Below are 66,693 nucleotides of genomic sequence, written 5' to 3'. Positions count from 1 at the left end.
CTATGAGTTGGAACCAACTCTACAGCACACAACCACTAGTACCTCCACATCTAACCTTGAAGAAACTATCAGTACTGGTTAATCAAACCACAAGTTCTTTGGGCTTCTGGTTTTCAAAGTATGACAAACATGCGAAACTTACCAGCTTTTCCTTGGAATCCCTATACAGGGTCGCCATGAGTTGGAACCAACTCGAAGGCACTTTACAACTGGTAGCAGACATTGAAGTCATCAAAGAGTGAACATTTGTATAGTTACAACCAAGTACACCACTTACATATAACACAGCCTGGTATGACTCCCGTTGGAAGAGGGTCTCTTAATTTCTGTGGTTACATACCAAAGTACCATACAGTGACTTAAAACAACACAAATCTATTATCTCACAGTTTCTAACATATTTTATCTGGGCCCTCTGCTCAGAATCTCATAAAGCTGAAATCAAGCTACTGACCAGCTGCATCTTCATTTAGGGAAAAACACCTACCTCTTCTGAGCTCCTGTGGGTTGTTGGGAGAATTCAGTTCCTTGTGGTTGAATGACTTGGAACTCTAAGTTAACTAGTGGCCGCTCTGAAGTTCTTGCTACGTTGCTCCGTCTCAATGATGAGGACGTCCTTACAGATCTCTCTGCTTTCCTTTTCTGCAACTAGCCAGAGAAAATGCTTTCATTTTAAAGGCCTCATTACATTAGATCAGGATCACCTGGACAATCACCACGTTTTAAAGTCAGCTGATTTGGGATTTTATCAACATCAGCAAAATTCCTTCAGAGTAGCTCGCTCACAGAATAGTTTCACTGAATCACCAGAGTTTGGGGACCCTTTTAGAATTCCATAAGGTACAAGAGCCTTTAGCTCTTCCCTGACCTGGGCTCATTTTTAATGGTGAAAACAGACTGCTCCTTTAGGTAGATGTGATAAGCACTAGACTGCGAACCACAAAGTCAGCAGTTCAAACCCACCAGCTAGCTGCTCATTAGAAACTCTATACAATGTTGCTGTGAGTCGAAACCAATTCAATGGGACTTATAACAACAAACTAACCACAAGGTCTGCTGTTCAAAGACACCCACTGCTTCTTGGAAACTCTATACAGGGTCACTAAGGGTAGAAACCGACTCAACACTGTATCACGGAGGCCATGATGGTTATGGAATGGCAGCATTCTTGCCTGCTGCTTGGGAGACCTGGGTTCAATTTCTGGCCAGTGCAACTCAAGTAGAGCCATCACCCATCTGTCCGTGGACGATTGTGTGTTGCTCAGATGTTGAACAGGTTTCAGTAGACCTTGTTGTTAAAGTGCCGTGGATATGGTTCCAACCCATCCCGGCCCTGTATAGGGTTTCCAAGGAGCCACTGGTAAGCTTGAACCACCAACTTGGTGATTCAAACCAATTTTGCAGTCCAGCGTATTAACCCACAGCACCAGCCCAGGACGCCACTGTATAAGTTGTTATGTGCTGTGGAGTCAATTCCCACTCATAGCGACCCTGTACAGAGTTTCCGAGGCTGTAAATCTTTACAGGAGCAGAAAGCCTCATCTTTCTCCCTCGGAACAGCTGGTAGTTTCGAACTGCTGATCCTGAGGTTAGCCACCAACTCAGCCAATGAAAACGAGGATTTGGGACTGCTTCAGGGGCAGCCATACTGTCCTATCACAAGATGCTTAGAGAAGTCCTGCGCGCAGCATTTTTACCTTGTCCTGCAGCCTTTTTTTTCCTGACTATGAATATTTACATATAGTTATGATCACTATTTGACAGATGAGGAAATTGAGACATAAAGAGTCCCAAGTTGTGTGGCAGAATCCTGGTCTGTCAAGCTCAAAGCCCAGAAATGCTGCTGTCAGGCTGCACTTGCGTGAGCCTCATGCTACAGAGAAAGAAAACTTGGTGCCAGGAATCTGGAAGGAAGAGACACGATTGGAATCAAGGAAGTCTGGCTCCACAGTGCAGGCCTTTAGACACTCTGCGAATGGCCTCACTCCACACACTGAGAAACCTAGTGACCAGGGAGGCTGCGTGGAAACAGAACATTCTGGAGGAAATGTCCAGGACCTACTATTAAAGTTGGAATGCAAACATACAAATCCATTGCCATCAACTCAGAGCAGTTCTGTGTAGGTTTTGAGGCTGTAAATATAGGAGCAGAAAGGCTCATTTCTCTTCTGAAGAGCAGCTGTAGGTTTGAACTGCCAACCTTGTGGTTAGCGTACAGTGCCACAAGGTCTCCTGAGAACAGGAAGCCAAGAAATAACGGGGCCAGAGGCGCAGTTCACTCACATATTAAAAATCAGGGTCCTTTCCGCTGTCCCTTGGTCATTCATAACTGTACCAGGCTGAACTGGTTCAGAGCTCTAAGAGAAAGCTAGAGGCTGTGGTGATGAGGCCTCTGCCCTCCTCCCCTCCCTCGTCCCTTCTCTCACCCTTTTCCTTCACCTCAGAGGCACTTTATCCATCCTGGTGTGGAGCTGTGTGGTGAGCACTGAAATGCTAACCTAAAGGTCAGTGGTTCAGATCCACCAGCCGCTCCTTGGAAACCCTGTACTAGATGGCTTTGAGTCGGAACCGACTCGATGACCCTTAACATATGCTGTTTAACATTTGTACCACTCCATTCTGGCTTGTGTGGCGCTGGGGGTTAATGTGCCAGACTGCAAAGCTGTTTGAACTGCAAGGTCGGTGGTTCAGGCTCACCAGCTGTTCCTTGGAAACCCTATACAGGGTCGCTATGGGTCGGAACCGACTCGATGGCACTTAACAACATTTTGTCTTGTGCCTTGAATTCTTTCAAAACTACTTCCAAAAAAAAACCTCACTGCAAAGCCAAAGAGCCCCTGAGGGTCTCTGTTAATGCCCTAAACTCACAGGCTTTACATTTCTGTGTCTAGGGAAACCCCATAGTAATTCTGTGTAGGTGTCTCAGCCCATAGGAAACTTTTGCATAATATTTCCTTCTGGCTTACCCCGACATGATAAACAGGTTAAAGATGACTTGTGGGGTGTTTCTAATCCATCACTACCGGGTGGGGAGAGTCTGGGGGAGTTGCCCTTTTGGGTTGTTGGGTGGAGGTAGCCAAGTGGCCACAGGCAGTTGTAGGAGCTCCCAGACATGCCTATGCTGACCCAGCTACACACACTGGAAGTGGTGAGCTTCATCACATTTAAGCAATTTAGAGTGTAGATTTATCAGGGATAACCTGGAAGTAACTTGCCAAGGAAAGTAGGAGTGGCTAGGAAATGTGGGATGAGGCCTAATTGTAATTGCTGTCCCCTCAAGACTGGCCAGGAACATAACTGTGTCTGTCATGAAAAGCGACATTAACAACCTGAGCATGCTTCGAAAGTGTGTGTGCGTGCGCATGTGTGTGTATGTGTGTGTGCGCGCGCAGGGCAGAGTGGGATGTAGTGGGCCTGCCAATTTCCTTTCTGAAACTCTTTTCATTCAATTCATCTTATAATTCTATGAAGCCATAAAAAGAAAATTGTAAACCACCAAGAACTAAGTCCTAACCCACAAAGACTTAAGTCTACCTTTGGTTTGGAAAATACCTATTACTCCTGGGTTTAGAAAAATGTCACCTTCTAGGCAAAACCTGAAACAAGCAAAGCTCACATCAGCAAGCCCATCCTTGTACTTTGCTTTGCATGGACCCTGTGGTCCATGAGTCTTTGGTGTCTCCTTTGTGTTTAGTGCTGATAATACTTTCTCAGTGCTTCCACCTTTGAAAACCACTCCAAGCCCAGGATCCCAGGCATAACCATAGCAAATTCCCAGAGGAGGGAGAAAACACACTGCAGCCCAGGAAACAAAAGTCACAAGGTCTGGTCCTGACTGCTACTATCAGTACCTCTCTAGGCCTCCGTTTCCCTTCCTAGGAAAGGAATAGGGGTTGAACCCTTTGAACTGCAAGGTCCCCAATTTATCATCCCACAGACTAAGATGAAGGCTTTTCAACTGTGCATTTTTCAGCAACGATAAAGCAGCTTTTCACTCAGGTGTACAACAGAGAGGGGACCACACGGTTTGGTCGCCTGAGTAGTCATTATAAAGCCAGCTGCAAATTTATGTTTTCCTCAGGGATCGAAGAAGAGCCCCCGGTCCTGGCAGGAAGGTATCTCTTTCAAACAAAACTGGTACTTTCATGTTGCTGGCATCTGCGTTTGCTCTCTGGGTAATTCAACACTTGGGTACCCTGGTGTAGATATTTACAGGAGGGCCAGTGGGCAGGTCTCTGTTCAAGGTTCTTATTGGATTTAAAAGCCTTGACTCTCCAAGTTAATTTTCCCAACTTGTATATCACAGGTTAATACTGGACTCATGGATAATGATACATAATTTGAGACTTGTAAAAGCTGCCATGGACATGAAAGAAACACACTCTAAGCCAGGAAGGTTGTGCCAGCATGCAAGAGCAAGTAAGTAACAGGTATAATGTAGACTGTCCAATGCCAGGGAGCCACGCCCCTTTGACACGATTTCAGAGCACAGTGCAGGTGTTCTGAGCCCTCAGCTGCCAGGCAATGGGACTGTCGCCAACCAACACCACCACCACTTGCTCTTCCATTTATTTGAAAAGCCAGTGGAAGTCAACTGTCCACAAAGGGAAATTTATTATTTTTAATGGACCAAGAAATCGTGCCTGGATATGAAGTGACGCAATACAACTACCCTAATGTTTCTAAACTCTACTTCTGAGGCCAGATTGGTGAAGAATTGCCTCAGGGCACCCTTCTCCCTCAGATCACCGGGCTGTTTGTTGGCATTGTTGGACGCTGACATAGCCTGAGTTGGGATGTTTAGCTGCTTGTGGGGTGGAAAAAAAAAAAATGTTAAGAAAAATAATTGTTGTTTTTGCAAACTATATTTAAAAACAGAACCTCAGGAAGCAGATTTCTGTTCCAATTCTTGGATGAATCAGAGCTTACAAAGAAAGTATAAATACACATTAGCATTAGCAGGAGGAGGCTTCCCACAACCCATTTGCTTGTGTGTCTTCCCAAACCAGGAACCTCTGAACTCGTTTCTCATTCCCAGTAGACAGAAGAAAAAGACCCACAGTTGAGACAAACGATGGAGCCCTGCTCAACCAACATTTCAAACCCCTACGTACAGACAGGCCGATAGGACTTTTTTTTTAAAGACACTGGTTTTCAACTGCACACTTACCCACTTTTGGATAGACAGCTGTTTTAAGAAGGGGAGAAACCAAATCTTGAGTTGTTTGCTAAGAAAAATTACTAAATTAGTTAATTTGACTCATCTGACCCCTTGGATCAGCTAATAAATAAGAAGCATTTAGACCACAACTTGCTCACAGGACACTGTAATTATTTTATTTAAAAATGATGTCAGGTGGCAATTGAGCAACAAACCGGCTTCCAGGCTATTTAATTCAGCTTAATAAGGAGGGAAAACATTGTAATTAATGAAGAGCTTACCCTTTGGAACTTTAGTAGAGCTGTTCTCAAATTGTACTGTACACAGGCAGGGAGGTGGAGGGGGCACTTGTTTAAATGCAGCTTCCCAGGCCCAAACCTGGCAACTCTGTTCGAGTTGAGTTGGGCCAAGGAGTCTGCATGTAAGAAAAACTCACACTCTGATCACCACCCAGTCTCAGCTGCCATTTCCTCCACCTTGGACCCACCTGACTTTAAGTCAAGTCTAATTTGACATTACACAAGTCTAGAATCTTCAGACAGATTAGAATCTCACCATCAATTACCCATTTTAAGACAGCCAGCTTCTAATCAATCCTTTCTTCAAGTTTCATAGTATATTCTAATGCGAGAGCTCTATCAGCAGCCAGGTTTCTGGTCTCAAAGTTCTGTATTGTCTGGGACCCCACCTTAAAGCAAGCACAGAACTTTCATGGGGAATAGTGAAGGCACCAAGTCCTGTTTTTACCTCCTTATCCAGGATAACAAGGTCTCCACCAGCTGCTTCATGCTCTGGAGAAAAGGCGGAAACCACCGCTTGTAGTTAATGTCCTGGCTCCAGGCCGGACCTAGAGGAGCCTGATCTGTACACCTCCACGACCATGAATGTCCCGACAGAAGGCTTCCTAAGTCAACATTGGAAAATCTCACCATCACATGCCCCCTGGACTAAAGATTTGCAGAGGTTCAATAAACAAACTGTTTTTTTTTTTTTGGGGGGGGGCGGGGTTGGCATAAAAGCATTTGGCAGCTACTCAATTCTGGGGTCCTGTACTATCCAAGTTTACAGACCACTGGAGCAAGGTTTTGCTTCAGGATGGTATTTGAATTCCATACTGCTACTCCAGACTGTCTCCTGACTGGTTGGGTCTGTCCCAGTAGGACCCATCTCCCTCTGACCCCACCTTGCAGAAACCAGCTGGCTACCTGCAGAGATTAGTGACAGAAAGTATTGCTACATCAGGGCAAGGAGATGCCATGAGAACCCACAAGCCCAAGTCCATTGTTGGCCACTCTCAAGTCTTTCACTAACTCTGGGTCCCTTGCTGGCCTGGGCTCATGCCCAAAAAGCTAGATATTCAAAGTCTGCCATCCTTTCGTAAAAGTCCACCATCCTTTCGTAAAAAAGCCTATCAGAGAACACAATTTCTAGCCCGACAGAAAAAGAGAAAACGGTTTTCCAAGAACAAAAGAAGACATTCCGGTCAGCTTTTTCCTCCAATCCGTTTGTTGATGGAGCCTTTACTCTGAAAGCCAGAGGTGGGTGGACAGACCTGGATGGGGAACAGGCCACAGTAGGTAGAGCACTGAATGACTGCGGGTGACTCCACTGCAGCTTCTGGAAGCCATCCAGACAACTGTCACCACAGCTAAGCCCTCACTGCAGCTCGGCCAGAAGTGGGGGCTGGGTCTACTTTGGCCAGTGCTCCACTCTGGAACCTCACAGAATGTCAAACACCCAAGCATCCTGGACTGCCATGTGGGACCTTCTGAACACTCCAGTCCCTCTCAGCTTGCTAACTATCTGTAACACCTCCTGTAAAGCCAAGACAAGAGACAGCCAGCCCTGGGGGCTTCAAAAGCCAAGAGAGTGTAGCCTGTAAGGCCTACAGTACGTTAATATTAATCTAAGTGGCGGGGGCCAAAACACATTAAATTTTCTCTTCCTCCCTCAACTCCAATTCCCAACGATTTCCAACCCTTTTAGTGTGGTGGGCATTTCCCATGAGTGCTCACAAACAATTCACCTCCATGCTACAAACCATTAATCCAGTGCGTGTTTATTCAAGCTGTATTCACACTTGCTGTTGAATAACCCCTTTTTAAGTGTGACAGAAGAGCCAAACAAGGGAAGCAAGGCCCCCTGGGATCAGTCTCTCTTCACTCCAGCCCCAGAGCTTCTGAGAACTTCAGATGAATTTTGTGGTTTAAAAGGCTTTCAATGATTCCTCAGTCTCCTGTCAAGCACTCGCCTATCAGACCTTCATTATCAGAATAAAACCCAGTGGGGTGGCAAAGGCACAAGGCAAAACCAAGTACAACTATTACTGAAGCTCAGAGGAGTCCACACTGGTCCATGTTTTCATACAAAAAATTTAATAAATATTACTTTTCAAAATTTATTGCCAGGAACAACACATCAAAGATGCATTTTTATGTTCATTTAACACTAATAGGACAATACAAAGTATCTTCACGGTCTCAACGGTGAACCAAAGAGATTACTCTGTTTTATAAGCCTTTTTGATCTTCCACATCATAACAGCACTGTGATTTCCTCACTTAAGGCGGGCAGTGTAATCTATGGCAAATCTAAACAGTGATCTTACTGGACATTTTATGGTTCAAGTATTCAACTAGCTTATTAGAATACCCCCTAAATGCAGTAGGTAACAACAAATAAATCAAATCTACAAGTGGTTCAGTATTACATATGAATGGTGAAAAGCAATCAGAATTTACAAAATAAGATTGGTGTGCTTCTGTCACACAATGAATTTGATATTTTTAATGATATTCAACCACTCACATTTTAGCTATGTTAAGTCGTAGTTCAACTTTATCCCTTACACACTGCTCTGCAGCAGATCACCTGCCTGTCTCTTTTCAAGTCTAAAGCAGAAAACAACAAAACCGAAAACAATCTGTTCTACACTAATTCGCAAACTGCCTCAGTCAGTCCTTAAAACGTGTTTTAAAGTGATACTTATAGAAGGTGTCTTAAACAGCTGACGTCGTACAAAAAAAAAAAGAAAATCCATCAGTATTCAGGCACGGAAGCCCATCCTATCGTTTTAAAATAAACTATTTCCAAACACCTTAATTTTGGCTTATAGGCAACATGTATTAAGAAAATAAGTTCAAAAAAAAAAAAAAAAAGCCATAAGCTTACAATGCTATCAAAAACCTTCAAGTCTACACATACACATAAATAAAAAGGAATGATGTCTTAAGGCTCTTGATTATTAAGTTAATAAATCAAATATACACAGTGATTAATAAAAAACAGAATTATTTACATAACTATACAAAAAAAATTCTACTTTTGACACATTTTTCCTCTTTTAAATTCTTCATTTTACCAGCAACTGCTGACATCAAAGTCCCCCCACCCCCACCAAAAAAAAAAAAAAATACAATAAAAAAAATAAATAATAAACTCATTTGTGATAGTTGCTGTGGTTCTGAGCTGCAAGGCACTTTCAAATACAGAACTACTTGTACGTCATCATAAAACCAATATACAAAAACAACTCAAGAGTCAATAAATATAAATAAAAACTACTCTCCTAAGACTGCATCGCCATCGGGACATCTGGCAGAAGTGGAAGCTCAAGGACCTAGGGTGAGACAGTCTCCTGGCGGCCTGGCCCCCGGCGTGGTGGCTGCAGAGAACCCATGCGAGGGCACCTTTGACTGCTTTTGCATAGATGTGAAATGCAGCACCGCTTGGGTTTCCAGCTGACCACAGACACTACCCTTGCCAGTGTAAGCCAGCTTGTCAGAACTTAAATTAACACAAGGGATTCTAAGTCCGGAACAGCCTTAGACTCAAACATGAGACGACAGTTTAAAGAACTACAAGCCCCGAGTGCCTTTGAAACACTACCTAAGGGTGGCGTCGGCAAGGCGGCAGCACCCGCTTTCTGCTATACGATGTACTCCATCCGGTTCAAGCTTTGGGCACTTTCCAGGTCTCTGTTGTCCTGTTTGTTTGTCCAGTTTGGGTGCTTTGTCGGCGTGCCGTTGGGGGGCTTCTCCTCTCTGTCTACCAGGGTGTACGCCGGCTGCTTGGCAAACCGGGCTTTCTGCTGATGTTTATCCATGTCGTCCTCCTCAACTTCGGAGTTATGTGTCCTTATTTTGGACATCTTGGAGTTTTTGTTTTCGTAATCCTTGATGGGCACAGTGTTGGCTCCGTGCTTCTCAATGGGGTTCTTGATCTGGTTCAGCTGCTCCCGCACGTTGTTGGTGGTGTTGTCCTCAGAGGCTGAGTGAGTGTGGCTGCTTGGCTTCCTTCGCTTCCGCACGCACCAGTAGAAGGCCGTCACCAAGCAACAGACCCAAGCCACAGTTAAGACAGAGCTCAGCAAGGGAACCAGGAAATCTGTAAGGCAGGCACGAAACCAATTAACTCGCCAAAGGGAAAATAAAATCATCACAGGAACAAACAAATACCACCAATGGTGTATCTGTCCTTAGTCCCTAAAAAGGGGCGCCATGGGGACAAGTCCCTTTTCACAACCACATGTTGTCAATTCACAGCTTGATCAGCAGTGGCTGGGATCGGGCCCTTGACTCTCTAGTCCCCAGAGAGGCTGAGTAGAGCAGCGGATCCTACAGGCTCTGACTCCATATGGGGAGACAGGGTCTGGGTAAGACAAAGGGAGTCTGGCTACTCAGTCTAGGATCAGATTTTCAGAATTATCAGGAATCTGATGTAAGTGGCCCCTGGTTACATGCCCAATTTCTCACCTCCTCACTAGAAAGATGCAAACTAGTCAGAAGGGGAGTGTGAGGGTCTAGGGAAAATCAGTGGCCCCCAGTGCTCAAGCGGAGCTGGTCCCCCCAACACCAAATAACTAAGTCAGTCCAAGGTAGAGTGACACACTGCCCTACAGTTTTAAGATGGACTGAGAAGCAATGCACTTGCTGCAGGGCAGCCTGCTTCCAAGACAACAAAACTTACCAGAGGAAAAAATTGGTAAGGTTGTCCCTGTCCCCAATTCACCATATCCTCGAGGTTAAACTGGGGATTTTAGTTTTGTCACCAGTTAAGTGAAGGAGTTGCTGCCAAGTTAAGTCCCTGCCTGATGTTCTTCTCCATCAGTGCGATACAATCTGTTTGCGTCACCACTGAAAGGGACCCCTCCTCGCTCCAGCACCTACCTGTTTTGTTCTTCATAGGACGTCTCTGCACTCTGACTTCTGCAACGGCTGCAATCAGCGAGCTGTTTCCATCCCGCTTACTAACCAGATCTATTATTTTGTCTGTGATTTCCTTGATAGGGTTTCCATCATCCCGTATGTCCTCAGCAGACTAGACAAAGGAGAGTGGTTAAGCTTGAGGGTCAGCAGATACTCAACAATTCCTTCATTCAAAATCCTCAACAGTAAACCAACCAAACCCACTGCCACTGAGTCTATTCTGACTGCTCATGACCCTAGAGGATGGAGTAGATCTTCCATGAGTTTAAGGATAGCAGCAGACAGCCTCATTTTCCCAGAGAATGCTGACTTTGTGGCTAACAGCCCAATATTTAACCCACGGCACCACCAGAGCTTCTGTCCTTGACAATATGTGGACAGAAACCTCTTTTCTGATATATTTGGTCAGCCTTGACTGGCTAAGTTATACATCAGGTGAACGGTTCTTATACTTACAATGGCCACGTGGATTTCATTGTTGGCTAATGGGGAAGGCTCACAAGCTATGTAGATTGAATATTCGGCAGAAACATTCTTCAAAATATTCAAATTCCTCAATTCACTGCAAATGTGTTCCGTGGTAAGGCCCTAAAACAAATTTCAAAAGTCCCCACACATGTAAGACATTAGAAGGAACACAAACAAACCCACCCAAATCAGTCTTTTCTTTGAAGTTAAGCAAATTCAAGCTCTGCTTGCATAGATGCCTGGAATTGAAGCTAAGGCAAACTAGATCCTAGCTTGTGATATTCCTGCTTCAAAACACAGACGTCCACTATTCCACACACTAGGCAAGAAGCTGTTCCATACCGGTGACATCATCTCTTTGTTAAAGGTGAAGGTGATGTTGGCACAGTTGTCCTGGTAGTAGGAGTCTGAGGTGCATTTAGTCTTCACCGGCTGGAGGCTGGAAGATCGGCACTCCCCTACGCCAGTGCAGGGGCGCACGAAACACTGATCATCCAGGATAGGGGTGCAGCTCTGGCCACTGGGGCACTCGCTGTGTCCTTTGTGTAGCAGGCATGGCCGAGGACCACACCAGACCTGTGGAGAGACAGACAGGAGCCAGAGGTTTAGGGAAAGCCCCACCAGTGTTTCTCAACACCGGGAGCTGGGGTCGCCCTCACGCCTCACCTTGGAGCAGGCGATCCTTCCATTCAGGCACTGGCAGGTGTTACAGTCATCGTCCCATTTGGCCCCATCTGGTATCATGCTCCCCATGGTGACGCAAGGTCTCCCTGAAACTTCAAGGCAGAGATTGGTGAATTCAAGGATTCTCTTTTCTGCAGACTCAAGAGCTCCTCTCAGCTTTTCACTCCCTCCCTGTGCCCTATGCCAACGTAGTTCCTTCCACAGTGGGCAGTATACTCCCCTCCCCTGGTGACTCTGTGTTTCACCAGATAACTCGCTTTGGTCACGGCAATGTTAGCAGTCTTCCAGTGAGCGTTCAGTTGGACCTGACCTCTCCTGCACACTTTCCATTTGCCATGAAAAGAACACATCCCAGAGAGAGCTGCCAGCCCAAGGAAGAGGTGTAGGCAGCACACAGAACAAGCCTAACCCCAACCCAAAGGACAAGCACTCTGAAATGAACAGCTGACATTGAGTCATTCTGACTCACGGTGACCCCACATATATGTGTCAGAGTAGAACTGCACTCCACAGGGTTTTAAATGGCTGATGGTTCAGGAGTAGATCCCTAGGTCTTTCGTCTAAGTCATGTCTGGGTAGACTTGGACCTCCAACGTTTTGGTTAGAAGCCAAGTGCATCACCCGCCTGCACCATGCATGGACTCCATAATCACTTTACCCATCCAATAGAAATCACTGTTTGTTATAAGCCACTGAGTTTGGGGATGGTTTGTTACAAAGTATTACAACAATGCCATTATCAATCACCTGTCTTATGAGACTCTCTCATCTCCTTCCTGCCCACCGCCCCCAAGTTCCCTAATGCCCACACTGAACTGATCCCTCTCTGAGCCCAGCACCCACTTGTGAACAGTCCCAACACAACCACAATGTCCATTCACCCTAGATGGCACCTGGCAGCTGGGCCCTGGCCACATACCTTCCTGGCACTTGGCACCGCTGTGCCCCGGAGGACAAACACATCGGTATCCATTGATCTCATCCACGCAGGTAGCCCCAAAGGCACATGGAGAAGACTGGCATTCATTGATGTCTAGGAGAAATGAAGTTCAAGTTTAGGTTCCAATGAGAGGAGCATTGTGTGTGTGTACTTAAGTTTTCATTAGTGACATATAGAGGTAAAAACAAGTATACACGCACACAGGTCCATGAATGTTGAGCTGTGTAAACAGCACCCATCTAAAGAGATTACCAAGCCCTCTCAAGCCTCCCTCATCATGCCCACTTCACTCACTGCCTCCCCACCATGATCACTAATAGAGGCAGCAACTTTTTTTTTTTCTCTGACAGTATAATTGAGAACCAAAGATGGCAACTATTTTTCTGTAAAGGGGCAGGTGTTAAGTATCTTGGGTTTGCGGGCTGGGGATGGAAGGTGGTGGGATCAGTCACAACTTCTGTTGTCTTAGTTTGAAAGCAGCCACACACGATGTGAATGAACTAGCTAGTGTGGCTGTGTTCTAATAAAACTTTATTTGCAAAAACTGTCATTGTGCCGACTTTGGCCCCAGGCTGTATTTGCCAATGCCCAGATTCACAAACATGAATCGGATACAACTCATCCCCATCTAATGCTCAAGTCTAATAAATTACAGACTCTGAGGACTTCAGACATCAATACAAGTCCACACAATTTGGAAGCAAAAACGAAAAACAGTAATATAAGGGGACTTAAAAAAAAAAAAAGTTAATGGAAAAATTCCAGTATCCTTTAATTCAATTTTTCACAAGCTTTTGAAACCTCCTTAAGAACAACTATTCTACTACTTTTTGTAAAATAAAATAAAATAAAGCCACACAAAAGCAGAGGGAAATGCTTGAGATAAAGAATAAACTCTTAACTTTGAAAACCTGTATTGTTCCCCTTGCCCCGCTTTCTGTTTTATTCATTTTTCCAGGACAAGATAAAATTTGTTTCAGTCCAGCCTTACAAACTACAGCCTGGCTCCATCCATGAAAGTTAGCTATGTTCCATAGCAGTGTACCTGTGACAAATGCCTGCTTGCCCATGATTTCCTGTTAGTCATGAAGAAAAGCATCTACTCCCCACTTGGGGGCTCAGCATGGCTGGATCATCAGTTCTGTGGCTTACACTCTACCTACAAGGCCTGGGAGGGTCGTACCACCCAGGGAACCACCAGCATGTACCTGGGAGGAGGCTTGCAGAGGGGTTATCTTAATCCCAGCTGGAGGCAGGAGCTTAGCTGCTCTCTCAGCACTACTTAAGAGGGAATTTTGGCCTTAATTGCCTTGAAAGATGAAAGAAGTCTCAAGCTGAAGGGTGGAGTTGGGGACTAAAACCATGGGGAAACCCAGAGGGCCCCTTCCTTACTTATTCTGCAGTCAGGCCCAGCAAAGCCCGGTGCACATTCACACCGGTACCAGTTGTCTCCATCCACACATGTCCCGCTGTTGTAACTACAAGGAAACGAAAAGCTGCTGTCAGTTACCAACATCCCAGTCCCCAGTTCTAGCTGCCACTCATCTCACAGGTGTCCACTCAGCGGTGGCCCTCACCCTGGCCTTTCAAACTACGAATTCCTTCGTCCCACCCCAGAGGATCTTCATTTCATCCATCTGGGTTGCAGCCTCAAGTGACTCCAGTGTGCTCCTGCACAGGTTGCAAGTCATTGCTCTAAATGAAGATACCACCTGGCTAATTAAAGTGTGGCCACGGCCCACAGGATCGGCAACACCTGGGAGCTTATTAGAACTTCAGGGTCTCAGGAAGCCCTGCCCAAAGCTAGAGTCAGAACCTACATTCTACACATACTCCCTGGAGGTTCACATGCATGTTAACCTGACAAGTACTGGTTTAAACAGTTGGCATTGCTTACCAGGGATGAGGACTGCAGTCATTGGTATCTGCAAAGAAAAAAAATTTTCAGTGAGGCCTTCTTTCAACAGGACAAAGATCTTAAACCTCAGCCGCCCACTGACACCGAGTCAAAGTCAGGCTCGGGGACCCTATGGGATTGAGCAGACCTGCTCCTTAGGGTTTCTGAGACGGCTCCATCTTTCTTGTGCAGAGTGGCTGGTGGGTTTGAACTGCCAATCTTGCAGTTAGCAGACTAATACCTAGCCCACAGTGCTACCAGGGTTCCTTTAAAGGGGCCTGAGTCCTAGTAAAACATCACCGATTTCTGTAGCACTCAAATGAGAAAGTCGCCCGTTAGCACCAGGGAGAGCCTCAGAACAGTCCAATTAATTGGAACCAGACTTGCCCCTACACTTTGTCTCCCTGGCCGTGGGACCCATGAGTACAGGAAGAGGACATGGTGGGGAGGAGTGTGAGAATGGCAGCAGACAGGCTAGGCTGCTGGTTCGGAACCATCTGGGAACTGACACTCCATCTGTCTCCACTTAGCCCTATGCCTTTCTCAGGCCCAGGTCACGGCTGCAGCCCATCAACTCATTAGAGTAGACCCAGGTGATGCAGAGGCAGACATCAGATAGCTCTGTTTCTGGTCTCAATTCTGAGTCCCTGAGGGGGTCAGCAGCCCTGGCACAGCTAAGGGGGCAGACACTCACTCTGAGTGCAGACGGGCCCTTCCCAGCCTTCTTTGCAGACACACGTGAAGGACTCTCCGTTGACCACACAGGTGCCCCCATTATGGCAGGGGTTGGGCAGGCAGCTACTATTTCGCGCTGCAAGACAAAAGCAGACAGCACCACCTTCTGTGAGGATCCAGGCAGTTCAGAGAGGCAAGAACCAGACCCAGGAAAAGGATCTTAGGCTCCAGGAGCCGGGGATAAACATATTCAGTGGCCAAGCCCGTTGTGCATCCCACGTGGAGCAGGAGAGTTACCTATATTACAGGTGGTGCCTTCCCAGCCTCCAGGACACATGCACTTAAAGGCATCCCCTTCATCATAGCAGGTGCCACCATTGTTGCAGGTGGCCTCATCACACTGGCTGTCACCTGCAGGGGAAGGTCTTAGTGTGAGCCCCTAGCTGAGATGCTTCCACTGAGGACAGTAAGGAAGTGGTCCCAAGACATGGGATTCGAGGAAAGCCCCACTTACGAGAATGGCAGGTCTTCCCTTTCCAGCCATTTTTACAGTCACAGTAAAAGTCATTGACCAGGTCCCGACAGGTGCCCCCATTGTGGCAGGGGTTCTGGCTGCAGTCATTAATATCTAGGATGAAAGAGGACACATTCAGCCGAAGACGTTCCCACTATTCCCAAGCCTGGGAAGCCAAGTCTTTTCTACTGCCACATGTAACTTCTGCTTTTCAGTCCTTGAGTTAAGAGATCAACAGCCCCTTTCTAAGACTGAAGGACTCTCCGACTGGGTTACCTATAATGCCACAAGTTAGGCATGATGGGGAAGCCCTCTGTGATGTCCATTGAAATGGAAACCAGAACAGAAAGCAAGTTACGCTACCTTGTAAGCGGGGATATTAACTATCCTCATCACAGTCTAGCATGGCGCTATAGGATATGCACTGGACTGCTAACCGCAAGGTTTGCAGTTCAAACCCACCAGCGGCTCCGCGGAAACCTCATACAGGTGTCTCTGAGTCGGAACCAGCTCAACAGTACTTAATCACCACCATCACCACATAGTCTGAGTCTACAGCTCCTCAGCAGAAGCCTCCCTACCACCGCAGAAATTGGTGGGGTGTTACTTCAGGCGTTTCTACATAAAAGATGGAGACCCCTCCCAGTTGAAGCAGGGTTAGTCTGCTCTCCCTGGCCTCCACTCGCAACCCAGTGCCACCTCTCCCCAAAGAAGCAGTGACTCACTGGTTTCACAATAGGCCCCTTCCCAGCCGTCACTACAGATACACTTGTAGGAGTTGACACCATCAATGCACGTGCCACCGTTTTTACAGGGGTTGCTCTCGCAGTCATTAATATCTGTGTAAAGGAACAAAGAAAAAGAGGGAAATGAATGGCAAATAATGCAGACACAAGCACTATGGTTTTCACAGCTGCCTTTCTGGAAAACACGCCTGGTACTCACAATACTCCAAATTCTCCAAGGACTGTTTCTCAAATTAGACGGGCAGGCTTTCCAGGCAAGGGCTTCCTAGTTAGTGTCTTGTGCATTTTACTTAGTGCACTCATATATGCTAAGCTGCTTGGTGGGAATTGGGAGAAATCCCTACAGAGAAATACCACCCTAAACTAGTAAGATTCCAAAACATTCCAAAATAATCTAGTGACTCAGAGGCATTTAGTGTGGACTGCAAAATTAGACACGACATGTCTTAAATTCCAGGTGTAAGGATAAACCTTTACTGGTCTTCCCGTCTAACTGCCTAAAACAAAGCTTAGGGGACCGACGGTCTGGGAGATGCAGGTGGGAGCACCTGTGCCCAATCACCTAATGGGGGGTCTTACTTTCGTGGCAGTACGTTCCAGTGAAGCCTTTGTTACAGTCACAGGTGAATTTGCCTCCCGACTGACTCTTGCATTTCCCGTGGGGACCACAGACGTTCGAGGAAATATACCGCACCCCTTCGGGCGTGTCATTGGACGCCATGGCCACTGTACAGCTGTCAATCACTAGAAGACAGACTCAGGGTCAGATGGCAGTCACGGGCCCACAACCCGTGCAGTTTCCAAGCCAAGCCTACTTCGCCGGGAGGGACTCTCTTTGGCTAACGATGGTGAGAAGTCCAGAGGCAACCAACGGCCAAGAATCTGGTAAAACTTGCCATGTCCCACCGTGATAAAGTTGAAGTTCCAGGTAAAAAAAATACATTTTCCCCACATGTAGCCAAGTTCTAGGAAGAAATCAATCTTTCAGCTTATCTTTGCCATCTACCCAAATTGGCTGAAGCTTGTAACTACACGGCTTGTCATAAGCCACATATATGTCTATTTAACTTGAAATGAAAAGAAATGTCAGTTTCTCAGTTGCACTGGTCAGATTCTAAATCTTCATAGCCATGTGCCATCCATGGCTATTGTGCTGGACAGCAGGGACAGGCTGCTTCCAGTGTTGCAGGAGGTTCTATTAGGCAGCACTGCAATGAGGAATGCCTCAGCACTGCACATCAGCCCAGCCCAGAACAGAAATGACAAATGGACTTCAGAGTCTCTCCTTAGCCTACTTGTAACCATGCTGCCTCCAAGCAGAGGGCCCTAGATTGCTTGCACGTGTTCTACGCAGACTGGCTTCCCTGAGCGGTCATCCTCATCTATACTACATTTGAGGGTGCCAAGGGGAAGTGACCAACAGGGTCAGCCTGGGGGGGGGGGCAGTACCTTCACAGGGGGTCGTGCGGCAGTGGTCTTTCAGGTGTGAGCAATTCTTGCCCTCGTAGTCTTCGGGGCACTTGCAGAAATAGTCGCTGGCACGGTTGTAGCACTGGGCACCATTCTGGCATGGATTAGGCTCACAGTAATCTATGTCTAACTGCAAGTATCAGAAATAGGGAAAAGGAGGAGAGGAATCAAAGTAAAACAAAGGTGTAATTATAACTTCTTTAGGGACAGCCAACACAGAAATCTGACCCCTTCTTCCGTTTCTATGAGGAAAACTCACTGCAGAATACACACTTATACCCTAGAGGTTCAGGTAAGCATTTAAAAAAACATGTGCATACTCAGAGGGTGGGGTGGGAGTGCAAAACGAAACACAGAGCCAAACAGACTGGCTACAGAGACTTAAAAAACCAACAACAATCTCTCTCTGCACCAACATCCGTCTAGCAGACATCCCCACACAATAGGATGTGAACAGATTTCACACAGAACTTGAAACACCAGGGTCTAGAAGGGGAGCCACGGGCAGGGAGGAAGGCAGGCTCTGAGGTAAAAACGTTGCCATGTGAGGTTTTCTACCACTCACCTGACAGAGGTTTCCCGAGAAACCAGTGGGACACAGACATTGGAATCTGTTGATTTCGTTCTGACAGTGACCCCCATTCAAACAGGGGTAGCTGACGCATTCATCGATGTCTCTCTCACAGTGATCGCCTGCATAGCCAGGTGGACAGATACAGCGATAACCATTAACCAAATCCTGGAGGAGAAGGAGGGGAGAAACACATGCTTTTTTCCCTGTGCACTCCACACACACAGGCCTCCAGCGGGTCAGAGCGTGACAGCTGCTGTTCAGCTACTTCGCTCAGTTGACCGCCAAGCCTCTTGAAAGGTGTTAGGCGCAATGTCTGTTAGCGTGCCTTCCAGATAACTCCCAGGAGGCCCCGGTAACCTGAGCCCTTGTTAAACTTCCATGGATTCACTTTTCACCTGCAGTTTCCCACCTTGTAGGGACAAAGCTTTCCCACAGCCCCATAAATCTTAAGATCTGTCTTCAATGGTCAAAATTGGGATTGAGGTGAAGAGTTACGTACCCGACAGGAGGCGTCATTCTGACACTGGCCAAGGCAGTCATTAATATCTAGAAAATAAACAAGGCATTCCATTAAGGAGGCAATTTAGATTGAAACTGGGTTTAATTGAGAAAGTCTCCTTCACTCAGGACAGATAAAAGCTTCTAAATCAGATTTCCTGCATGCTTCCCTTGAGATAAGGTTACTGCACTGGGTGGGAACCCTAACCCTCCCCAACTCTTCAGACTGAGCTGGTGAAACTTCACAGCATTGTTTTAGCCATCTTATCAGAATATGGCCATTACCAACTAATGAGTCTGATAAAGCCTGTGTTTCCATCTCTAGGCTGACCACTCCCTCTCTAAAAACATCCCGCTATAAAGTGTTCCTTCTAGCACCCAAGATTTAGACCTGGCACCCGCGGAGGGCTTTTGTGAGAAGCAAAATCGAAACAGTCACTCACTGATGTCACAATTCTGTCCTGTCCAGCCGGGGAGACAATCACAGTAGTAGCTCCCAATCAGGTTCTTACAGGACTTGGCATTTACACAAGGTTTGGCCTCACATTCATTTGCATCTGAAAGAAGATGAGGATGAGCTGTGAGAAACTGAGTTCTACCTCCTTCCCTTCCCCCAGAACCCGCATACCAAACGTTTCTGTCTGATATATGAGACATTTTAGTAAGTGAGCTGGAAAGGAAATACTAGGTTCACTCTATTTTGAATATCTGAAGCCTCTCCCTGGCTGTCACGCAGTAAGTAACTCTCACTACTAGTTAACACCAGGTCCCTTATAGCACAGAAAGCCACCAGGCTTCTCTGCACAAGTCAGCCTAGTTGCTGGGATTTAAATGTGGCAAAAAGAATGCAAACAGTTCATTCCTCATGAGATCATCCACAATTTGGAATCCAGCTGAACACTCTTCGAAGGGACGAATGACATGGTTCAAGGAATCGTGTGACTTTCCCACAGAATCTAAAAGGGGCAGGCCATTTGCATTCAAGTTTTGCTCCCAGGCCTGCTAGACTCTTGATAATAAATGACCGCGCAGTGTGATGCAGTACACGCGCACAGCTGGCCACATGCTCTCTCTCTCCCGGAACAGCTTGGGTTAACAAAGCCGTCCTCGGTACAGCAATGACAGTTACCAGAGTTATCTTACCTATCTGGCACGTCTTGCCAGTCCATTGAGGTGGGCACACACACTTAAATCCGTTCACCAAGTCCTGGCAGGTCCCCCCATGGGAGCAGTTGTTTGGGGAACAGTCATCAATGTCTGTTCAAGGAAAGGACAAGGCATTGGTCGTTTCATTTCAATGTGTTTGCCAACTGGATTTACTACCAGTTCTTCCATGAGGTCACCTCACCTACAAGCCAGGTACCTGCTACAAGTAAAGTTATAGAAGAAGAAGGCGGTGGTGTGAGCCTTCATTTTAGCTTTAAATCCTCCACTGCCCCAGTTCATTTAATCCCTGACCTAAGAAGTGGGGGTGGAGTGGTTGGAGGAGCAGCTGGATACTGCTGAGTATCAATGATCTAATCTCAGAAGGACATCTCCTCTACCTGCTCAGTCTTTGTTTTTAAAGAAAAGTTTCATTGTGAATCAGAAGAAGCTAAGAAGATGTAAGGAAATAGAATGCTGGTTTACAGAAGAAAATCCTACTCCAAATTCATACTTCCCCCCCAAAATAAAACCAAACCCACTGCCACTGAGTTGGTTTCAATTCATAGCAATCTATAGGACAGAGCAGAATCACTTCCTAGGGTGCCCAGACTGTAAATCTTTATGATCACAGATAGCCTCATCTTTCTCTTGAGAAGCCGCTGGTGGGTTTGAACTGCTGACATAGTGCTTAGCCTACTGTGCCACCAGACCTCCATGTCCATGATAGACTTAAAAAATAAATAAAAAGTAGATGTTGAGTCAATTGTGACACATGGCAACCTTACATGTGTCGTTCAAGTTTTCAATTTGTTTTGGAAGCAGATCTCCAGGTCTTTCCTCCTAGGTGACTGGCTCAGGGTGAGCTAGAACCTCTTACCTTTCTGTTAACAGCCAAGTGTGTTAACTGTATGTATTATCTAAGGACTATTACACTGGATTAAGGAGCTCTGGAAGTGTAGTGGTTACAAATCAGGCTGCAAACCTCAAGGTGGGCAGTTCAAAACTACCAGCAGTTCTGCGGGCGAAAGATGAGGCTTTCTGTTCCTGTAAAGATTTACAGCCTCGGAAACCCTATGCAGGGTCACTAAGAGTCGGAACTGACTCCATGGTACTTAACAACAACAATAACACTAGGTTGGAGAGGACTCTTAATTCGCTGAGGATCTAGGACCTCGTCCTAGTACGATGCTGTGGGTTAATGCATTAGACTGCAAGGTCAGTGGCTCCAGCTCCTCAGAAACCCTATACAGGGTCTCTATGGATCGGAACCAGCTTGATGGTACTTAACAACAACAAAGGCTCTCATCCTGAATTTGACTCTAGGACAAGTAGAGGGATGGGGATCGCTACTATCTCATTTAATTATGGTGCTGAGAAGTGAGGTGGCGTGGGCCTTCAGTGCCAGCCCAGGCAGTCTGGGTCAGAACCCAGGTCCTTAAGCTCACCGTGCGCTGCTTTTTTCGCAGGGGAGGGTGGTTAGCCACAGTTGTCCGGTCTGGCTGCACCCAGAATTCCAGGAGCTTCATTAACAGTATGCACTCTCTGATTCAGGGTGGGGACTGTGAGGTCAAGAAGTCTGTATGTATATATAACACCTCAGGGGGTTCTGAAGCACAAAGGGCTTGTATTAGGGCACTTCAAAAAGTTCATGGAAAAATGGAGTTGTAAGATAATGGAAATTTTGCCACGAGCTTTTTGATGTCCCCTGGTTTAAGGCAGGTTTCGCAGCTGTGGCCACAGCACAGTCATATACACACTTGCAGAGCCCTCTTTCACGGCCACCTGCCCCCATAGCAATAGTCAGCAATGATACCTCCCCTGCAAGTGGCCTTTTCCACTGCAAGGAGAGTAACCATGTGTCAGATAAGCTCCGAGAAGCACATGCAAAGGAACAAGCTATCATGAATGTTTCTCCCAATAATAGACACACATGCTACCTTTGTGAGGTTCCCCCTGAATGGCACAACAGCCAAGCCCCTAACTACTAGCCAAATGGTTGGCAGTTCAAATCCACCTAGAGGCACCTCAGAAGTTGGGCCTTGTGATCTGCTTCTGCAAAGTCACAGAGCATTTCTACTCTGCACACCAGACCTCCATGAGTCAAAATCAACAACATGGTACTTTAGTAGGGAGGATGTTGGGATGAAAGATTTCCAGATACACAAGCTGAAAGTTCAAGCCACCAGATGCTCCACCCCTTACCCACCAGGAATAAGGGTCACTGAGACCTTCACATGGGACCATACACCTGGGTATCTCTTCCCGAAACTCTGTGTCTTGACACAATGATTCTCTGTAAGGGACGTGGGTCAAAAACCCAACTTACTTGTGGAGCACGTGGGGCCGGTCCAGCCTGGAGAACACCCACACTCAAATCCTAGTGAGGTCTCCTTGCAGCTTCCTCCATTGTGGCAGGGATCAGAGAGGCAGGCATGTTCCGCTGCAAAATCAGTCTATCAGTCAGCAAGAGACACCTGGTCTGTTACCTACAACCTTTCCCCAGAATTCTACACCTGATGACCTCATGCAGGTTTCAAAAATAAAAGGAAGTTTGTGATAGTACCCTGCTTTGGCCATCTAGGGCTAAAAGAAGTCAGCTTTCTTGCTCCACTCTCTCCAGCCACATTCTAACGTATCTCAAAGCTGGGGTCACCTGAACCTCATACTGCCTCCTACACTAATCGGCATCAAATGGTACAAAATGGTTAGCACCCAAATTAACTGTTGGGCCTCACAAAAAAGGTTTCAACCACCCCTGGAGCTGGCTAGGATAACCAGTCTTAACTTTGGAGGATATTTTGCTCTTTTGAATGAGTACGTAAGCATTTGTTAGTTTAAGCTGGGTGTACAGAAAAATCAAACAAAGGGATACCATTGAGCCTGGACCACTTACCAATTTCACAGTTGGGTCCTGAATACCCCTCAGGGCAGGAACACTGGTATTTGTCAGGCCCCGTGTTGCTACAAGTCCCCCCATTGAGACATGGCTGATGAGTCCCGCAATAATTGAGATCTGCCAAAAAGATTCCTGAAATCAATGACAGGCCCTAAAGACTAGCAACCCTTACAGTTCCTACAGCCCACTCCTCTTTAAAATGAAAACAAAACAACCCAAAACAAAACCCCACAGACTAAAAGCTACTACATAAAAAAAGAACCAACTACCATCTCCCCCCAGGCCCCAGGATCTCCTGCCCCTTTCTGAGGCCCACGCTCCAGCAGCCCGATGTCCCCATCCCTGGCAGGCATACCTTTGTCACAGAGCTGGCCACCCCAGTTGGTCTCACAGAGGCACTGCCAGGGCTCGTTGCAGGTGCCATGGACACAGCCCGGATGTGGGATGCACTTGTCACAGTATAGGCCCTGCCAGCCATACTGGCACCTAGACAGAAACAGCACCCTGTTAGTATCCGGAGCAGGAAGGGGGTGCACTTGATGAGTGTACAAGACAGCACTTTGTTTTGCTTTTGGTGACAGCAGGGGAGACTGTCAAGGTTCGTCTGGGACTCCTTAGAAACAAACATTTTAACAGTTGGGTCACGGTCTCCTTCTAGCAGACCCCTGATAAAAGGAGGCCGTTTGAGGAGACAGAGGCCTGCGTGACCACTCTGCTTGGGCTCACACATATAGGGTGTGGAATTGATCAATCCCAGAACTCTGTCCACAGAGACTACAGAAGAGAAAAGGAGAGGACTCTTTGGTGACAATAGCTCAGTGAAAGGCTCAGCAGAGGCAGCCTTTGCAGTCATTTTTATCCAGCAGCTTGGCTGGCCCTCTTTGTCTCAACAGCAAGTCGTGACCCCAGCACACAAAAATGCAACAAGACACCAAGTGCTAGAGGAAACTGTGTCTGCTTGATGCGGCTGCTTCAGAAAACCAAACAAATGAGGAGGGGAAGGGGCACAAGGGGCACCCTCCTTGTGCAAAGGGTAGAATCTCTAGATCCATTTCTGCAGGGCGGGTGAGGGAAGCAACAGTCCTTGGAAACAATTCTACAGCTAATTTATGACCCATTACCATTGATGTTTATGCTAATTTATTTTATAGTTATTTCTCACTTTGCAAAAAAAAAAGGTCACCTAAGTTTATCTGATATTGGGGGAATTGAGTTTCCTTTATAAACCAGCCTTGTTAATCAGACTCTATTGGAGCCAAATGGTGCCTTTGATCCCCAAACAAAAACACAAACATAAACCTTCACCTGGGGTGGAAGAGAGGGCAGGGTCTCAAACCACTCTCCCCTCAGGTTTCAAGCCGTCTGAAATGTTAACCGCCTTCTCAAAAATCAAGTTTTAACAAAGAGGGGTGGGAAGGCAGAGAACTAGCAACTCACCACTAGGAATGCAGGTGGGGCAAGTAAGGGGCAAGGGGAGTAAAAGACTTCCAGTACAGAACCTGGGAAAGCCACCAACAGGAGCAGCCATCCTTAGTGGCTCCGCTGTAGTGCTGGAAAACAAGCCCCCACAGAAAACGAGGCATTCCGTTTCCAGAGAGCTGGAGTCAGGCGAGCAAATCCTTGTCATGGGAAAATTATAGGGATCTCACTAATAGCTAATCACCCTGGGCCAAGAATCAACCCCTGAGAATACTGACTAACCACTTCCTAACTTCTAAAAGCAAGCTATCCACACCCAGATACAAAGAACCGCGAGAATATGCGGTTTCAGATTAATCACATTGTGTTCCTTCGTCTAAATTGCAAGTGACTATTTAAAGGAGCTAAAATTAAGAGGGAAGATAAATCTGGTAAAAACGTTTAAAATAAAACAGAAGAGATTCAAGTTAGTAGGAGGTGAGTAGACCCTTTCTGTAAAGACTCATGTTCTCAGCTTAGAAGATAATAAAAGAGGGCAACTAATTTGGAAAGAGTGATATCCTTGCTGTCTTCCCTAACTCCCTTCCAAATTAAGGATCACTACACCTCTTCAATTTGCCCAATAAAAGCAAGAAGAGGCAGCTGAGGACCCAACCTTACCTCTTAATTAATGAGCGCTCAATCCCCAAGCATAAAAAAGGAGCCACAAGAGGTTATGGATGACTTCAAAAGAAAACAAATAAAAATACTGACCCTAAAAAGAGGCATCCACCAAGTTATCCCAGTTTAATAATATATGATTAAGGTTCTCATGAGACATTGAAGTGACTTTCTTCATGTGATGATTCATAATTAAGTTTGATATTATTGGCAGGCTTGCAATAAAGTGCACCCAGGAAAAGTAGTCTATGCCTGCTTGGGAACAACCAAACTAGTGAAGTTTCCCAACGTTAGAAAAAAAAAAAATCTGTACTACATAATCCAAAAAGACAACTTACAGGTAACCTGCCATTCAACTATTTCTGGACGCACCCTACACTTTCTTAGCTAGAAGGTTCCTTTTGGGTTTTCTCTCAAGGCTGGAAGACCCAAATGGCCTGGAAGACTATGCAAATGACGTGTGGGAAAGTCGCACCTTAAGTAAATAAGGGCACCAGTGCGAGTCTGGGCAGGGAGTGGGAGGTGAGACTTCGAAAGAGAAAGGGCTCAATTCTGGAAACAAAGCCTGTTGTTCTGGCTGGGAGGGTCCTCCCACCGTGAGGGAGGCAGTGTGTGTATTCTGATGACAGTTGCACAAATCGGGTCAGCTCTGCTGATACTCATCTGAGCACGGAGCAGCTCGGAGTCACTAACAGTACCTCAGATCTGACTTTCTCCAGGACACCCTTAATTAGGAAGAGGTAATGTAGGTGGATTCCGGCTCAGCCTCTGACAGCTGGGCTGTTAAATACTACAGTTGGCTGCCTCCAAATAGGGCAGTATTCCAACCAGCAAGGCCATTACTCCCATCAACCTTCCAGAAAAACAAACCAAACCCCCCACTATCTTTCTAATGTGTAAGAAGACAATTTCAAGACAGTCTACTTTTGACTTCCAACTGCCTTGAATCCCATTTTGGCTTTAAGCTTTGGAGTTGTGTGTCCCTTACAAATGAAGTGAACTGAGTGCTAAGACCTCAAAGGTACAGATTACAGACAATTTTCCCTGAAGCAGCAGTCACAATTTGTTGAGCAACAAAATCGTGGCATGAGCTAGTCAAAGTGCAGATTCCTGGGACATCAAACAGAGGACTAGGAATTCAGTAGGTTGAGAGGCAAACCCAGGAATCTGCATTTTTTCAGAGTCTTCAGGTTAATTCTGGGATTAAACTTGGAGTACTGAAGCTTTTGAGGCAATGTTTCCCAAAGCAACATCAGCATCACTTGGGAGTTAAAACAAAATGCAGAGACTTGGGCCCAACCCAAGCAGGATCTGCATGTTAGCAAGAGCCTCAAGGAATTCACCCACTGAATCATACTAGTTTCAATTCACAAACTTCCCTTATTAGCTCAAACCAGAGTGGCTTTGGGGCCAAAATGGCAGACCGAAAGGACCCACTTAGTGTCATATTACATCTGCTAATACTTAAAATTTGAGAGGAGGGAAAGTGCGAGATTGTGTCAAAATGCCACAGACACCAACAATGTTTCACGTAACAGCCTTTCCCAAATTGGTGTAATGTGCCTTTCAAGAAGTTCCCCCAAACCATCATCATGGGATTGGGTGGGATGGGGGAGGTCTAGGCTTGGCTGGCTTCTGCATTGTCCTGGATCATAAAAGAACTGACTTCAAAGGCCAGCAGCAAAAGTCTACATTCATCAGTCTCAACTGACAAGATTCCAGTGCAGCCATTAACCTCTCAGCACTAGCCCGGCTTCCGACTGCAAAGGGGCCAGGAGATTGTACTAATCCCATTCTGAAGAATGCTAGACTATTGATGGGAAAAGTGGGGGAGGGCAGGCCAAGGAAAACCCAGGCAGGGGAGGAGCGACACAAGAGGCATGCCCACAGACCTCCATCTAGTCCATTAGCACTTTAAGCTGAAGATTATAAAAATATGTTATCAATTTACAGAATAGTTAAATACATGAAGTCACTGACAATGCATAAGTAGTGTTTTTTGTTTGTTTCCAAGAGAGAAGTGTGTGCATTCCACCAGTCAGCTGGGATAATTTAGTAAGTTTCGGATGTGACTATATGTTTTTTTTGTTTTTTTTTTTAAAGCTTTCTTGTCTTCCAAATAAAAAGAAGCATATTTCCAATAAAAGCCAATCACTCAGTTGTATTAAAGAAAAACGACATTTTTCGTAAAAAAAAAAAAAAAATTTAACAGTGTTGTGGTTATTTACCTGCAGTCACCAGGGAGTTTGCACGACCCATGCTTGGGACTACAGCCCTGTCGGCAAATCGCTGTAAAACATAGAAAGATGCATCAGCACGTTGCCCCTTTTTCATGAGCATGGCCTAGTACTTTAAGCCTACAAAATCCACACTTTTGAGAGATCACGTATCAAGCCCATTGTAAGAACGGAAGATAGAAGGTGCCCAAAAAACAAAGCCAGCTAAACTTCAAGGCCACGGTTAGCAGATCCTCAAAACGTGATCTTGTTTGGGGAATAAATGCCAGCAAGTTGGTGGGGAAAAGGAGCCCTCATTCAGTCTCTCTAATCAAATAGGTACCCTGCTCTCTTAGCAATGCCCTGTCATTTCCCACCCAGCCCACCATCTATCCTCACCAAAACAGATAACCTGTTTCATGCCGCCCACGCTGTCCCAGCAGGGCATGTTCAGCCTCCTTAACCCCCCACCAAAATCGCAGGTGGCGAGCAGAGCCAAGGTTTCTGTGCTGGACTAGTGGGCTGGTCAGGCCTGGTGGTGGTGACACATTTGTAAAGTATCCACAGAAAACAATGCTGCTTCTTTCATTCAAAAAACTGGGACAGATTAAAAATATGAAACTCAGCACATTTAAAGTTGTTACAGGTCTTTAAAACATTATTTGTAAAAAACATTTATCCTATAAATTACTCTTTTCAGAAATGTCATTCCTTTTTAATGCTTGTCTCCAGTTAAGAACAGAAGGTACAAAAGACCTGTAGACTCCTTGGTCTCTGTTCTTAGTCACATTTCAAACAAATCGATTTCTTAATTTATGTTTATCTTGAGTTACATTAATGTTGAAAAAGGGGAATTATATGGTTAACTCATATTACCATGAACTCATCATGAATAGGAATCACGGATGGGGATGGCAGGCAGAATCTCTGAAAGTTTATCTACTTTCTACCTTCACAACAAGACAGCTCCAGCTCACCTGCTCGCCCCTCCTTCAACACCATGGCTCCCAAAGAGACACAGAAAAAGCTCAGGGGCTGTTTTTTCCTACTTGGCTATCTGTTGCAACTTTGACTGGCTATCCCAGTGCCATTTGGCATCTGTTTTCAGTCAGGTTCCTTAGACGTAGGGCCTGAGAAGGGCACTTGGATGGGGGGAGACAGGGGGATGGTTAGGAAGACAGGTCAGAGGAAGGAGGAGTGCATAGGTGTGGAGTGACTGGAGTCTGGCTCAGTCCAGTCTAGGGGTTAGCTCGGGAGTGTGAATGGACCACAGAGTAAGGGAGAGGAGGCTGGCCTCTGAATGCCATGTCAGTCACTCACTGAAAGTAACTTCTGTTTAGCCCAGAGGACAATTCTCAGGAGCAGCACCTGTGAGTTATTCAAAAACAGCCCTCCTCCCAGATGAGGGGTACATCTGCCAGGAGAAAGGAACCTGAACAGGGCACCAATGGCACCTTCTACACTCAGCATCATCATGCTTCAGGGCAAGAAAACAGCTAAAATACTTGACAACTGATGTGGCGAGAGTCTCTGGCACTAACAGGGGGCACCCACTGGCACAAGTGTGCACTCACACGCTCGCAGGCACACACACACACCTCTGTTACATTCGGGCCCCATCCAGCCTTCCATGCAAGTTTTGTTGCCATTCTGGTCACAGGCATAATGTCCAAAGAAGTCGTCTCTGGGTCGGCAGAACTTATTGCAGCCAAAACCATAGTAGTAGTCGTCACAGGTCACGCGAATCTGATACTCAAAGTGGGCAACCCCTGTGTTCTGCTTCAGTGTTTGCCATTGCCGGCTGGGGTTGATCATGCCCGAATGAGAAGCCTTTTCAATAATGTTGTCAGATTCTAGAAGCAAACAAAACAAAACAAAAAAACTTACTTGACTGCATTCACATTCACAATGAAGCCTTCCTTCCCCATCATTTTGGCTATTAAAAAAAAAAAAACATATGTACACTCGTGGTATAAAATTCAAACAGTACAAAAGGGCAGCAAATAAACATCTGTCCTCCTCCCTAGAGGCGACCACTGTTACCACTGAAGCGCATAGTATAGTGAGACCTGTGAGAGCTGGAATTCCGTGGGAAGGCCTTGTTTTTCTGTCTCTCGAGTTTCCCACTGCTCACATCACTGAAACATATTTGCATTTTTTCCTCTGACAGGTTTCCACCTTACACAGATTCCATCTTTTATGGGTTTAATGTAGTTCATTGCCTGGAAGTGTTGTTAAATAATTTCTCCAATTCCTAAAATACGCTCATTCAGGTTGTTTTTGGCCATTTGCTATCAAGCAAAGTCACAATGAACATCCTTGAACATAATTTGCCCATGGGTGTGGCTCTAGCAGTAGGAAAATTTCCTAGAAGTGGAAGTGCTGAATCAGAGTATGCGCACACCAATCTACTCCTTTACGCAGACATTCCCAAGCTACCCACCAGCGCAGCCTTGTCATCTGTCCTCCCACCACAATCGGAAACTGCATTTCCCAACAACAGTACCAAACACCTTGCATTATCAAACCTTCTGATCTTTGCCTTATAGGTAAAGAGGTATCTCTTGGTTTAATTAGCATTTAATTGAGTGATGTTGAGCACTCTTTCATGTGTTTACAAAACCATCTATAATGTTTTCCTGTGAAGTGCAACCTGTTTCTCTTCTTGGCCAACTTGTGTATTGTATTGCTGTTCATACCGCTTTGCAAATGCTCTTTACATATTATGGAAGGTTGCCTTTTATAGAATGTGGCTCTTGAAGAACTTAAATAATTCCATGTCAAAGCTAATGCTTTTTGCTCATCTGGTTTTAGAGTTTGTGTTTTGTGCTTAGAAGAGATTTGTCTGCTTCAAATCTATTCTAGTTGAGACACAAGGGGGCTTCAACAAGTTCATGGAAAATGGAATTAAGAGATGATAGAACTTTTTGAGATCCCTTCACCGTAAGCCAGAGTAATAGATGAAGTTACTGCAATGCGGCTTTTTTTGGTTGCTTGTTTTTTAAAACCATAAACATCTCACCTTTAAAACTGGCATTGAAATAGCAACAACATGAACTTTATATATTCCACCTTTGCTCAAAGACAGATGGGGAAAAGAATTCACCCCAGTTTAGATACAGGTAGATTAAGTTATTTTTGAGTCGAGTCATGCTCTTATGGAGGTACAGAAATGCCTAGAAATTCACACAGCTCTCAAGAGCAGTTAAGAAGTGGTCCTTGCCCTGAGGTCACCCATAATCTAGTCTGAGAGGAGAGGCAGGTACAAAAATAACTCCAAACACCAGGTGCCAGGAGTTCAGAGGAGGGACATGAAAAGGCGGCAACACACTAAGTCAGCACCCCAGCTTGGTTTTATGTTTGTTTTCTTAAACCTGCCAGCACCAACCCTTCACCGCCTTGTCAAATTCAAGGCCACCTTGGAGAGACGGTACTAGGCCCTACTTTCAAAGTCTTTGTGATTCTTACCCACCCACACCCCTGTTTTTCTAGGCCCAGGGCCTGTGCTCACTCATAGGGCAATGTAAGCCCTGTAGGTGACCAGGCCAGGAGGAACTTCAGGGCGGCTTCAGCTTCACACATACACTTCTTCCTTCCCTGCGGCCCCAATGAATGCCCTCATGATTTAACTGTCACGTGGGCAAGACAAACCTTCAACAAGCCCACATACCTGCAGCCTTACACCACGATGTGCAAAGAACTATTTGCAGATAACACTTGTACGAATTTCAGTTTTGCAAATAAACACAAGCCAAAGAATGATAACAATATCCCTCATTAAATGCCTGTTTGCTCGGCTGGTTCAATTAAGAAGTGTAGTGGGTTATTACCATATGGTTACGAGAAAGGTGTCATGCCTCTTGAGATCTTAATAAAAGAATTACTGAAATACACTAGCCGTGGCTCAAAGGCTGTCAAGTACTCTCAGGCAGCTAACAGCAAACAATTCAAAAAAGAGTAAAGCACTTCTCCAAAGATGCAAGCTGAACATTTCATATTCAGGAGCTACAGTACAGTACACTGTACCAATGACCATGTCAGCATCTCACTGGGGCCAACAGGTCTGCTTCATAATCTCGCATCTGAATGAAGGGCAGGGAGCTCAGAGTCTGTGCTCCCAGGAATGTGGGCGATACACAACAGGTTTGCTGCCTGCTTCGAGCAGTTGTCTAAATCACCATTCTCATCAGCTTGTGAAGGAGCCCTGGTGATGCCAACAGTTAAGCGCTCAGCTATGAACTGAAAGGTTACAATCCATCAGGGGCTGGCTCTGCAGGAGAAAATGACCTGGCAGCCAGCTCTGCAAGATTGGTGGTGTGCCGGGAAGCTGGTTCCAACTCACAGCAACTCTGTAGAGGGTTTCCAAAGCTGTACATCTTTATGGGAACAGAAAACCTCATCTTTCTCCCAAGAAGCAACTGGAGGATTCCAACTGCTGACCTTGTGGTTAGCAGCCCAACATGTAAACCCACTTCACCATCAAAGCTCCTTCCCTGGTAAAGATACAGGAAACCGGAGAGAGAAATTCTACTCTGTTCTTTCAGGTTACTATGTATCGATCAATTCCATGGCACACATAATCAGCTTGGTACACACACACATACATGCAGGTAAGTCAAAAAGTTATTGATAGAAAAATCAAAAATCATAGAAATCTTTAGTAAAACTCTCAAAATGTGAAGCCATCATTTCTTGACATATTCTCCATCTAGTGTATACATTTCTAAAGGGCAGTGTTTCCATATCTCTAACCCTTTCTCACACTTCAAGCTCACCAGCTACTCCTTGGAAACCCTATACAGGGTTGCTACGTGTCGGAACTGACTCCACCCCTTCCTGGAGGGGTCTCTGTAAGTCAGAACTGACTCAGTGGTACTTAAAAACAACTTCCACCCTCCCTGGAAGAATTCTGAGCTCTTCGATTTGTACCATGTCAGAACATTAGTTTGGATATATTCAAGGGACTCAAATCATTTTTTTAAAATGTTCTTTGAACTCAGGAATTAAAAAGAAGTCTAAAGGGGCAAGATCCAGGCAGTAAGGTGAATGGGAATGAGGTTTCCTGATGAATTCTCATAAAACAGCCCTTGCTCCCCTTAAAGAATGAACACATCTATTGTCATAATGGGAAAAAAAAAATTTTTTTTTTTTTTCCCTTAGCACAACTTTCCTGGCCTTTTCTCAACAAAGCTTCCAATTTTTCTAAAACGTCTTTATCATAAGCCCCTGGGATAGTCCTGTGTCCTTGGAGAAAAATCTATTAAGATTACCCCTCTGGAATCCAAGAAAACAGTCATTGTAACCTTCTGGGCTGCCTGAAATTTAACTGGTCCAGCAGATGCCTTCAGAAGTCACTGTTTTGACTGGCTTGCCCTAATTAGACTGACAAGTAGACTTCTGAAAGAACTTGTCTGCAGCTATCCAATGAATACAGAGACATGCTTAAACATGTTATCTGGAGTGAACCTGTGCCATGTATGAACTGGAACCCTAGTAGCATTACTTTTTGACTTGCTCTGGTAGCGTAGTGGTTACGAATTGGGCTGCAAACTGCAAGGTCAGCAGTTCGAAACTACCAGCTGCTCCGCGGGAGAAAGATGAGGCGATCTGCTCCCGTAAAGATGTACAGCCTCGGAAACCCTGTTCAGGGTCGCTATGGGTCGAAACCGACTTGACGGCACTTAACAACAACAACATCCTATATACAACCACAAATCAGCAGTTCAAATTCAGCAGCCACTCTCAGAAACCCTATACAGGGTCACTATGAGTAGGAACAGACTTGATGGCACAGGATAACAAATTATTTTATTTATATATACATTGTTGTTGTTATTAAGTACCGTGGAGTCAGTCCCGACTCGCAGTGACCCTGCACAGGGTTTCTGAGGCTGTAAATCTTCATGGGAGCAAAACGCTTCATCTTTCTCCTGTGGAACCGCTGGTAGTTTTGAACTGCTGACCTTAAGGTTAGCAGCCCGATTTGTAACCACTACGCTACCAGAGATCCTATACACACATACACACACACAAGAATTCTGGTAGCGTAGTGGTTATGAGTTTTTATGGGGGGAAGTTCTGGTGTAGCACGGTTGGATAAGCGCTAGACTGTGAACGACAGGGTCAGAGGTTCAAACCCACCAGCCACTCCTTGGAAACTTTATACAGGGTCGCTATGAGTCGCAACAACTCAATGGCACTTCACAACATATATATTTGGGAGTACAGCCTTATCATCAGAAAAGGTTTAACCCATGCTTCTCTGCAATCTTTAACTACATGACGAAGAAGAATCACTGAAAGTGCCCAGAACAACCTTGCAGCCCAGAGAGGAAGTCATTGAGAAATGAGCTTGAGTGCAACCCTGAGACCTTGGACAAACACCTTAGCCAAGAAGACTGAGCTATATGGAAAACTTCAGCACGGTAAAGAGAAATCATCTGCTCTCAATGATAAAGAAACATTTTGACCTTATATACAGAGGTCATGAAACACAAAAGATTTTGGAAGATTGTCAGCAAGAGAGCCTGTCTTAGAAAATACTTTCTAACACATGAACAGCTGCTGGACTTTGTCTGGCCTAGGCTCTGCTCATGAGAGTTCATTCCAGAATCAACTTTAGAGGGAATCACCTGTCCCAAAACTCAAGACTCTGCCTCTAATTTACATCTGAAGGCAGGGTGTTTGCAGCTTGCTTTGGGCTCCAAAGGGCAGCCAACTTTATTTGGGTTCCTATACATGCTCAGTTTCTGCCTTATTGGAGAACAGTTCAATGGGATGGACAGAGGGTAAAGGGAGTAAGGAGTAAAACATTCCATGCAGGGCAAACAACATATGCAAAGGTCCTGAAGCAAAAGCGAACACAGGCACATGAGGACTGAAAAGTGAGTGCTGGAGTTCGCCTACCAGCCAAATGCCATGGACGACAATGTGGGTTATGAAATGAAGCTGCCAGAGATAAGGCTGGGTTGTGCAGGGTCTTGTTAACCATACATAATCGGTCCCCCGAACAATAAAGTCACCGAGTGGTCAGTTTTATGTAGGGAAAGTGACAATCAAATGTTACGCTACACATTAAGAAGACCACAACGGCTGAGAATAGAGAACGCACCGAAGGTGAACCAGGGTAGAGGTCTGAGTGGATTAACCAGGAAGTGCCTGTTGGAGTCCAGGTATGAGTTAAGGGTGCCGTGGATCGTGTGGTGGAGGGAAAAGACAGAAGTAGCAGATTCGAGTGGAGAGCTGGAGATGATTTTTGGAACTTGAGAGATGGATTACATGTGAGAGAGAGGTACTTACTTGGTGCCCTCCTGATTCCTGACTTAAAGCACCGGGTGCTCTAATGTTGGTGCCAGGCATCCAGGAAGGACCCTTGGAAGTGGAGTGCTTTTAGAGACCTGAGTTCAGTTTAGACATGTTGAATCTGAATAGGCAAGAGGAGGGATGAGCCACTCCCAAAAAATCCAAACTGCCCCTTCATCTGGGTTCAAGAAGTGGTTGCAGTTACTTACAGTGGACAGTCCATGATTTTGCATCATCACTTTCTTCTTAAGTACAGGTCTGGAAGCATGTTACACCTACTTTCAGTCTTCTTTGTGCCTTTATAGTTATTTGGTTTCCTCCCAGAAAGAGGGTAAGATGCCACCCCTCAAAACCCAACCACAACCATTGCTATCACACCGAATTCTGACCACCCCATAGGGTTTCCAAGGCTAGAAATCTTTTAAAAAGCAGACTATCACATCTTTCTCCTGCTGAGTGGCTGGTGGACTTGAACTGCTGACTTTTCAGTTAGCAGCTGAGTGTTTATCCACTGTACCACCAGGCTGCCTTCCAGAGTAGATCTGCCTTTACGGGGTTTTCAAGGCTATAATCTTCATAGAAGCAGTCGGCCACATTTTCCTGTCCAGAGTCATGAGTGGAGTTTGTCATTCTGATAAAGAGCCAAGTGCTTAACCAACACGCCACCAAGGGCCCATACCACCAAAATGCAGACAACCACAGGTGGTTCAGGAGCTCTGGTGGGGCTGTGGGTAAGTGCTGGTTCTAACTGCAAGGTTGGTGTTTTGAATTCACCAGTAGCTCCACCAGAGAATGCGGCAGTCTACTTCAGCAAAGATTGCAGCCTTGAAAACCCCATAACAACAGGTCTGCTCTGTCCTATAGGGTTGCTAGGAGCTGGAACTGACTCAACAGCCAACAGATTTGATTTTAGGTTGGTGGGTAGCTCTGGATAGGCCCCAGGGCTCCTAGTCCTGCCTTCCTGGTGGCCCCAGCTTCCCAGGGGCACAGCTACCTGACCTGTGGACCACGGGAGCCCAAGGAAAGGCTGTGTAGATACAGTACGGGGCTCTAGAACAAGTGTCCTCTCAGGATTCCTTTCTCCAGGATCAACCGCAATTGTGTTCAGGCCACAAGTGGATTGTCTTAACATCTTAAAAGGGGGAGGAAGGAGAAACCCATGCTTGCACCAGCAGAATGATTTGAAGAGCTGATCTATCCACACCTACCCCCATCTTCCTAAATGCTTAGTTACCACTGTAATAGGTCACAGTGACATTAATGCTACACAATCCCCAATGTTTGTGCAGTGGAGGGAGGAAGGGAGGGATATCAACAGGTGTCTCTAACCCTGCCCGGCATCAGATACAAACAAGGCTGGTGGGGGCCTCTGTCACGTTAGTCCACACACCGCAGCAGGACAGGGAGGCCCAACTCTGAACTGTCAGTTCCCCCCGACAGGAATGATGTCACAAATCTGAACCCAGGATACCAAAGCAAGGAGCAGTGAGTGACGCCATGGGAACTGCCAGGGCTCAGCAATGATATCAGTGGTCCCACAGCAGTAAGGACCACCACAACCACCACAGCAACTCACCACTCTCAGATTCCATTTGTAAAAACACAAGGTGAGAAGAGGGGGAAAATGTTATTACTGGTGGAAACACAAAGGAAAGTGAGTAAAGAAAAGAAGGAAAAAGAAAAAGATAGGAAGGCAATGTCAAATTGTTGGGTCAACCCTTCCACACACAGACCATGACATTTCAGCTGGGATCAAGTTTTCCAATGACAACGGCCCTGCTGGCGAAAAGGGAACACATAAATTCTAGCTAATGAGTGAAAACTTATTAAGTTCCAATTAAATAGCAAGACTACCTTATAAGCCAGATTGTAACCCATTCCGGGCACATCCTCTGTGCACCCCCACCAAAAGCCACCCGTAGCAGTTTTGAAAAGCAGCCGGTGCTGCAAACAGAGGTATCTTTCAGAGAGGGACAAGGCAGGTAATGGCAGTGAAGCTCTGGAATTCCGCTTCAATAGAAAGCTTGTCGTGTGCACTGTGGGAAACCTGGACAGGCTTGGAGCTCACCTGCCCACTAAGTGAAATTCAAGGTCGGTCTTTAGAACCCAGCGCCACCTTTAAGGGCTTTATCTTCCTGATGAGAGATTAAACACTCACTTAAAGTTTAAATGGACTTTTAAAAAGTCACTACTTTGATCCTTTTAGTAGTCTACAAGATTTTAAAGTTGTAAAACCATTAAGATCTCTATCCCAACGATAATTTCGGTCACATATTCAGGGGCTGAGTTAGCTGGAAGTCTGTGCTGGCCACTTAATATTCCAAGTTAAAATTCTAGGAAAGTTAAGCAAGAGAGACCATTGAGGGCTGGGTGTGGGCGGTGGGACAGTTCCCCTAAGCACCTGGAGAGATTGATTCGATTGTGACCAAGTACTGTGAGCCAAGCCACGCAGTTTCACTCGTGTTCAGAGAAAAGCCTGTTGATGTGATACTTACGAACAGTGTCATTGCTGGAGTCCCACGCCTCCACAAGCAAAGTGTAGGACCTCTGAAAAACAGATAAACCACCATTTAGTCACTCAAAGCCAGGGATCACCTTTCAAATGTCATACCTTCTTGACCTCCCCACACATCCCCCTGACAAACAAAAGCATGAAGCCAAAATGAAAATTATATTTGCCATCAACTTGACATCGAGTGTGTCTAAATCCAGACCAACTCCCTTCGCCTCTTAAGTACCTGCCCAGATTGACAAGTGACTCCATTCACCTGACAGGGCCCCGTTGCTGTCACCACTCAGGGCAGCTCAGTCTTAATCAGGAAATGCCACCTCCCTTTAGGTAGGCACCCAGCATAGTGTTCTAGAACTTTCCAGACCCCAACCCTGGCACATAAGCGCTTTTATAGGATTTATTCTCAGCTAACTAGGTATTTGTAGCGGGTTGGAGGAGGGGGTAGCCCCATCCAGTGAGGAGGACTGGGTATTGCTAAGATTACACTTTGGGCCGTGGTGGGACTGTCCCCAAGGAGGCCCCCTTTTCCTTTTCAGAACCCCTTTGAAAGCCCTGTCTGTGTGTGACCATCACCACTGCTCCCACAAGTATCAGGTAACTCTAGGAAGCAGGGGGGGAGGTAGGTGCAAAGAGACTCTGAAAGACAAAGAAGGCAGGAGGGGGAGTGAAAGGTAGACTCTGGGGAAGAAAAGTACAAAAGGAAAAATAACTACACACCCCAGGCTTCTATTTATTGATGAACTTATCTGTCTATAAGATCTAACATTCCAGGAATAATCAGAGTCCACTAACTACTACACAAATTCCCTAGATACTGGCCAGATGCCAGCGCTTATTTATACTATAAGCCTCTTTTATCTTCTACTCTTATCACAAAATTCTACCTCTCCCCAAATCAACCAACCCATTAGCAAATTCCCACTTTTGCTTAAAATGTGGGAATCCTCATTTGCAATTTAAAGTGAGGTCCATTTCACAGACCACAACTAACAAAACCAAACTGATAGCCAGTCAAGTTGACTCCAACTCAGTGACCCTATATGAGAGTTGAACTGCTCCAGGAGATGCGTGAATCCTTATATGCTTCCTTGCTTGGCCAATGTCAGATGCCAATACTTCAGAAAAAATTGTTCATATAGATTAAATAATATGCTGCCAGAAACACGCTGCCACCCAAAGAGAAGGCATCTAGAAGGGGAAGCTAACAACAACAACAAAAGGAACTTCATTCATAACTCAAAACAGGTTCACAGCCCTCACTTCGACACAGCAGGTCGTCTTGGGATATAAAAATACCTTGTGATAGACTGCGCCTTGGAATTCAGCCGAAATATGTTTCATACTCAAAGCAGACGAGGATTCCATTTCGTTCACTGATAACTGTGGGAAAACGCTCAGAAAAGCAAGCACAACCGGGCAAGCCGGGGCACATACCCAGCCCTCTCTTGGTAGTGGCCACCAGACCAAGTTCATTGTTGTCCTTGTTAATATTTTATTAGTGAAAGTTACACCTTATTTATTAGCCTCTTAACGTTTCCTAGGACTTCCTACAAATTACAGGACTCTTCCCAAAGAGCTGCAAGAAATATTTCTGTGACTGATGTGGGGTGAGAGTCAAGTCAAAGAAGGCCAGATGTGGTGCCGATTTGGTATAATTAAACTTCATTTGCTGGTAATGTGGAGACCCATGTCCTACACTTCAACAATATTGTTGTAATTAATCCTCTGATTAAATGCACTGATACCAAGAGTTTTGACAGTGCAAAATACATAATCCCCCATAAGGAAAGGCAGGACTAAGCTGGCAGGCAGGTAAGAGCTCTGGTTAATGCTCAAGGAGCAAGTCACTTGTAGGACTTGCCCAAGAAAGCCAAGATGTCTACTAGGCTCATCCTTCCCTGAAACTGGGCAGACCTAAGCGCTGACAACCACCATCCCGCCATAAGGGAGAAGAGTAAGACACAGAGCTGTAGAAGGCTGGATTCTCAGAGGTAGGGAGCTAGGATGAGGACAGGGGGAAGTTGCAGAATCAGCTAAAAGTTCCAAAAAAAGCCTGGCCCTTCTCTCTCTCCCAAGCTTCAGAGGATGAATTATGGCTCTGAGACACGCCTCCTGGGGTAGGAGGATTACTCCTGCTGAGTCTTTAGAGAAAAGGATTCCCTGTAAGGCTCCTATTAGGAGGCTCTCCTACCCTCCCACTCCATCCCCACACTATAGATCAACAATCAAGATAATTCAGCAATGATTATTACTTACTGGGGAACTTTAATTTTTCCCAGGCCCACACTTGACCTTTGCATATCCCCGGATATACATTCAGACGCTGAAATCACAGATCATGCACACCTTATGCCATCAAAGCAGGGTACCAGGCCACAAATCAGTAATCTGCTATGATCATGTCACACCCAATTAGCTATTGAAATTCTGACCCTCAGCAGAGGCTGAGTTCCAAAGGGAGGCTGGAAACAGGTGATAGGAAAAGATGATGGCAGCAAGAGTAAGGGAGATGTTTAAACTTATCAAGCTCATCCTCAACACAAAACCAACAAGTTTTTCTTAGAGTCACATGACGAAAATAAAATCAATATCGTTCTATGAGGTCATGTGGCTTTCATTTTCCTTAAAATTTTCTAGAATGACCTAAGGGCAAAGTAGGATGGATATGTAAAAATACCACCACTAACCAAAAATACCCAACAACTGTTGCCTGTCCAGTAGATTCAACTCATGGTGACCCCATGTGTGCTGGAAGTACAACTGGGATCTATAGGGTTTACAATGCGATTACTTCACCAGGTCTTTCTTCTAAAGCACCGTTGGGTAAATTCACACTAGCAACCTTTCAGTTAGTACTGGCACCACCCAGGTACCCCTAGGAGGGATGGGCAGTTAACATTTTCATCATGTAGGTTTACAAAGTCAATCTATTTTTAATCCCTTCCTAGCTCCAGCTACAAGCCCAGGGGGATCTTGTCAACTCAAGGAAAGTTGGTTCCCATTCTCCTGTGGCCAGAAAGAGAAATGGTCAGCTTCTCTCAGTGTTACCGTTGGGGAGGACTTCCATGGAATTTCACCTAGAGGAGTACCCTGGCATCAAAGTCACTACCCTGCCAAGGCTGCCCCCTCCCTACACCCCCACCTTCACCCCCCGCCATGCTCCCGCCCTGCCTGCACTCAGCCGTGCCAGGATTGTGTTCTGTGCCCTGTTCCACTTGACAGTGGTTACCTTGGCATCAGGCAAAGTGGTAAGCACTTAATTGCCACATTAAGAAGGGGGAGATGTAAGAAACAAAGGTAATTGTGTTGGCAGCTGGGAGCTTCCTTTTCCTGGTAACAGTGGCAGCTAAACTAAGCCCTGAGAAGCGGCTGCCTCCCCTCCTGCCAAGCTGACGGACACAAACAAACCGCCATCCAAACGGCACGTGTGCAGCGTCCAAAAATCCAGGCTGCCCGACGACGGGGCAGGCCCACCAGTGCAACACACATCCTGGGAATGCCTGGTGTGCCAGTGTGGCCATTGTGAAGGCAGTCAGCCCCCGGGTCTGTCCAGGCCTGCGCGCTGCTGACTCAACTGCCGCTTCCTGTTGCTTGCCCCATATTAGCATTATTTTTGGAGCGGTCCCATTATTCTCTGTAATCCTCATTTCAGTCAATTCGACCATACTATTATCCTGCCAGCATCTGGGTGGCCAGAGCATAACATATTCCAGTCACAAAACATATTAAACAGAGGAGTTTCTCTAGAGGTTTCATATGTGGGCACATCACATACACTCATACATACAATTCGGGTATTGCGGGACTTTGGCCAAAGTAGGCTATGAAGAGACAGCTACTCTATAGCATCTAAGCAAACGCAACTTTACTCAAAAAAAGCAATTCAGTCTGCAGAGCTTGACAGTTCAATAGAGTCCGATCTAGTTACAAAGGGTGATTTTCTCATGAAAGCCCACCTCAAAGACTCCCCAAGTGGCCCCAGAGCTCAGATCCAGAGCTGAGACTCTCAATGAAATGCCCCCACCCCATTCCCATCATTACCCTTACCTGTTTGAAAAGCATCCCACTGATAATTAAATGCACCAGTTACAAAAGGGTGGCAAGGTTAATAGATAGAATACCGAGAAGCCAGCCAAGCACAACGGTCCAGTTCACACAGAGCAAGCCTGAACAAGAAGCCTTTCTACTTATTTACCAGAAGTGTACAAAAACTGGGCTGAGCTGGTAGAGAGAGGACTGAGTGTTTGACTATTTATGTACCACTTTGAACCACTGGGAACCACGGTGCAGAATTTCTGCCCTGCATGCACACTGTCCCAGTGTGCCATCAATACCATAAACACAAGGGCCACAGGGTGGCTGTGGCCCATGCAGTGATCAGAAATGAACAACAAAGCCACAATATAGCCACTAGCTCCTATGCACCAAGATAAAGAAAGGTTGGTCATTTCTAAACCCAAAACCCTTCCTATCCTCCACCGCCATTCTAGGGAAAGGGAAGAATCAGCACGTTCTATGCATCCTAATGTATCTCCTAAACCCACCCCACTGCCATCAGGTCGACCTGACTCACAGTGACCCTCCATGACAGAGAAGAACTGCTCCCTAGAGTTCTAAGACTAAATCTTTACTGGAGGAGTCTCATCATTTGCCTTCAGAGCAGCTGGTGGATTTCAACAACTGACCTTGTGGTTAGCAGCCTAACGTTTAACCAGCTGAGCCATCAGCACTCCTTACCTTCCTAAAATTGGGGGAAGTGCTATAGTTTTTTAGTTCTATAATTTTAAAAAGCCAGAACCAAGCAAACCAACTATCACCTCTCTCAGGAGCTCCAAACTCAAGACCTAACCTTGGGGGTCAGAAAGAGGTAAGCAGGTCACTATACATTACACCAAGGGGGAATTCTCAGGATTATTTGCCTTTGTAGATTACCATGCTAATTGTATGCACATCCAGAGATTATGCATTCTTACCTTGTAACTAATCTTGAAAGCCTGACACTGGAATCAAGTTCCACAATGGCCAGTATTGCTTGTGAATTCAACCAAGGCCTTGGTTTGCATTCCTGTTTTCAGATCAGGAACATGAAAAGTCCTTGTTGTATTGGCTCTGTTTTTTGTGTGTGTGAAGAACTTTTTTCTCCATGCTAACTTTCCATATGCCTGCTGTACAAAATGGCTCTAAGGTACTACCAATTGGCTTAAAGCTTTGTAGGCAGCATTCAGACTGTGGGTTTTCTGTGAAATTACCTGACAAATAAACCGCTGTCACCATAGGTGCTGTCTCTTTCTTACCCAGCCAACTCTCTCAGTAGCCTCCCCACCAAATGCTTCCACCATTTTCTAAAAATATTTAAGTCCCTGGGGAATTATGGGTGTGGAGCTGGTGGGTTGCACACTGACATAAGTACTGGAGGTTTGAATAAGTTGCTAAGAAACAAGACAAGACGGAAGAAAACACAGAGGGCTACACCTGCAAGAGAAAAAAAAAATACTAGAACCCAAGTACCTTGAATAAGGATTCCATTTTGAGAAATCATCCTGCAGCCACTCAGTATAGCCCTTATAAAGTAAGCACGCTCCACTTTCCTGTAACCTCATGTTGCAATGCAGATGTGTCATTCCAGTGCTTTTAGTGTGAGATGGGCTTTTTACAGCAAAACCTCTGCTCTGAAGGCGCACGCGCACTCGCACACACATACACGTGCTATGTGTTTATACACATGCCACATGCTAACGACACCAGTATATCAAACACTGGTGACAGACAAAAACTCAGTTCAAGTGAGAACCCAATCTCTCCACCCTTCATGTGTCCACACCACATCTAGGAGGGTGCAGAGACCGGGAAATACAGCAAACAACATCAAGGCAAGGACTTATCAATGATTTAGTAATTCTCTCACAAACATCGTGGCATCCAATTCTGGAGCTAGGCTAAAGTGTGAAGGGGGACAAGCTGGGATACTTCTCACATGTAAGAATATTGGATTGGATTGCCTTAAAAAACTAAATTAATCTCAGTAAACCTTTTTACAAGGGCAACGATACGAAATATGAGGTTGAGACATCACACATGACAATTGTTTCCCTCAAAATTTCTGCAAATTTTTTCACTCTAGGGCCAGCAATGCCAATGCAGCTAACTAGGGTTTCAGGGTTCCTTAAAGCTTTCGGGGTTGAGTTGTAGTAATTATGTTAATGCATTTTTAATAAGCAGGCACTACTGGGATTTGGCTCTAATTTTGGGAGGTGCCAACTTAACCATTTCAGTGATTTATAAATGGTTATTCCCCAATCATTTCCCATTGAGCCCAATTACTTCTCAGAGTGATGTTCTTATCATTCAATCCCCCAATTTGAGGATCATAAATCAGGCCAGTTGCTTCAAGCCAAGCCTCGCCTCTACAAACAAGTAACAGTAGTAGGAATTGAAGCAACTGATTAAAAACCACCACAAGACTAGGGCTGAGAAACAGACACCAAGTTGGTGTTATCAGGTAAGATACAACAGCTCTAAAGTGCTTCACAAGCTGACACTGCCATAGAGATTGCATTCCATATCTGACCAAATTGCTTCCTCCTCCTTCCTCTCCAGAACATGCGATACTTGTTTGATTGGGATCGTAATTCTGAGCAAAGATACATAGCATACAACCTACCTTCTAAACTGATCAACCCTGCACTACAGCCCTTTCAACTGTCATGAGTCTGGGAGGATCCATGCGGACTGGTATCTCTGCCCAGGGGTTGAAAGTGTAGGTGGCTGAGATTCCAAGTTAGTTCAGATCTCTCTCTCTCTTTTTTTAACCTTTTGAATGCTATACCAAGTTCAGTTCTGATTATCTCTTTCAGGAGATAAGTTATTGTAGAAGTTATACTATCTTGTTCAGCTACCTGGGTGTTTTACTTAAATTTACACTCATCCTAGAATCACTCTTGAAAGCTACATACTTACTATGGTACTGTTTTCCCCACAGTCAGAAAAATAAACGATGGCAATGCATCTAAACTCTCAATTTTCTCTTGGGAAGTTATGTTTATGTTTCAAGGAGGGCCTTTTTGGGGTGGAGGCTGGGTACAGACTTGTTTATGAGTGATACACACACATCTGGCCCAACTTCAAAAAACAAACCACATGCCCGGTGTCTCCCTCCCCAGCAGTCTCCCATTCTAGAAAAGCCGACAGTCTATTTCATGGTCGGTGACCCATGGGGCCTGAAACCACAGAGAAACACTAGCAAATGAAATGCTTCCCGTGCTCTTGCACGCCACTTCCCCGAAGAGCCTCTCTGCCAAATGTCAAAAGGGGCAGACACACCTTCTGGGTCACTTTCCAAGAGCCAGCCTGAGAAGCCAGGCTCCTCGTTTTTATGCAAACCATCCTGACCCTTCTCTCCAAAATGAGCCTCAGCCAGGCCTCCTCCTGCTTTTCCACATCAGTAATAAGATTCCTTTTATGGTCTTGTGAAAAGCGAGGGGCTCCGGACAGATTCTCCGGATGGTGGAACCACCTGCAGGCCCCTTTCTCCCTAATTCCAAACACATATTCAAGAGCAGTCAATATTCCCACTGCATGTGGGCCCAGCCAGACTCAAAAGTTCTCCCTAATAGGGGATTAGCACATAAGATAAAAATACTCATTGCAGAAGTTAAAACCCATAACTGAAGCAACCCTCCAATCTCAGAGAACTCCACACACCACAGGCTGTTTTTTTATAAGCCCTTTTCTTATTTAATTGACTTTAAATATATATATATAAAACAATCCTCTCACACAGCAGAAGCCAGCCCCTCCAAATGTAGGTCTTTGGAGTCACCCCAAGCTTCAGCGGACCTAGCCAGACACACTCTCCCTAGCTCCAAAAGCTGAAAATCACAGACTGAGCCCACGGGTAGGAGGCAGCAGAGTGCACCCACCCCATCAGAGCACGTGGCGGAGTGCGTTCCTGTGAGGCCTGAGCTACCCCCCACCCAGCCTCCCAGGCCATGCTGGGCCAAGCCCCAGTTCTGGCAATGAGTCACACCTCCTGGACATTGGGAGCTGGGCAGAGGGCAACCCCAACATTTCCCTTTCCTCCCTTTCTGCAATCGCACTCATCTTCCTTCCACCCAATTCGGGATGTTGCAAGGGCTCTGCTGAGGGGGGAGGTCCAGCTGGGCCCAGGCCTGCAGCAACTCTAGGGGTGAAAGAGGGGGTATGAGGGTCTGTGCACTTGCACTCACAGGCAACGTCTCCCGTGGGCTGCCCCTTCCCTACTCTTGGTACTCCTCCGAAGGGCTGCGGGGGGCCGTGCGCCCGCCTGGCAAGGACGCACCCCCACCCTTCCCAGGGAAGTTTGCAAACACAGCTGTTCCAGAGCCCAGGAACCGCTGGAAGAGAGGCCAAAAGGGCTGCACCCAAATGGGCCGGTAGGGGGCGGGGGCTCCCTAACCCACAGCTCTGAAAAGATCTCGAGACCCACCCCCACACCCCCGTCCCCGTCCCCGTCCCCGTCCCGCGGTGGCCGCCGGGGTGCGTGGGCCCAGAACGGAGCCCGGCCCCACAAGCACGAAAAACTCCGGGGGAGAAGCGGGAAACGTGCTCCCCCCACCCCCTCCAGGAAGGACACACCCGCTCTCCCGGCCGCTCACGGAAAAGGGGAGGGTGCCAATTTGGACGGCGATGGAAGGCCGTAACTGCTCTCAGCCTCCTTCCACCACACACCAGGTTTAATTGGTTAAGCGAAGAGGCCACCTATAATAACCTCCTGTCTCGAGAGTTATTCCCGGGCCTTCAAATTGCAAGTTTAAACCGGCCTCACTAGGCGTTTTGCCGCGCCACACCGTCTGGGGGTCCCCACTTTCGCGCTCTCAGCAGAGTCGCCGGCATAGGGCCTGCCCCAACCGATCCTACCGAGATCTAACTTTAAAAAGCCTCAGCTCCCTAGCTCCCCAATCCCAAGACTTCCCGAGTTACTGCCGAGTTTCCAGCCGAGGCCCCTTAAATGCTCTCAAAGGGAAAAGCAGGACTCGGTCGTGTGTGGGGCGAGCTTCGGCCGGCCTCCCTCCCCGCGTCCGTCACTCACCGGCCAGGCGAAACTGAAAGGCAGCACGATGCGATTGCGGTCGTTGCCGCGACTGGCCTTTAGGTTGAAGTTGTTACCCCCGATGACAGGCGTGGACCCCGATCCGAAGCTGCAAGGTCCCCCGGCAGTGACGCGGGACTGGTATTCCTTGAGGCACACTTTGAAATACGTGTCACACTCGTCGCGGGTGCACTTGCGGTCCCCCGGGCTCCTAGCGCCGCTGCAGCAGTTCCCATTCTGCAGTTCGCCGTTCACGTTCTGCATCGACAGGATTTCCAACTCGAACTGGCCGGAGGCCCCGCACACCTGCCGACGAGGGAGGAAGGGAGAGAAGTCAGCACGGGGAAAAGTTGTTTTCTTCGAGGGTGGAGATGGCGACTCCCCTCCCCGCCCGCCCCGACGAGCCCTCAGCACCAAGTGAAAGTAATTTTGCAAAACGGAGTTCAAGGGCTCAACGTGATTCTGGGACAGAAAACGCACGAGTACGGGAGATATCCGACGACTGACCGCGGGGGACAGGAACCGAACAGACGTGCCTCCAGGTCAGCCTGGGGAGGCCACGCTTAAGAGACCCCCCCAGCTCTCAAAGCGACAACAGACGCGCCCAGCCCAGGTGTGGCCGCTGGTGTGCAGAGGCCGGGCCCGAGAGCCGGCCGCTGGGCTCAGGAGCCGGCCACTGGGCTCAACCGCAGGCGTCCAGAGCGCTGCGAGGAAGGGGAGAGGGAGGCCCGGCGGGCTCCTACCTTGGCTCGCAAGGCGCAGAGCAGGGCGAGCAGGAGGCTCAGGGGGCGCCCTGGCCGGCCGCGCGTCCGTAGGGACCGCATCGCTGCGCCGCGCGCCGCGGGCACTCGGGACGCCGCCGCTGCTCCTCGCGTTGGTGCTCCCGCCGGTGCTGCCGTCGCCGCTGCCCCTGCGGCCGCGGCGTTCCGGCTCTAATATACTCCGCCGATTGGAGCATGCACGACTGGAAAACAACACCACTTTTCAAAAGCTCTTTCAAGAGCGGCCCGTTCCAGAAGGCAAAGAGCCCGGCCTCCTTTTATTATTCTGATCGCTTCTTTGAGGCGCTCCCCCTCCTTTTCCACCTCTCGGCTTTCTTTCCCTCTCTCGCGCTCCCCTTCTTTTATTATTATGATTATGCGCAGCTTTTTATTCCCTTTCAGATTAGCTGCATGGAAAAGGGGAGGAGGGAAGGGAGTAAAAAAAAAAAATCCCGAGGCCCGCTCGCTGGCCGGCCGCAGGTAACACAATGACGCGCGCCCGCCTGGCTCTAAGAGAAGGACCCTGAGAGCCCGTCTGGGAGCCGCGGCCGGGGCTGGCCACCTCTACCCAGCATGCCAGATAGGGCGCATGCGCCTATTAATATTCATGAGGGGCGGGAGCCTCAAGAACACGCCCATTCCCTCCCTGGGTGATGGTGAGGAAGGGCCCGGGATAGGGGAACGATGGGAGGAACTTGGAAGGGGCTCAGGAACGCACAATGTTGTGTAGACTTCTAGGATACCCGCGCAGACCCCTGTCCTCTGGAGTTTGGGGCCAAGAGTTTCTGAGGGGTCGCGGTCGGGAAGGTGGGAACACAGGGGAAACTCAGGGCCGCATGGGTCCAGGTGGTAACCCTTCGGGCGTCGGACGGCTCTCCAACCCGTCGGGGCCCCAGGTGTAGGCGCCACTGCGCTGCCGAACTGTCTGAGTGGGGCCGCTTCCGCCTTCCGACTCGCCTGCGTCAGCTGCGGCTTTTGCCCCAGGAGGAGGGCCTGCCCGCCGGGAGCCGGCCCGCTTCCCGCGAGCGAACGGGCCGCCCAGAGCGCTCTGTTGGCGGCAGAAGCGACAGAGGCGGCGGCGAGGCTGGCGCGCATGCCGCCGTCTGCTCGCCTGGCGGAGGCGACCTGGGCCGGCGCTGCTGGGAACTTTGCAAAACTTTCCCGGAGCCAGGCTTGCCGCAGATTCGAGGGGAAGCCTCAGCCCGCCCCACCCCCTCTCAAGCCGAGTGTGCGGAGCTTCGGAGGGCTCCCAGCTTCCTTTCTAAACCGTGCCAGGGCAGAGCCGCGGAGAAACCAGGAGGAGAGGGCGGCGGGGCCCTTCTCAGACTTTGGGAGGGGCAAGCAGAGGCCGGTGGGCTTGCGTGCAAATCCTCGGAGCACCGGCCCGGGGCCGCAATGCTGGGATTGCACCTGTAGGCGGCCTCAGAGCATCTCTCTGGGTGGTAAGACTCTGGCCATCTGGTCGCCATCGCCCAGCAACAGAACTTGGCTTCTCTTGGGTGGCAGGGGAAATCGATGCTATTTCCCACCTTCAGGCGAGCCTTCCAATTAACAGCGACACTCCCAGTCATAACGAAGGTCAAAGGGAACCCGCGGGCTGGCGGAAGCTTCGCCCAGCCGTTTTCTAAGAAGCCTTGCTGCTGGATTTGAGGGGACCGCTTTAGGGCAAGACCGATTTCCATAGATTTGGGGTATGTCCTGCGGAAAAGCATGACTATTACAAGGCTCAAGTCTGTGGAACGACTCGATGGGCTGCACTGGATCCAGAGAAAATAGTTCCCAATATGCTGAGTATGAAAGCATAAAAGTGTGGTTATTATCTCTTGCTTTTGGAAGACAGCTCAATATGGAAAAATATTTTCTGTGCCGGATTAAATTGAGGAACAAAATCAGGCAACTTTAGTTAACTGACCTCTTTAAATCAGTACAAAGCCACCTAGAACCGTTTACGGATATGGATATTTTTACAACTTTAGTGCTGCTAAAACGCCGTAAGAATAATCTGTCTCATTGTGATAATCGTTGATGAGAGAATTAATTTATACTTTGGAAGAGCAACCTTCAAGAGCAGAACAAATTTACAGTCAGTCACTTTGGCAGTTGGCAAATATATTCCAGCTTTCTCTTCTCCCTTGATCGAATTGCTTGGCATCTGGTTGTCAATTGTAATTCCTTCTAGATTTTTCTCACCAAAGTTTACATACAAGCCCATCTCCCCATCTTCCCACCTCCTCTCCATATCCATCCCCCAAGTCTCCCTGAGTTGGGGTGCTAAGTAATGATTAGAAATATAATTCATGAATATTGTTGTGGTCTTTAAAAAGCACACTTCTTAGAATTCCCTATAGTTTAAGTTCTTGTTTTAAATGATCTCTCCTGTGATCTATCCTTTGCACATCCCTTAGGAAAGAGAACACAGCCAGACCATTAGCTGAAGAGTTTAAATCTAGTCACCTGGCTTAACTACCTGAGATTGCAGGGTTGCTCCTCATCCACCAGTAGTTAGTCTCTTTGATTAATAAGAAACAGAACGTGGATTTCTTAGGAGTAGAAGCTACCTGGTTAGTGCTAGCAAGGATGCCAACTGAGTGATTCATTTTTAAAATGTCATTCCAAATAGCTAATTTGTCCCTTACCCTTTAAGAGCTCGGAAAGCCATTCATCTAGAAGATAGTTGTAGGGTAGAGGGAATTCTTTTGAAAATTTTCAATTAAGGTTCTTCCAAATAATTGGTGCTCCTCACAAAGCCCATCATAGTAATTGAAGCAGAGAGTGGAAGTTTAGCCTCCACTTCCTCACAGTCACTTTTCAGTCACCCTCCCTCCCCCCGCCCCCAATGGAACTCTTAGCCTCCAAGTGTAAGTGAATGTTAAAAAAAAAAAAAAAAAACTTGAAAAATGTCTCCTCTTTCACTTTCCTCACATACACCTGAGAACCTGAGATAGGGGAGATGCATGCAGTCTGGCTGAGATGTCTGTCTTGTTTCATGTTCAAATCATAACCTTCCTTTAATTTAAAGATAATGCCTCGGAGAAGGATATCATGTTTGGTAAGGTGGAACGTCAGAGAAAAAGAGGAAGACCCCCAGCAAGATGGATTGGGAAAGTGGTCGCATCAATGGGCTCAAGCGTGGCAACAATTGTGGGGTTGGCCCAGGACCCGGCAGTGTTTTGTTCTGTTGTGCATAAGGTTGCTATGAGTTTGCACCAACTTGGCACCTAACAACAACAACAACCACAGCACACCATCACTACCACACTATAAGCTCTTATAAATCCATATGAACACAGAAATTAAAAAATAAAAAGATAATGCCTCATTTTTCTTGCCCCACCTTTACTGAGTCATCAACGAACTATAGTCATGACCCCCAGAAGGGCTATATAAGGAATTCAAATGATCTTAAACTGTATTTAAATATACTTTCTTAAAGGAGTCTTGGTGTGGCAACACAGGATAAGTGCTACACTGCTAACCACAAGTTTAGTAGTTCGAACCCACCACTAGTCTCTCCTCAGAAATTATACAGGGTCACTGTGTGTCAGAACTGACTCAATAGCAACTAAACAAAGAAGGTGTCTCTGGGTGGTACAAACAGTTAAGCACTTGACTATAAGGTGAAAGATGGATGATTCAAATCCACCCAGCCTAACAGTCTGCTTTAGTAAGACCACAGCCTTGAAAACCCTACAGAGTTGTGTTACTCTACACACACCATGGGGTGGTCATGAGTCAGACTCAATCCTACTGCACCTAATTAAACGCTAGTTAATCCAACACTGTGGTAAAGATCACTAATCAATATTTATTGAAAACTACTGTTACACACAGCACTATGGATAAGCTCAAAACCATGCCAAGTAGAAGATTCCAGACACAAAAGACTGTGTTCTGTAAGAATACCATATACGAAATTCTGGAACAAGTGGGGAAAAAACCATCAGCAGACTAATTGCTTGGAGGGGATTGGGGTGGTGATTGAGAAAGGGCTTGTGGCTTATTCTGGGGCAAGTAATGCCATGTACCTTAATACCAAACCAACATCAAAATCAAACCCACTGCCAATTCTGGCTCACTGCAACCATGTGTAGGGTTTCCAAGGCTGTAAATTGTTAGGGAGCAGAAAGTCACCTCTTACTCAGAGCCACTGGTGGATTCAAACTGCTCACCTGTTGGTTAGCAGTACATGTTACCCACTACATTACCAGGACTCCCTTTATCTTGATAGGTGTTCAGATTTGTCAAAATTCACTCAATAATACAGTTAAGATTGGTGCATTCCATTACATGTTCAAAAGAGGGAAAACATTATAAACAGATATTCAACTCAAGTTAGTTTGCAGTTCTGAAGTATTTAAGGGGAAGTGAAATGTTATTTGCAACTTACTTTGAAGTTTGTAAGAAACTAGAGGAATTGGTTGATAGAAGAGAGTGCGTAGATCTACGTGAAAACAAAATTCCAGTCCAGTTGCCATCAAGTTGATTCCCATACATAGTGACCCCATGTTTATGAGTGTAGAACTATGCCCCAAGAGTTTTCAATGACTGACTTTTTAGAAGGAGATTGCCACACCTTCCTTCCAAGGTACCTCTGGATGATTTGAATTGCTAAGTTTTTTGTTAGAAGCAGAATATTTAGCTGTTTGCGCTGCCCAGAAACTAAAACAAAAATGTTGTTGTTGGTTACATGCTGCGGAGTCGGTTCCAACTCATAGCGACCCTGTGTAGGATTTCAGAGGAGTGGCTGGTGACTTTGAACTGCTGACCTTGCGGTCCAGTGCATATCCTACAGCACCGCACCAGGATACTGGTGTTAATTGTAAATTCTTTCAAATTTCTATGTTTGAAATTTTCCATTATAAAATGTTAGGGTAAAGACTTATTGAAGGCCTGTATTAGCCAGGTGTTGCCCATGATATGGTGGACAATATCAAACTATTAAAACTAAGTATTGTAGAATGAAGGGTACTTTTGTAAGGAACTCTGGAAGTTCTGGTGTGGCACTGCAGGATAATGCACTAGACCGCAAGGTCAGTTTGAACCCCAAGGTTGGCAATTCAAACTTACCAATCACTCCTCAGAAACCCTATGCAGGATCACTATGGGTCAGAACCAACTCGATGGCACTTAACAACAACAACATAATAGTTTAGAAGGTGCCCTGGTAGCATAGTGGGTTATGAGTTGGTCTGCAAACTGCAAGGTCAGCAGTTCAAATCTACCAGCTGCTCCTTGGTATAAAGATGAGGCTATATGTTCCTGTTAAGGTTTACACAGGCCTTGGAAACCCAATACAGGGTCACTATGAGGCATATGAGTCAGAACCAACTCTAGTTCACAACTACCACCTCCATAGTTTAGAGACTGTAGTCATGAACAAAAAGAAGGTAGTTTGTTCCTTTCTCCCATTCTCCCCCCTAATTCCTTTCTTCATTCTAATAAATATTGAAGAAAGGTTCAAATTATAGAGAACAGAAAAACCAGGAGTCCTGGTGTGGCGCTGTGGGCTAATGCATCAGACTGCAAAGTCATCTGAACTGCAAGATTGGTGGTTCAAGCTCACCAGTTCCTCTTTGGAAATCCTATACAGGGTCGCTATGGGTTGGAATTGACTCGACAGCACTTAACAATAACGACAACAACTGTCACCGAGTTGATCCTGATTCATAGTAACTCTATAGAGAAGGTGGTGATGTTTATATGCTGTGGAGTCGGTTCCAACTCATCATAGTGATCCTTTACAGGGTTTCTGAGGCTGTAAATCGCAGGAGTAGAAAGCCATGGAATAGCTGGTAGTTTTGAACTGCTGACCCTGAGGTTGGCAGTCTGATCTGTAACCACTATGCTACCAGAGCTCCTTATGCCTTTAATACCTCCACCTCCTTCTCTCCACTAAACAATGCAGTGAAGTTAAAACAGTTCATAAGCCCTTGGCCTTAGACATTCCACAGAAAAGCAGGTAGGTCTTCCTGTCCCATTCAGTGTAACAAATGAATGCTTATGTATCCTAAAGCTTTTCTCTTGCCCCACCTTATTACAATCTCAGAAACTTGTCTATGCCCCGACCCAGCCCCATTCCCTGAGAACTCTGCTTAGCCACTTCCCCAAAGAAGCAACTATCCCGTGGATTATTCTGCTTCTGTGTCATAAGAAATTCCGCATTAAAAAAGTAAAGAAAAAGAAAAAAAAAAAAAAAAGAAAGAAACCACTGTGGGCAACAAATTAGACATTAAAATATCAGGATAAGATTATAGCTCCCAAAGCAACCATAACCAGGCCACATATGTATACATTCAAGTATTCATTTAGTAGATCCAGTCAGTTTTTCAAAGCTTCATTTTACATACACAAGGAGTCTGAATTCATTTTATTTGGAAACTATAAATATGAATTTTTTGCATTATCAACAATAATTTTATTTGAATCGAGTTTTAAACATTGCTTGGGTTTTGCCCTGCAATTATTTATTTATGATTTTATTTATGATTTTGTCTGCCCTGCCCCAGTCCTTAATTGGAAACCTATCAGGAGCAATAGACATACAATATCCTGTATGACAAGGCAATCACAGGAAGTGGCATTAAAAACCCAAAATGCTAACCCCAGGAACCTTGGGACTAAAATCCTCATTTGACTCCTAGGGTTAAACTCAAATATTCGTTTATGACTTTTTATGGCTTTATTGGAACTAGGGGAAAATCTTACAAAATATACTTTTTTTTTTTTTTTTTTAAGTTGAGGATCATCTTTTTTTAAAAAAAAATCAACCTCTTGGGTGTAAAACCACTGAAAATGATTCACTCACCTGTTTTGTGTAGTGCTGATATGGTGTGTTGTCTATGTTATGCATGGCACTTGAATGACTTTACCCAGAGATATTCTGAGATAGCTTTTTTTTTTAATTACCAATTTGGTCTATTTGTACAGTTGACTTATCTAAATGCAACTATTTTCTATCATTGTAAAATGTGGCTGACCCTTTACAAGTCTTTTCATTCCCTAGATAGCTCTAGAAATGACATTTCATTCCCTAGATAGCTCTGGAAATGACCACATCACGGTTCCCTCTGCAAGCACCTTTTCATCTCTCATGCATTTGGCTTTTTCAAACAAAAGCAAACCCAAATCTGCCTCCAGATCTTTAAAAAATCAGAGTAGTTGTTGGAACTTGAGAAAAGGAGAGTTAAATATATTCTATTATCTGGGCAAATTTCACAACATATATAAATGTGAGCATGAAAGAAAGGTGATTCCTCCTGCCAACAGCATGAAAGCAATAAGGCATCAGATCACAGTATTTCATGTTTGGGTTAATGATCCTCAATAAATTACAAGACTGAGTCTGTATTTGACACTTTTGTTCTCAAGCCAATGATTTCTTTAACCAATCCTTCTCTCTAAAGTAAAAGCTACTAACAATATCAAAAGAGGATAGCCATTATGCTGATGTTTAACTGTTTTTTTGGAAGGTAAAATGTTTCTGTCACTGTTACGTCATGAGTACTCAAAGATGACTAAAGAAATATTAGATGGACCACAGAAATATTGACATAAGTATTATTTGTAAATATCTAGATCCCTAGATATTTGTCATAATACAGGTTTATTACTATCCAGATTTCATAAAAATCATTCAGAAATTATTTAAGAGGAATACAAAATATTTTGTTCTTTTGTAAATAAAACTAAGACATAGAAAACTTCAAATGACTGTAAAGGAGAAAGTCCAATTTCCAAAAAATGGTTGTTGGATTCAGTGAAGTGTTATCTTTTAAAAGGCAGAGAAGAAGTCAAGTATACTATTTCAGGATAGTTTGTTAGTAATTCATATGAAACGGAACTATGGTTTCTAATAGAAGCTTGTTGTTGTTATTGTTAAGTGCCGTGTAGTCGGTTCCGACCCATAGCGACTCTGTACAGGGTTTCCGAGGCTGTAAATCTTTACGGGAGCAGAAAGCCTCATCTTTCTCCTGCGGAGCGGCTGGTAGTTTTGAACCGCTAACCTTAAGGTTCGCAGCCCGATTCATAACCACTACGCTACCAGAGCATGCCCTAAAGCGTAGTGGTCACGAATCGGGCTGTAAACCACAAGGTCAGCAGTTCGAAACTACCAGTGGTTCCACGGGAGAAAGATGAGGCTTTCTGCTCCTGTAAAGATTTACAGCCTCGGAAACCCTGTGCAGGGTCGCTAAGAGTCGGAACCGACTACACGGCACTTAACAACAACAACAATAGTACAATGAATTATTAAAGAGGAAAGGATCCACAGCATGAGCTTGCATTATTAGAAATGTAGGTGATTCATCAAGGAAAAATCATAAACCCAACTTAGTCACCAGTGGTCTTTTACCCATCTGTAGGGTCTGTCCAGATCTAGGTAACCATTTTTATGAGGAATATTGTTAAACAGGGAGTTGTCCAGAAGAAGATGAAGAGGATGGTGGAAAGTTTAACAAGGCAAACCTTGAAGTATAGAAATTGGAGGACTTGGCAGTGTCTGATGTGGAGAAGAGGGGAAAGGAATCATAGCAACTGTTCTTTAAAACATTGGAAGGGTTGACTTGAAGAGGGAGCTGACTTGAAATGATTAAGTAGAAGACCTAGTCTCAGTAGATGGAGACTACAAAGAAGTTTATTTTGATTCAACAGAAAGAAAAACATTATTTTTCCATTATAAACTTTTTTTTCTTGTCTTCTAAAGCTACCTTTTGAAATGTTCTGTTCAGCTTTTTTACTTCATCATTTCTTCAAGTCACTTCAGCTTCTCTATTTTCAAGAGCAAATTTCAGAGTCTATTCTGACATCTTTTCTTTCTCTCCTATCTTTTCTAGTGACCTTTTGCTTTCTTCCTGTATGATATATATATTTTAAAGCTTTTATTGTGAATTGAGTAATAGTTTACATGGCAGAACATCAGTTTTTCATTCAACCAATAGTATTTTCTTTCATTGCATGATTGCAATCCCCTCCATGCATCATTGGTTAACAGTATTTGTCTCTGTTTCTTTTTTCTTTTTTTTTTTTTTTGATGTACACAAAATATGTAATCAAAATATATAAACACACAGGAATATATAATCATTGAAACAACCAAAGGGCACATTTTGCAAGCCAGCCTCCTGCCCATCAGCTCACAGCCTTTCTCTTTCCATGAGTCTCAAGCCCTCAGCTGCTCTATCTTTCCATGCCATCATCTCTGCCTCCATCTCTGGTGTGACTGCTTCTCTGATTAGGATCCCATGTTCTGCTCATGCTTATTTCTTTTGATGGTCCTACAGTCCTCTGTTCCTGGAATGTAAAATTAATGACTCCCCCTTTTTGTTACACATCTTTTACCTTTACAGTTGTGACAATCACAGTTAGTCATGATTATTAGTCAACAATTACTTACTATGGAATCAAAATAACCTATTCCCATCTCCTTTCACGAGCACCGTCTAGATAAAATGAAAACTATTCAATGGGGATTCTACCTTCTTCCACACACTCTGAAACTCAAGTCCCTCTTGAAAACTTGTAAGGTAGCCACTTCATCCCTTTATAGCCTCCCCCATTTTAGGTAGCTAATGTCTAAGATGCTGGTTCCTATCAAACCTGTGTACTGAAGGGATAGGCTGGATCCTTGATGTGAAGACTCCTTCCTTCTCGGTTGGTATTTTGAGCTACTACATCCTTAAGTAAATGTCAAGTTCATCAAATTGTAGCAATTTACACTTGTTTCCTTTATCAAATTTCTTTATCTTCTAGTCAAGTTCTGATCATCAAGCCATCAAAGCTAGGTCAAATGGGTACTACATGCAAGTTTGGACATTCTTGCGCAACTTCTCCCACTTTATATCAGCTGGATGATTCACTTTCAACTCTAGCCCCCAGTGGCTAGATCAGTGTCCCTGGGCTCAGGAGTCCCCAAGTCTCCCCAAGCTTCAGACCAACCAGCCCTTCCTCTTTTCTCTCTCATCTCAGGTTGACAGGAGTCTATGGAACATGGTCAAACTCATCCCATGTCTTCATTACTGCCTTTCCCCAACTCTACTAACAAGTAGACCAAGGTGGTCACCAGTGAGCTTACAAGCCTGCTCAAGTGTTCCCTTTGAGTTTCAGTCTTGGAAGGGGGATTATCCTGAAGGGCCTTGATGGCTCCCAGGCAAACAATTTGCTTGTTCTTGTAATAGCCAAACAGTCTGCATTTTTTTGTTTTGTTTTTTTCTTTCCTGCTGGTGTCTTTAAAGAAGTATCTTCTGTTTCTCTAGCTGCTCTGGGTTGGTCTACATGTCTTTTCAAGTAGGAATGTCCAACCTCATAAGGTTCTGGATGGAACTCAGGATTCCACCCAAGGTCCTATATTTTACAAAGTCTCCACAAGAAGCTTTATTTCACTGGGCAAATTCTAGAACCGCTTTTAGGTATACCAATCAATTATAAGCTGAAGACAGGCTTACAATCACTGCAATGATTACAATCCCCTCCATGCATCATCAGTTAACAGTATTTGTTTCTATTTCCTCTTTTTTTTTTTTGTTTATATACACAAAAACATGCAGAACATATAATTGTTTAAACAACCAAAGGGAGTATTTTGCAAGCCAGCCTCCTGCCCGCCAGCACACAGTCTTTCTCCTTCCATGAGTATAGAGTCCTCAGCTGCTCTGTCTCCTCTATGCCATCACATCTGCCTCCGTCTCTGGTGTAGCTGCTTCTCTGGTTAGGGTCCCACATTTTACTGATGCTCTTCTCTCTGGATGGTTTTAGGATCCTCTGTTCCTGGAATGTAAGATTACCTACTCCTCTCTTTTTGTTACACAACCTCTATCTTTACAGTTTTAACAATCACAGTTAGTTATGATAACAATTACTCACTATTGAATGAAAAGAATCCTTTCTTCAGACCCATAGAGACAAGATGAAAACTATTCAGTGGGGATTCTACCTTCCCCCACACACTCTGAAACTCATGTCCCTCTTGAAAACTTGTAAGCCAGCCACTTTGTACTTTTATAGCCTCCCTACATATTCTCCCTTTTGATAAATATTCTCCTATGGAATTTTCGATCAAAATGTTCAGTAATTGTAGTGAGGCATCATCCAGTTCTTTTAGTTTCTCTGGCAAAGCAGGCAGTTGTTCATGGACATTATTAGCCACACATTCCATTTCCTACTCCTATTCTTGACTCTTCTTGTACGTCTGTTGTTCTGGGCAAATAGAGACCAATTGTCCGTTAAGTGGCTACATGCAACCTTTTAAGATCCCAGGCACTGTACAATGAACTAGGAAGTAGAACCTAAAGCATGAAACACATTATTAGGCCAATTAATTGGAATCTCTCATGAACCATGACTCCAAACCAAGGAACCAAATTCCATGAGGCATTTGGTTATACAGAAGCAGTTTCAGCAGCAACTTTTTTTTTTTTTTTGGTCATTGCCAACATAGCTATCAAACAACTTTTGCAAATTCAACATTTTAGAAGTGTGTAACTTATAACAGCAATTACAATAATCAGCTGTTCAATCCTATGCTTGCTTAATGTGAGTTTTCCATCACTGTTAACCTTGCTTCTTGCCCTTCCTTGCACCCCTGGTAATCTTTGGTCTTTATACATTGGTCTTCTCTTGTCTTTTTATAGAAGTGAAATCATACAATATTTGTCTTTTCATGATTGATTTATTTTCTCATCATATCTTCTTACTCTATCCATACAAGACTTCATTTTCTTACTTATTGAGTAGCATTCCAATGTACCACATTTTGTTTATCCATTCATCTGCTGATGGGTATTTTCGCTGATTCCACTTTTTAGCTATTGTGACTAGTGCTACAATGAACATTGGTGTACAAGTCTCTTTTTGAGTCTCCACTTTCAAGTCTTTTGGGTATATATGTTGGAGTGGAATTGCTGGATCATATGGTAGCTCTATTTTTAGTTTTTTGAGAAACTGCCACAATGTTTTCCACAACAGCTACACCATTTTCATTACCATCCATCTCAGATAAAGGTTCCAATTTCCCTACATCTTCACCAACATTTGTTATATTGTTTTTATCTTAGCTCCATTAGTGTTAGTGTAATGGTATCTCATCGATTTGCATCTCTCTGTTGGCTAATAATGCCGAGCATCTTTTCATGTGTTTTGTAGCTATTTGGATGTCCTCTTGGTTGATAATGTCTATTCAAGTCCTTTGCCAATTTATGAATGGTTATTTGTCTGTTTGTTGTTAAGTTGTTAAAGTTTACAAATTTTGTTTTCATAATAGCTCTCTTGGAGATAATGAGCCTCAACCATTAAATGTTCAAACAGAAGCTCTGTTGACTACTTCTCAGCTGTACCAGAGAAGGGCCTTCCACCCTGGATGGAAAGCAATAAGAATTGAGCTGGAAGGGCAGGTGGAGGAGGCAAGGTATCTGAGATAACATAAATCTATGTTAAGAGTCCTGGTGGTTTCCTAGGAACTTCCATCCCTATGAGGCTGTGACAAAACATATGGATAGGGTGGGAATTTAGGGCTATACTCACAAAGAGAATCTAAGAGCCAGATCTGAGTTAAATGTGATACTAATTCTACTGATTGAAGAACAGCAGAGCCTGGTATGCAGTGGTGAGAACTTTGCAAGGATGCATCTGTTTTCGGAAACGACTTGTGGATCAGTCAGTCACATATTTCCCAAATAGCTACAGCAACATCAAATCTAAAAGTTGCAAAGATGGTATTCATGAGTTTAGCCTTAGTCTCATTACTATATTCTAACCCATGCTTTGCTGAAGGCAGTCAAGACCAGCATCATTGGCATCACCTGGGATCTTGATAGACATGCAGAAGCTCAAGCCTCATACTAGACCTTCTGAATCAGAATCAATGATTTCACAGGATCCCCAGTCGATTTGCATGCTCCTTAGGTTTTGAGAAGTACAAAATCGAACCCACATGGATTACAGAAATAAATATTGTAGTGTTGCTGTTGTTGTTAGTGCCATCAATCCTGTTCCAACTTACAGTGAACCTGTATAGGGTTTCCACAGAGTGGCTGGTCGGTTTGAACTGCCAACCTTGCAGTTAGCAAGCAGTCCAGTCCTTATTCTACAGTGCCACACCAGGAGTCCTATTCTAATGTTTTTGTTAAGTACCCTCGAGTTGGTTCTCATAATGACCCTGCTTAGGGTTTCTGAGGACCTGCTGGTGGGTTTGAGCTGCCAACTTTGAGGTTCATAGCCCAGTACCGATCTTACAACACCACACCTGGAGTCCATATTCCAGATTTAGGTAGAAGTTATTTTCAAATGGTCTTTCTGTTGAATAGTTACATACTGTATTTTGGGGTAAAAGTATTGGTTAGTTAAATTCATATTTTGATGGTCTTGAGCTCAGAGTTCTGGTGTGGTGCTGTGGGTTAATGCACTGAACCACAGAGTCAATTTGAACTGCAAGGCCAGTGGTTCAAGCTCACCAGCCGATCCTGGGAAACCCTGAACAGGGTTGCTATGGGTCAGAACTGACTCTATGGCATTTACTAACAACAATCATGAACTCAGTGTCATAATATAAATTTCCCCAAGTATTTTTTAAAAATATATCAGCATATTTTAAAAAAGAAAAAGAAATTCATAAAACATCTTTTAGGTAAAACATAAACTAATAGAAAAATACAAGTTAATGTAAAGAACTAGAGACTACAGACCTGAAGAAACAAAAGAATATTAGGGAGGATATAATAAAATACAAATGGACAAAACTACTTTGAGATTTGGATGATGATCTTCCTGACAGCCAAAGCAACCAAGGGAACACACTCAGCTACAAGATTAGCATTTTTCTGTCAATGGAGGCTTGTGCGTTGTTGTTACGCCCTATCAGGTTCCTACAGTGCTTATAGATTAGTACTTAAAACTGATTCATTCTGGTTCAACCTCCTGCTGAGAGTTTGCCTTTCCACCCCAGACATATGGAATCATAATCTGCAATTTAATAAGATCCCAGGTGATTGTTATACATCTCCAGGGGATCTTGTTAAAATGTAGATTATGACTCAGTGTATCTGTGGCAGAAATGCAAATTCTCAGCAGGGAGTTGAACCAGAAAACACCAGTTCAAATCCCTGGTTCTCATATGCCTATGTGATTCTGCTACAAAGTGTGTGTGTGTGTGTTTAATGTTTCTCAATATTCAGTTGCATAAATTCCCAAACCTATATATACCAGTTAAACTTGTTACTGTAATTACATTACTGAATTCAATATTACATAAACTGATGAAATATGAGTGCTAAAAGATGTTACGTCTGTGAAACTAAATTGAATATAACTCCAGGAGGAAAATGTGAACTGAAAAATAAATTCTTGAAGGATGAATTTAAACAACACAACTTTAATAGAAAAAGAAAAAAAAATCTGACAACTCAAGATGAATTTTGCCTTGAGATTACTTTCCAAGTGTCTTCTAGCATTCCATTTTAGAGAAACCCAAACTGAAAAGTACAAAAGATGTGTTATGCATGTGATAGGATGGAAGGTCATGACTCCAAGAAAAAGGCATTGTCCAGTGTCAAAATGTGGACAAATAAAATATCCATGCATATGTTTTATTTTAAGGAGCTCTGGTAATATAGTGGTTACAAGCTGGGTTGCTAACTTTAAGGTCAGCAGTTTGACACTACCAGCTTTTCCATGAGAGAAAGATGAGGCTTTCTGCTCCCATGAAGATTTATGGCCTTGGAAACGCTATGCAGGGTTGCTATGAGTCGGAACAGACTCCATGGCACACAACCACCGTCACCATGTTTTCTTTTAAAACATTTTTGTGTCATATTTTTTATGAGTCCCATCTTCAGTTGACATTTTTTATTAACCAATCAATTACTGGTCATGATAGCATCCCTTCAGAAAATTTAACTCCTTTGAATTTTCTAAAAGGATTAGTTACAAATTGCTGGCAATATCCATCACAACCTATACCAGGTATGTCTTCACCCACATTGTTGTTGTTGTTGTTGTTGTTGTTGGTAAGTGCTGTAGAGTGGGAACTCATAGCAACCCTATACAGGGTTTCTGAGGAGTGGCTGGGATTCTGAACCACTGATCTTGGAGTTAGCAGTTCAGTGTTTATCCTACAGTGCCACACCAGGACTCTATCTTCACCATCAATGAATATGTCTTAATACTGTGTTTGAAAACCACAAATATGGTGTTGCTTTCCCATATTTCAGATCACTCCCCAAACAATGTAAAGTTGATACTTTGTTGTTTTAGTTGTCAGGTGCCATCAAGTTAGTACTGACTCATAGTGATCCGAAGCACAACAAAATGAAACACTGCCCGGTCCTGGACCAACCTCACAATGATTGCTACACCTGAGCCCATTGATGCCGCCACTGTGCCAATCCATCTCGCTGAGGGTCTTCCTCTTTTTCTCTCACCCTCCACCTTACCAAACATGATATAACAAACAGATCTGTGTTGGAAGAGAGCTCCTTGACTTCATCTCTCATACTTCGGACATATTGTCAGGAGGGACTAGTCACTGGAGAAGGATATCAAGTTGATACTAAGATCTTCATTTTACAGATGAAAAAAATGAGCCTCAGAAAAATTGTATAGTTTTTAAAACTACTTCTCCAGATAGGGACATATAGCTAGTAAACAGCAATGCTAAGAGTCAGGGTTGACTGAGAACAAAGACCTTCTTCTTTCTAGAACAGCTGGTGGAGATCTAAATTACCATGCTATTGGAATGGACACTTGATTCTAAAACAGGGCTTTGTAGATTTTACTGTGTATATGAATTCCTTGAGCATCTTGTTAAAATGCAGATCCTTATTCTATAGTCCTAGAGAAGGTCTGAGATGCTGTGTTCCTCAGCAGCTTCCAGGTGATGTGTATGTTGCTGATCCCCCAGGTTCTCAGACCCACTGACATTAGCGCAGAGCCTTGCTATCCCTTGGCAGGAAGTGGGAGTCCTGAATGGCCTTTTAATCAAGTCACACACAATACAATTTGCCTTTCATTTTCCCAGTGAAGAATTTGAAGAGGGAACTAAAAGAGGAATCTGTATTACAAGAATGAGCTCAAGGAGGAGTAACAGGTCTATACTGTGGTGCTGTAGGTTCAACATTAGTCGTAAACCACAAGGTCGGTAGTTCAAACTCACCAGCTGCTCCTCGGAAACCCTATACAGGGTTGCTATGTGTCAGAACGGACTCAATAGCAACACTCTTCTCCAGACAAAGGACCAAGATCTTAGGGAAAGGCATTGGGACTGTCAGAGTGAGAAAGTCCACTGCTTACACTCCACCCCAATATTCTCTTCAGAAACAAGTAGGGGTTATGGTCACCTGTTCAACTGCAGAAGCGCATGAGGACATCTAAAACAATCTACTCTGCCCTCTTGGTACTGTGATAATTAAGGGTTTGTGTCAACTTTACTGGGCCATGATTCCCAGCAGTTGAGATCATCTCCATGGTGGGAACTAACACAGTGTTGTTAACTCTATGATGATTGGCTATGAGTAGCCAATCAATTGAAAGGATGTTTTATCAGGAGTGTGGCCAGCCTCCAATACATGTGCCACTCAAAGCTTGCTTGCTTTCTGTTGGGTTTGGATCTTGCATCTTGCTCATCCTCCAACCTCTGGTTCTTTGGGCTTGAGCCAGTGGCCTGCATGCCTGACCTGCCTGCTGGTCTGTCTGCTGAACCTGCCTACTTGGTTCATCTGACCCAGACTTGGGACTTTCCCACCTCTACAATTGTGAACCATTTCCTTGATACAAGCTTCTCTATTTATATGCAGTCTCACTGGTTTTTCTTCTCTAGAGAACCTAACCTAAAACAATGACCAACAATAGGAAAATGAAATGTACAATTATAGTGAAAGCAGCCAGTAAGGCTGGGAGTTTTAAAGTCCCTTCTTCCCACCTTTGATGCCATAATTGTTTCTGATTTATTTTTCTTTATTTGCATATAGTAAAATTCACTCTGCTTGGTATACAGTTCCATGGGTCTTGACAAATGCATACAGCTGTGTAATCATCACTGCATTTGAGATACAGAGCTGTTTTACTGTTCCCCAAATTCCCTCATGCTGCCACTTTGTCTTTTCTCTATTACATAAGTGTTGTTGTTGTGTGCTGTAGAGTTGGTCTGACTCATAGGGACCCTATGTAGGGTTTCGAAGAAGTGACTAGTGGGTTTGAACCACCCACTTTGTGGTTAGCAGTCCAGGGCTGACCCTACAGTGCCACACCAGTACTATACTCATACAGTATTCAACTTTTGAATCTAACTTCCTTCCCTCAAAGTCATGAATGCATTTTCAATTTCTTTGTGTCCTGTGTGCATCTACAATTCAATCAACAATTACTGAGTAGTTTTCCAATGTTGGAATGTACATTCATTTATGCATCCCCAGCTGAGAATTTTTTGGATTGTTTCAGTTCTTGTTGGCTATGATAGAGTTTCTATAAACATTTGTGTGTATAGACTTTTTTTTAACGTTTTATTGTGAATTATGTGATAGTTTATATGGGAGAACATTAGTTTTACATTCATCCTATCGTATATCGTTTTATTGCCATGGTTACAGTCCCCTTCATGTGTGTACAGACTTTTGTGTGGACATGGAATGGGATTGCTGGATCATGTGATAAATCTATGTTTAACTTTATAAAAAAAAACTGTCAAATCATTTTCCAGAGTGGCTGCATCATTTTATGACTGACCTCTCAACAAAGTACGAATTATTTTTCTGAGCTATGTGAACCACTCGCTCCCCACACCTCTCATACATGGAACAACATTTTTTACTTCAGAGAATTTGGTTAGATAGCTGCCATGAACAAAAGTGTGAAGGAGAAGGCTAAGGATAGAGTTTTTGGGAAAGTCAGGGAGGTTGGAGTTTCCTCCCTAGGTTCCCTCCTGGCTTCTAGATACATCTGTTGAGGCCCACATGCCTCCTCCTAGAGGGTGGCTTTGAGTCTACCTCTCTCCCTAGCAAATGTACAATCCCCAAAACACCACTCGCCTGGGTCAGGCTTTGTTGCCAGATAATGGGACTTTTAAAAGAAGCTCCTCCCTTTCCCCAAAAAAGAAGGCTAAAAAAGGCTTTCTGATCAATCCTTTCAGATATACTGAATCACAAAGCGCTAACAAATTCTTTATATCCTCACCTCTGAGCAGCTGTTGCTCTAGCACCCCTGCACCTCTCCCGGTGCCCCCACTTATGCCCAATGGAAACCTGAAAGCTGTTTATATCATTTAACCCAGTTGAAAATCTTCTTTACTCTGGCTCACTGAGGTACGGCCTGCTGAGGTAAACTTGAGATGAATTCATATGTTGCAAAGGAGTCAGCCCAGGAAGCTGACTCTTTCTTAATTTTGAAGATTCTACTTGCAACCCCTGTTTGAGGATGGTTAAAGTATGGGTCTTCCAGGAAAAGTAACAGTGATAAGAAGGTGGAGATTAAGGGGAAGACGGAAGTAGCCTTTACCTGTGTATGTATGGGTCATTCAGTTTAAGGATCTTTCCAATTTTTTACACTTTATCATAGACATGGTGAAAGAAAACTCTTAGACATTTCACCCTGCTGTCAATCAAGACCATTGTTGTTGTTAGGTGTCATTGAATCAATTCTGGCTCATAGTGACCTTATGCACAACAGAACAAAACACTGCCCCTTCCTGTGCCATTCCTACAATCGTTGCTAAAAGTCCATTGTTGCTGCCACTGTGCCAGTCTACCTCATTGGTTGTCTTCCTCTTTTACACTGATCTTTCACTTTACCTAGCATGATATTCTTCTCTAGGGACTGGTCTCTCCTGATAATATGTTCAAATTTGAGGTACGAAGTCTCACTATTCTGGCTTCCAAGGAGCATTCTGGTTGTACTTCTTCCAACATTTATTTGTTTGTTCTTCTATCAGTTCATGGTACTTTAATATTTTTCTCCAACATCATAACTCAAATGTATCAATTCTTCTATGGTATTTCTTATTCACTGTCACATGCATAAGAGGCTACTGAAAATATCATGGCTTGGGTCAAATGTACGTTAGTCCTCAAACTGACATCTTTGCTCTTGAACACTCTAAAGAGGTCTTGTGTAGCAGATTTGCCTAATGAAATATGTCATTTAATTTCTTGACTGCTGCTTCTATGAGCTCTGGTAGCATAGTGGTTACGAATCGGGCTGCGAACCTCAGGGTCAGGAGTTCGAAACTACCAGCTGTTCCACGGGAGAAAGATAAGGCTTTCTGCTCCCATAAAGATTTACAGCCTCAGAAACCCTGTACAGGGTCACTATGAGTCAGAACCGACTCCACAGCACATAACAACAACGGCTTCTATGAGTGTGGATGGTAGATACAAGAAAAATAAAGTCTTCAATAACTTCTATCTTTTTTCCATTTATCATGATGTTATTTATTGGTCTAATGGTGAAGACTTTTCATTTTCTTTACACTGAGGTGCAGCCCATACTGAAGGCTGTATGTAAGTATTTTAAGTCCTTTTTGTTTTCAGCATAAAAGGTTGTATCATCAGCAAATCAGAAGTTATTAATGAGTCTACCTCCAATCCTGATGCCAGATTCTTCTTCTTGTAACCTAGCTTCTCAGATTATCTGCTCAGCATGCAGACTGAATAAGTATGGTGAAAGAATGCAACCCTAGTGCACACTTCTCCTGATTTAAAACCATTCAGTGTTCCCTTGTTTGAATGACTGCCTCTTGGTCTATGTACAAGTTCCTCATGAGTGCAATTAAGCGTTCTGGAATACTCATACTCCTTAATGTATAGCATGTCATGACCGTACAAGACCATACAACTGCCATCAAGAAGCGTGAGATATTATAGCTCAGTTCTTTCATTTCAAGTACTGTGAAGCTGTATCTCTAA

The 66,693-nt window shown here is 44.9% G+C and overlaps 1 protein-coding gene across 1 annotated transcript; it reads right to left on the bottom strand.

Moving 5' to 3' along the window:
- Positions 1-7,519: 7,519 nt before the first annotated feature.
- JAG1 (jagged 1) lies at positions 7,520-47,300 on the bottom strand. The gene is made up of 26 exons (XM_006870390.1): positions 46,796-47,300; positions 46,053-46,358; positions 36,969-37,020; positions 28,770-29,024; positions 27,184-27,244; positions 23,232-23,362; positions 22,874-22,993; positions 22,307-22,420; positions 19,978-20,091; positions 19,278-19,391; positions 18,836-18,882; positions 18,328-18,501; positions 17,742-17,892; positions 16,872-17,036; positions 16,272-16,385; positions 15,547-15,660; positions 15,330-15,443; positions 15,052-15,168; positions 14,358-14,385; positions 13,853-13,938; positions 12,440-12,553; positions 11,503-11,612; positions 11,179-11,412; positions 10,825-10,956; positions 10,330-10,480; positions 7,520-9,547 (listed from the first exon to the last, which is right to left on the bottom strand). Exons 1-26 carry the CDS (start codon positions 46,874-46,876, stop codon positions 9,090-9,092), a joined length of 3,657 nt encoding a protein of 1,218 aa, XP_006870452.1. The 5' UTR covers positions 46,877-47,300; the 3' UTR covers positions 7,520-9,089.
- Between the last annotated feature and the right edge of the window lie 19,393 nt (positions 47,301-66,693).

The sequence above is a fragment of the Chrysochloris asiatica genome, unplaced genomic scaffold (genome assembly GCF_000296735.1).
Source record: "Chrysochloris asiatica unplaced genomic scaffold, ChrAsi1.0 scaffold00141, whole genome shotgun sequence".
Taxonomy (NCBI): domain Eukaryota; kingdom Metazoa; phylum Chordata; class Mammalia; order Afrosoricida; family Chrysochloridae; genus Chrysochloris; species Chrysochloris asiatica.
Note: the sequence above shows the minus strand (reverse complement) of the source record. Positions and strands in the feature narration are given on the sequence as shown.

Bases quoted from the DNA above. Each gene is read 5' to 3' on its own strand.
- JAG1 (XM_006870390.1), bottom strand. From the start codon at position 46,876: ATGCGGTCCCTACGGACGCGCGGCCGGCCAGGGCGCCCCCTGAGCCTC. The intron at 20,092-22,306 runs GTAAGTTGGGTT...TTCCTTGAACAG, and splicing joins CGGCCCCACGTGCTCCACAA to ACATTGATGACTGTTCCCCA. The intron at 17,037-17,741 runs GTACTGCCCCCC...TCTGTCTTCTAG, and splicing joins CCGCACGACCCCCTGTGAAG to TGATTGACAGCTGTACAGTG.